Source organism: Bacillus rossius, chromosome 7, assembly GCF_032445375.1.
Source record: "Bacillus rossius redtenbacheri isolate Brsri chromosome 7, Brsri_v3, whole genome shotgun sequence".
Classification (NCBI taxonomy): Eukaryota; Metazoa; Arthropoda; class Insecta; order Phasmatodea; family Bacillidae; genus Bacillus; species Bacillus rossius.
In genome coordinates this window covers 18,198,887-18,270,975 of record NC_086335.1, presented here as the reverse complement: position 1 = coordinate 18,270,975, position 72,089 = coordinate 18,198,887, and the positions used below count along the sequence as shown (strand labels likewise).

General features: G+C 38.2%; 1 protein-coding gene across 1 annotated transcript; it reads right to left on the bottom strand.

Moving 5' to 3' along the window:
• Positions 1-17,686: 17,686 nt before the first annotated feature.
• Positions 17,687-58,168, bottom strand: LOC134533690 (zinc finger protein Noc-like). The gene is made up of 2 exons (XM_063371246.1): positions 58,019-58,168; positions 17,687-20,777 (listed from the first exon to the last, which is right to left on the bottom strand). Exons 1-2 carry the CDS (start codon positions 58,079-58,081, stop codon positions 19,686-19,688), a joined length of 1,155 nt encoding a protein of 384 aa, XP_063227316.1. The 5' UTR covers positions 58,082-58,168; the 3' UTR covers positions 17,687-19,685.
• Positions 58,169-72,089: the final 13,921 nt, after the last annotated feature.

Here is a 72,089-nt window from a genome sequence, read left to right as displayed (position 1 = left end):
AAGGATGATATTTATTGCTTACATAAATGTTGTAAATTTATATATTCTCCTAAAAATTTACTTTAAATTATATGTTATTTCTTTAGCTAACAAACTTATTTTTTAATATTTTTACCATTGGGTATCATAAATAATGATATGAACATATACATGTATACTTAGATCATATTCAAATTACTTATATATATATATATACACATACATACACACATTGTTTTGACAGCTGGTGATTGTAAACAAACCATTTGACATTTGTCACATGGCAATGTTTTTGTTTACATACGGCGGAAGGATACAAATTGACATTAAAGTAGATCCGGTGAAAAGCAGGGCTTCAGAAAAGTAGGAGGTTACCGTGGATGGACTATAGATTTCCAAGCGCCAGTCCCAGTCATTAAGGGGCCCGCCTACCTGGGCACACATACAGTGTGCAGAGCTTTAGGAAAAACAACGCGATTTCAAAACTACTCAAGATATCCGAGTGGGGCCTATTTACGAATAGCATTTAAAAGTTCGCTGAGGACCGAAAAGTACTTTTATTTTCGTATTAAGTTTTTAAACTGTATTTTTATAAGCGTTAAAATGCCTAAAACGCGTGTTTTCAGAGTAATTTTTAGGCATAAAACAATCAGTACAGATTCTTGAAAGCACTTAAGGGGCTTGCATAACACCTTTATCTTCATTTCTCCCCCATATAATGTTACGGTCACCGCTCAAATTTCACAGTTATCCTGTGACGACGAGACGAATGCGCGCCAGTTCAGAGACTTGCGCTTAGAGGCTATACCGCGCTAGAAATACCAGCGAGCGTCGCGCTTATCATCCCGCCTCACTAACACACATACACCCCTGACGAGGCGGGCCCCTTAAGAGTATCTCTTTGTTGGTATTGCTCCAAGCATAGAAAAACAACTGTTCTTCTTCAGTAGTAAAAGTCCCAAGTTGAGGGGCCTGAAGTGCCGACCTCCATAATGAATTCTGACATCACAGGTACTATTATACGTTTAGTGAGTCAAAATACATTTGTACTTTTCTTAAAGATATCAAGCAGAACATGGCCAATCAGCTCACTGATCAAGTAGCAAGCATCGATCTTTAAAATATAACTTGTGGTTTGACCGTTTATATGGTAAACCATATCCGTTCGAGGGACAAGTAAAGAAATGCGCTTTCAAGATTGTGAATACTCCCATTTCCAGTTCGGACGATGTGAAGAAGTCTCTTAAACACAGTATCGAGACATTCTGTCAGGAAGAGGAAGACTATGTCAGTATAGGATCTGGCTGGTCTCTGTCCAGTAAAACGATTGGAGCTGAGAATACGTCCGTTCAGGCCAATACGAACTTAATGTTTTTTTTTTTTTTAATATTTAAACTTTCGTAAGTTTTCCTAATGTAGAGTAGAATGTATGTAATAAATTTTTATTTGTAAAATTCTTGTAATTTTTTTTCGTGCCTGTCACTTTAGACGTTACATGATGTGACATTTAATTAAAAACATTTTTGACGTGACAACGTCTAATAAATCGATGAACGCCGGCTGCACGCACGAAAAAGTGTCCCGTTACGCACATTGTCCCGTTACGCTGTGTCCCGTTACGCTCATTGTACGCTTGCGCCGCATCTATCTCTCTTCCACTCGATTGGAACAACCATCGATTTGACTTTTTCGAGGCACATTAAACTTGAAACACTCCCATTCGTTTCCTACTTTTCCTATCATCGTCCTATCCTTAACAGAATAACACAGATTGGAAGAAGTTAAATAGCAAACATGTATAAAAGTTGTAGTTAAAATAATCTCTTCGTTAAAGTATTAAACATATTTCAATTAATGAGTGCAAATGAAATTAATTTTATCAATTAAATTGTAGATTTAATTTCACTCCTTCTTTGTATCCATACAAAATAGTGATAATTCAATAAAAATGATTCAATCTTATTCATTAAAGTATGCAATCATTTCATCAATGTTTTGTTATGACGTTGTCACGTTAAACTATCGTCCGTAAACCGACTTTACAGACAACCAATTTTTAAATAAACTTATAATTTTTGCATTGAGCAAAGATCAAACCGAGAATAGAAATCGATCGTATCAATCAGAAGGTTATGAGTAATTTTTTGATGATTTTTGGAATAATATTACGGATTTTGCTCACAGTTACATATTTTCAAGATGGCGGCCAAGACGGTCATCAAGATGGTAGATTTCAAGGTAATAAATAATACTGTACTATAGCGGGTAAAAATGTAACTAACATGGCGACAGCATCTCATAGCAGACGAAAACAGGAGATATGTATGTCGGATCAAAGATGGCGGTAGCATTATCTAGCAGATGAAAACGAGATGGCTGTCATGACGTTATACTGGCTGACGTAATATCCTGGCATTAGTGGTGAGATGTCAGTCTGTCGGTGGTTTCCATGCAGAAAGGAGCCATCACCATTTTTAATCGAATGACCTCACTGGATTTGAACCCAGTACCTTCTTACTAATTATATTATTAAAATTTAATTAAGTAATTTTTTTCCTATTTTCTATAATTGAAAATACAATCATGATGGCAACCGTAACGAAAATCGCAATGGTTATTTCAGAATTTAAAAAGGTGTTTCTGATGTAGCCATGATTTTTCTTAAAGTTTTTATAATTTGTAATTAAATATATTTAAATTCTTTATTTATTAAGTATACGTTTACTCTCGAAGTGAATCCAAGCGAGGACTTAACTTAACTTTTAAAGTAAACAATTTTTAAAAAAAAATTGCTGGGAATTTTTTTCCAATTTTTTAAAGGAATTTTTGGTTTTTAAGGCAAATGTATTTTGAGTCATTTCGAATATTTTAGTTTTCAGGCTTTCATTTATTTTCCCTTAAACATTCCTCATGTTCATAAGGTCATTTACAACTTTCTTAATTTCATAACACCAACCATATTTGCCAGCCTGTCTTTTTCGACGACACTAGGACACAGTATTCCCACTGTCTGTCGAAATTCCCACTAAATGTATCGCTCATTCAACCATTATATCTCTGTTGCACTATCAGGATCTCAACCTTCTACTAGTCGCCATCCCAAACACACTATAACCATTGAACTAAAATAGACTGTCCTCCGTTAAATTCGTAATTACCCTCTACAGAAAAAAAATTGCCTTCAGTAAACCAAAGGCAGTTCCATACGGCATCGAGCCTCACCCTTAAATTTTTTTCTTTTTCAAACACAGGATTTGTGTACTCAACAATCAGTGCATCAACTTGGAATTCCCAAGTTGGACTGGTCCAGGCTCAGTGTGATATGCAGATACAATTTCTAGGTAATTTTGAATACGTAATGTTTATTAGTTCCTTTGTAGTGGGTGGCCATGGATGTGGCGAGGGTTTACCATGTTTGTAACAACACGAAGTCGCGCATTTGTAGGAGACATGTCTCACATTCTTTCCGTAGTTAAAAATACTTATGCGCTCAAAGGATAGGACTTGCATTAGCCACGAAACTGACCAATGTTAGTTCCTTACTCAAAAAGTAGTTATACCTTGGTGTTTGAACGCCCTACCCCCACGTATTTAAGTCCGATATGTCACTGTCACTAATCATCCATAGCTATAGATGGTGCTTCATCGCGGGCAGATTCAACTATCTGTCCAAAATGAATGAATTAACGAGGTCATTTGGAACTATGAGAGGAGGTGAGAGCACTGATGGACAAAATTGTCAGGCGACATGGATACGAGCGTCTCACGGCACATCCACCACATTTCCTACTTGGGAGGAGAGGGGACCCGAATCACTTTGGCAGGAACGAGTAAATTAGACACTCTACCAACTGTTTGTTATACTCCGATACTGTTTGTACATAGCTGTAATATGAAAATGAATATCTACATGTCGTTACCCTCCTGAGGCAGGGTCCACATGGATGGAATCGGTCTGACTCTCATAGGAGCCAGCTGCCCTACACAAGGGACAGTCCTCTCGTTATGTCCAGCCTGAAAAATGCGTGAGGTGAAGAAGAGATGGGGACTGGAGCAGTGGCGGAATGAATTGGTGGGAATAAATGGGAGTACCCAGAGAAAAACCACAGACCATGGCAACTTCTGCCACGTCCACCACTTGCGAAAAATCCTCGTTCAATCCCGCCGGAAATAGAACCCGGATCGCCTTGGCGGGAGGCGAGTCTTCTATTTACACAACCCCGTTTCTGCATAGCTCTAACCATCAGAATAAGTCCGTACTGCACTGGCCTTGGTCAATGAGAATGTAGCTGCTGCTGATACAAACCCCGTTATTTCACCATATATTTTACGGCATGCCTGCCCTAAAATATATATATTTTAGTTTATTCTTGTTAGACAAATGTTAATTTTACAAACATTAGAAAATGTTAGGCCAATATTGAATATTTAACGACTGGTCATCTGGATTTAAAGTGATTCAAAATAAAGATAAAAGGATGGCATCAAACAAAGCTAATTAACAGATAAACATTCTTCGTAAGTGTGTAATACTGTTTGGTTGAGCCTGGTGTTCAAAGACACTGTAGAATGACACGAGTTTCTGAGTACAAAACTTTGATTATTCACATGATAGTTACTCTACGAAGAAAAGTTTAAATTACTTAAGATATGTTAACAGAAATTTTGTGAATTAATTTCATTTCAGTGTGAATTTCTGCAACTACTTCTGCTGCTACTTCTAATACTTCTGCTACTGCTGCTACTTTTACTAATAATACCGCTGCAACCACTTCTGCTGCTACTACAGCTGCTTATGCTGCTTCTAATACTACTACTGCTGCTGCAGATACTTATGCTACTGCTACTACTATTGCTGTTCTTATGAATACTACTGCTGCAACCACTTCTTCTGTTACTACTTCTGATACTGCTAATACTGCTGCATCTTATACTGATACTACTATTGCAACTAATTGTGCTGTTACTACAGATGTTACTGCTGATTCTACTACTACTGCTGCTACTGCAGCTACTTCTACTACTGATTATACTAATAGCCTACTACTGCTGCAACTGTTTCTGTTGCTATTACAGCTGCTACTGTTGCTTCTACAACTGCTGGTAGGGTTGCATTGCTTTGATTTTTTGACAACAGGTATTTTGACACACTGTTTGTGACATTGAGTCAACTATAATCAGTAAGTTGAGGATATATCGGATTGAGGAAGACCTGGCTGAAATAACAACAGATTTCTACAAAGAAATCAGTTTACAGAGAAGAAAAACGTGTGCCAGTGTACAAAGAACTGCAAAGTCAATCTAATGCCGGATGATTTCATGACAGATGTCCGGCACTCTATCCATAACCCATGTGACATGAGAATTACACCATTAAGAAATGTACACCTTACCAATAAATCACAGACTCTCCTACAAGTATAAATTAACAAACACAAAATAAAGATTCAGTAACTACAAATCTAAATAAACCACATTTAATACGATTATATAGCGTCGGATTGATTTTACTGGAGTATCCTTGAGGGCCTTGAACGAGAGTGATTCACACACAGAGCCACTACTTTTTTAATATTCCTGATTGCTGCATTTCTGATTCATGTTTATGATAAACTTGCTAATGCCCAACATGCGTTGCAATACTGCATTCATTTTTTTTGTAATTAGTTGGAAGTAGGTACACACATAAAAAAGTATTTCTCTATGTAACTCTTTCTAAAAGTCCATACCCATATCTATCTGTATATATCTCTCTATATCTCTCTCAATATCTCTTTCAATATCTCTCTCAATATCTGTATTTCTCCATATATTTATCGACACATATAAAATATATCTAAACATCTTTCTACATCTCTATAACTTTCTTTATTTCTCCAATATCTCCCTCTATATCTCACTATATCTCTATCTGTCTTCTCTATATATCTATACCTTCTCTATATACATATATCTAGCTCTCTATATATGCCTATCTATATATATATATTTATCTCATTATTTATCCTCTTTATATCTCCTCTATTCCTCTATACCTCTCTATTACTTGCTATCTCTATATCTATATTGAAATATATATATTTTTTATGTTTAAATCAATTCAATGTTGTCATGTGTGCCACATCAGTAAATTCTAGCATTATTTTGTCTCGCTAATTTTTTTTTTAGGTTATGAGACTTGGATTTAAAATTTTTCTCCTTACTTTTCATAATAAGCCGCCCTATGGCTCCCTACGCCATTTCCCAGCGCATCGGTAGAGCTGTTCAGCGCTCTCATGCAGGGGTAGCAAACCTTTTCAAACTCCACCTGCTTTGTAAACGTCACTGGCTTGATGTTCCCCACGGGTGCCGTGCTCCTCACCTGATCACCATCTGGCGGTCCTGCTGCATTCAGCCTGTCACTGTACCCCAGTTTCCTTCTGTGAGAGTGAAGTGTCAGGCGCTAGACTCAGGCGTTGGTCCTCCTCCGTGTCTGCCGGCAAAAAAATTCAGCACAACAGTCAAAACGAGACAAAACACAACAATTTTTTTGGGTTCAATATATTTGTGCTGTCATCATTTGTGGTTTTTTTTTCGTTCTCTTCTGTTTTTTGGAAAACTATTGTGTTTGTTTTCGTCTTTTCGTTTTGCTGTGTTTTTGTCTCGTTTCAACTGTTGTGCTGAATTTTTTGGGTTCGGTATTTTTGTGCTTTCATCATTTGTGGGGGTTTCTTCGATCTGTTAGTCCATTTTTCTTTGTTTTTTCTTTGTTTGTTGACCATATTCCTGTTGTGGAGTGTTGTGTGGTGTTTATATCCTGACAACAGCAATTTTTTTGCCTCATTTGTGTTTTTTGTAGTTTTCTTCTACAGACATACATGTGCTTAGCAATGGCGTATGCCCAAAAACCTACATCAAGTCATACACTCCCATTGCACAAATCTTTCAAAGATAATACAAATGTTAACATATTTTTTTTTTTTTGCAGCCGGTTTTAGGGTGAGAGTTAAAGTCTTTCAAAATCTTTAGTCTTTATGTCTCTGTAAGAGAAATTGCACAGTTGGGTCTGTCACACTTGTGGTTCTACATACATAATGTAACATCCGTTAATTGGTTTATAATGTAAGTAACACATTTTACATCGTAGGACTAATTTTTTATTATTCTGATGACCTATGCATTTATTATAAGTGACTGAAAAATCAGCGGGTGCAATGATTGATATACAACAGACATCAAAGTCATTAAAATAACTTGGTTTACTGTCCATTGTCCATTGGCTGTTCGTTTAAGAGATATGTTAACTCGGTTGCCCACGATTAGATAAGTCCTCGCTGGCTCCGAGTCCTCGCCATAAACCAAGGGAAAACCACGCGCGGATGTCAGGTATCAGATGAAGTTGCTGACCTCGGTCTGGGCGGGTCACCAGCTCGCGGGAACACAGCAGGGTTCGAGGCCGGATGTTGTGAAGTGGGGGAGTGACGCATGACGTCCTGTGTCGTCACACGAGCTACAGGTGTGCGCGCGGAAACCCGCCCGACCCAGGGGTGGCCAACACCCACCCACGCCGAGCGCATCGCCCACCCACTCTGCCACCCCGTCATTTGGATTTGCATCCCGCATAGGGTTACCAGACACTGATAACAGAAAAGGAGGACATTCACCTCGCAAAAGGAGGACATTTAACTAAAAAGGAGGACAATATTTTTTTTAAAAAGCCATGAATTAATTACAATGGAGTACGATATTTTACAATGTTTTGGCATTTAATACAGTTTTAGTATAAAGAATCAAACAAACTACGCATATACAGCATATTAAAAACACGTGCTTCTGCATGTGCTGCTACCTGTCAAGCTGTCATAGAACTACTTACTAGTGGGGTGACTCTGCGGACAGCGCATTAACGCGCACCGCGCGCTTTACTTAGAGTGTAACTGCAGGAATTATCTCACTTCATAAAAAAGCCGGACATTTTGGAGCATTAAGAAAAATCCGGCCGGACACAATACATAAAAATACATAAAAAGGAGGACATGTCCTCCTTTTGCCGGACGTCTGGTAACCCTAATCCCGCATGAATGTGCCCAGTGTTTTCCCTGTGTCTATGCATGTATTACCTGGGCCCAACCTATCTCTAGTTATAGTCAAGATTTAAGAGTGAGGGGAGTTAGTCATGGCGCCAATCGTTGCCATGGCTGGCCAATCCCCTCCTAGCACATGATGCGTGTGACCCTCTTCCTGCATGGCTAATCCCAGCATGACAAGGCGTATGGGCTTCGTCCTGAGACGCACCTAGGAACCTCCCTAACCCGGACACCTCCAAAATACACTTAGTTTTAGTTAGGTTAAAAAAAAATCCCATCATTTTCTGTTTCCGAATAGTAACTGATGCAACCTCAACCAAATGATACTTCAGTTTTCAGGGCTCAATCCAGTGAGTAACTAACCGTGAGAGGATATCCAAATTTCTTCCACACTGACGCCAACTGGTGTACTCTAAAAAAAGAAATATCTTCTCAACAGTCAAGTGTCAACTTTTTTTAAAACTTTCATACTATTTTAAAACTATTTTTGATGTATAACATCTTAGCTCTCGGTCTACGGCATGTTATTGGTGTAATTTCGTGAATATAACGGAAACACGCATGGAACGGATATGTGTTACCACGGTGCTGCCATCTGTGGCGGATGGTGCGAATTAAATTTTACAAAGACAAAGGAAAACTTAATAACATAAAATGTTTTATAAATTTTAACAAGATGGGCAGTATTTTAATTAAATTCCTTGTCGACTATCAGGTCTAAAGCAGGGGTTTAGTATTTTTCAAATTTTTTTTTTGTTTTAATTGAAGCCATTTTATGATATACTTTTAAATTACAGTGTGCAAATGGAATGATTCAGAAGCTGACCTAGCTGCTAGGCAGCGAATTAATTCTAGTGGCGGGTGCGGAAAGGAAACTACGTGTGATTTACGTCCAGAAATGTACTTGAAAAACAATGGGCATATATATATCACGCTCGGTATTATTTTAGAAAATTATACGTTAATTTTCGTGTCCGAGTTTCGTTCTTTACGTGTATTTGCTACATGAGGACATGTGGATTTGGTCGTTACCGAGGTTATATGTTAAGCATCACTGGCGAGTACTCAAAATCTCGCTCTTTTTTTTTAATTTTTGCACGTTTACGTTTGATTCTTACAGATGGACACAAAACTTTTCGGATAGCAGTTAGCTGGTTCAGCAACAGACTGTCATTACATTTCTCTAAACGGTAGCGCCACAACCCCCTCAAAGGCGACAAGGATCTATAAAAGGACGAGAGCGATTAATCCTTTAACGTAAAGCTTCATTGGCGATTCTTTAAGGATTCTTACTATTCGGTAGATCAACGAAAATGACTTGTATTTTTTTTAAGGTTTCTTGCGGTTTTTTTCGGGAGATCTACAAAAATGGTTTACATTATTTAAGATGAAATCTTGAAGGATCAGTCAGGATCATCTTGGTGTTCTACCCGTAGACTAATGATTAGCAACCTGCCAAATTTGCGTTGTTATTTTTATTTAAAGACAGTCTATAATGTACAGCATTAAGCTCCTGAGTGTAATTTTCGTTGAGTCGTAGGTGATAGTTTCACAAACCTCAAAGGACAAGTAACAAACAACCAAATACTTCAAAAAGTATGATAATTCCATTTCTATTAGAAATTTATATACAAGATATAATGTTACAGCACCAAATTATTTATTTATTTAAATTATAACATGACCACCAACAGTCATTAGACTTAAAGGTGGGCACGACACAATTATACAAATACAAGGTTGTCACCGCAATTGTATGGACTCTTATCCCCTTCGGTACCACAGCAGGCAAACATCCACAAATGGCTAGCACACGAGGACAAGAGAACCACAAATAAGCAGTGACAACAACAAATACAAAAAAACATATACAATAAATAAAGAAAAATACTATGAAAATTCAAGAAATATAAAATATATAATAATACAATCTACTGTAACCTAAAAGAAAATCTGGTAATAAGGTAAATGAAATATGTATAGTCTAGTCTAAAATAACTAGTAATATCACATAAATTATATAAAAATAAAAATTATTATAATTTTATTAAAATAAAAAAAAGTTTATCTGATTTATTAATGTTAGTTATAAGTAAGTCTATAAATTATATAAGTTTTGTTGTGAAGAGTAAATAACATAGATTGTAGGCGACTATTGAATTGGGAAACTCCAATACCAGTGTTGTCGAGTAAATGTTTACAATGTAATTTATAACAATTGTGTATAAAAAGAGCATCTAGATAAATTCTACGGTCAGAAAGGGAATCTAAAATAGATAGGTGATAATGTCTTAGACCTACGATTTAAAAAAAAATAATGCTTTTATATGGGTTCATTTTCGTCACTATGGGAATAGTTGTATTATTCCAGACTACTGAATGGTATTCTAATTTATATCTGATTAAAGATAGGTAAAGTGTAAAAAATAAGAATCAATATTGTAAACGTATGAAGTTATGTAATTAATTAATGCTAAAGTTCTCCGGAATATAAACAGTAAAGAGTTGATATCGAGATGAAAAAAAAAACCAGTTTATATTCTAAAATGACGCCAAGGTCTTTTATGCTAGTTGATATTGAAATTTGTGAGTTATCAAGTATATAAGCATACCTAAATGGCTGAGTTTTCCCAGTGAAGAAAATAATTTGAGTTTTAGCTTTATTAAGAGAAACAAGATTAGCTGGACCTATTTTCAATTCAAAGAATATATTTTTAAAGCAGAAAACAATCGTTTAAATAATGATTTTCTCTATAGATTTTTACGTCATCAACAAGCAATAGACCAGTGCTATGATGAAGAATCTGAATTGTATAATTACGGTATATTTATAAAGAGTAAGGGAGATTGAGTAACTCCTTGGGAAACACCATAAGTAGTAGAATGTAATGAATAATTACGGTTAGTTAAGGATACATAAAAAATACCTCTCTCATCAAGGTAGCTAGTATACCAATTTAAGAAATTATTAAATAGACCAAAAGTAGATAGTGTATTAAGTACATTATAGTGACAGACAGTATAAAAGGCTTTGGCCAGATCAAAAAAACCGGCATCAACTGGCTCATGTTGATAGTTAACTTTACTGAAAAGTGGATACACCGCTTTCCCCATCCCGGAACCAATTACCATTACAGCAATCACAAGAACCACACAAAATATCAAAACGATAACAAATTCCATCATTACAATAGTAGATAATAAATAATATAACAAAGTTAAAATACACAATATTAACACAAAATCCTGAAACACAAACTGTACGTTATTTCACGGTCAGTAATATATTAAAACACACTGCAATATGGCGTACAGACTGCAGACTGCAGACAAACGGCTGAAAGAGAAAACAAACAAGTGACTATTAACATTATTAATGCGCGACCACGGTTTCGGCACGTAATATTTTTTTACCGTTAACATAACGTTTTTATTTCACCAGAGATTTAAAAAAATGTTCAAACTTAACAAATACCCAAACAAATTCTTAAATACACGCGGAAAGTCAAAAAATATATATTTTGGCTATGGAACTATTTCGTTCTAATCATTGCCAACACACCACTTCTCTCACTGTTTCATTTACACACATGCGAGATCATTAATATTAATAATATTGTACATAGATAGTTACTTTTTTTGTAAAATTTTATTTAACATCATTATACGGTAATTTAGTGTTAATGCATGTTTAATATGCATATGATGGAAAGTATTTTTGCAAACGAACCAAACATGCTGCATCCTGGTGTGTTTTTTCAAAGGTTCGTTTAAAAAAGTAGGAGGTTACCGTGGATGGACTATAGAAGCCATCAATAGGCACAGAGTTCTCTGGTTAACTGAGAAGTCGCTGAGTGATGTGACAGGTTCTATGTGAATGCCACTTAACAATTAGACAAAAAGCTTTAAGTCTTGCGTTAACCAGGTGATTAGTAAAACTTTAAGGTCAAGATGCAATGGTGTATACTTTTCCGTTCAATTCGATGCCGCAGGACGCTATATATGCTGCAATTAAAAATATTACATGTCGGAATGTGCAGTGTAATAACGATAATCTACATAACAAAATGTAATTTATTTATATATTATATATATGTACTTCCGGCAATTTCGCGTTGGTGATTGTTAATTGTAATGTATGAGGAATATACAAATTGTATTTTTTTTTTCACATGGTTGCTAATAGTGCAACATCCCTGAGCGTGTTTCATGCTTTATGGCTTGAAATTACAAAAGTGCTAAGGTCTACTTACTATATACATTAGATACCTTGTCAATTTTATGTGCAGGGCATACACTTGATCATAATATAAAGTATTATATTCTTAAAAGGAAATGATTGACATTAGAAACACTTATAAACAACAAATGCAGTAATTTGATTAAACACTTTCACAAATATTATACTGAATATAAACATATTTTAAGGCAAAATATAAATACAAAAAATATATATATTTGATGATACAATTGCATGTAGATTGTTTAAAAAATTCAAACATGTTAGATGTTAAAAATGGATCCTTATATTTTAAAATATCTCTCTTATTGTAGAGTTCAGCTATAAAAAAATTAATTCTAACAGTGTTTATTTTAAGAACACAATTAATTTTGAAATAAAAATGTAAAAGTATATTTTTGAACAAATATACTCATCAAGCTGTTTTCTTTCTGTTAACTCACATTTTTTCGTATCGTCATGATAAGTGGCGCTGTTGAAAGTACGTCAAAGTGAAAAACTTCAAGGAAATAAAAAAAGTAAAAGTAAAATTTCCGTGGATAACAGCTGACATAATGGCCGACCAAAAGACACGCAATGCGAAGGAAAGATTGATATGGGCAGGCAAGAACGACTGCGATAATGGCCATTACGGGTAATTATGACAGAACCCGACTTGAGAAACGGAATTAGCACGTGGAATGAATGACAGGGGGTTAGGGGTTGGGGAAGGAAAACAAGAAAACAAACGGGAACAAGCACCAATTTTTCCCCTCCTGTTATCGCCACGCGGTGACGCCGGCTATCCGACTTCACGCCTGCGCGGCGCACGCGATTAATGCGTTTGGTCTATTTCGGTCGCGGTAACGAGGCTACGGGTAGCGTGTTGTCCACCGGCAAGCGTGGGAGGACCAACCATGTTGGCTAGAGCCTGCTTCCAGGCCAGCGACAGCGTGTTCGAGTCCCCCCAGTGCCAGCGGCAGCGACGCCATGTCCGAGACAAGGGCGTCCAACACATGCGTCTTTTCACTAAACAGTCCTAGTTTGTTAGTTGTAGTATGTAACTGACTTTCACGACCATGTATGAAGAAACTTACAGCCCGTTGTTCGCTGGTCTTACACGTGTGTTCTGCAACAGTGTTTCATTTGGGATTTGCCGATATGCATCTAGCGGTATTAGCCAGAAATATCGCAACAAGTACCACATAAGATACCGAATTCGCGTGAATCCTCGTGTACATCAAATGAACGTACTGAAAAAAAATTTGTGTGTCATAATTATTAAATTTAAAGGTACTGGAACTGGTGCATCGTGCATGTAAGATGAGAATATAAAAAACAATTACTTATAGAATCTTAAAGACTTGACAGAATTCGATGTAGTTTTTGGTCGGCTAGATATTTTTATTATGGAGACCTGATTTTACAAAATATAGTCAATATATTGTGTAGATAAAAATAATATTTAAAAAAAATTTAATAAGGACTTTAAACCAAAAAAATAATAATGAAAAAAATGAGGCTTTAAATTTTTAAAATCACTTAAAAACCTCTATTAGTAACCGAATCTTAGAACGCAAATATATTACTTATAAGCTTTATTTAATTCATTAAAACATTATATTATATAATAATTGTAAAATAATATCTTTGAAATACGTATATATCGTTCTAAGATATGGTTTTGATAGAGGATTTTCTTTTGTAATTTTAATATTTTTAAAGCCAAATTATGCTCATATTTGTTTATTTTTTGGTTAAACTTTTTTTTATGAAAAAACAATTTTAATTTTTTTTAAACTAGACATTTTTTAAAAGTATAATTTTCTATACATTCATATTTCCACAAAACAAACGCCATCGAGTTCTGTGAAGTCAATCATATTCTATTAGTTTTTTTTATATCCTTGTCATCCATGCACGATGTGACCTTTCCAATCCTCTAAATTCTTAGAGCAGCAGGTTTTGCGTACATCAATATGTATCCTTGCGCTGTACACAGTTGCAAGAAGTGTAGTGATTTTGTTCTTAGCTCTTACGTATAAGTAAAATGGCATCAAATATATATAACATTGTGTTCGGCAAATTATACATCCTATAATAACGTGCCACTCAGTATTGTTTTATAAGGGGACGAGTGTTTTAGCACAGGGTGCTAAATAGCATAAAAATCTATACCTATAACTGTCATTTTATTTCAGTTTTTTTCGATGTTAGGCACATTAATAATTTCTAGAACTGAATTTCAAAGAGGCAGACGTAAATAATATACCTCAATTTATGCAAGTAATTATCTTCCAAAATATTAATGTGATTTTACAAATAGCCAGTTGTGCCTTGACTAGTAACTGACTAGTTTGAAAATTTTACTTTCTTAAATGGTGGAGTTTATTTATGAATAGTTTTAAATAACATTTAAAATGTAATAATTAGATTACATTATATAATCACAAAAAATAGGTTAGTTCGTGCCATCTGACTTAATGACTTAATTCCTGATGTCCCTTGTGAGACATCTGGGCATCAACAAAGCATCTCCATCTAGTCTTTTTGAGCTAATCTCTTCATCTCTCTCCAGGTCTTGCTATCTTCCATTGCTTCCATGTGTACAGATCGTTGCCCCGTTATATTATGGCTCCCTCTTCTCCTTTTACACTGCGGGTTCTAATACAGTGCCGCCCTCTAGGCTCCATTTTCTTCTCTAAGTGTATGCCCGATATATTTTAATTTTCGCCAAAATATCTGTATGGCCATCTCGGTCTCTCCCACTTTTCTCCATAGCTCATGGTTGGAGAAATCTTCTGGCTAACAGATGTTGAGAATCTTTCGTATACAGTGGTTAACAAAGTTCTGCAACACTTCAGTAACATTCCAAGTATCAGATCCATATAAGAGAACATATTTGACAATACTTCGGAAGTTCTAATAAAGATAATGTAGTTCTTCCACACTGGATAGAGTCGTACATCAGCACTTCTTGCTTTTTAAATTCATTGCGAAATATACTGTGCAGATCTTCCAGCTTAAGCAACTACACTGCCTAAGTAAGTGAAGCCTTCCATATAATTTATGGAACCACCAATAAGGAAAAATGGGTCTAATTTATTAGTTTTAGTCCTTAGGGCTTTGGTCTTCTTTGAGTTAATCTTTGGTCTCACCCTTTTCCCTTTTTATACCAGGTCTTTAAGCTTGATTGCGTTTCACCTCATGCCTCAGTCAGGAGACATTTCGCGCCACATTCTTCATTGCTGCTTCAGTCACAACCAGAAATTTGATTGGCGACAGAATACATCCTTGATGAACTCTTGAACGTTCAGATTGAAGCTGAGACACATGACATTCATGAATAATTCTGCATGTGTAATCTGGGTACGTTTCTTTAATGAAATTAATAATTTGTGATGGCACTCCATATTGATTTACTTTCTTCCACATGGTTTCTGTGTTGATCAAGTTAAAAGATTTATCGGAGTCAACAAACACTTCTTAGATTGGAGATGCCATTTTGCACATTGCTCTAGAACTATCCTCAAATTGTTTATTTGGTCATTGCATTAGCGATTCGGACGAAAGCGTGCCTGTTCCCATCGGAGCCTCAAACTGAAATACTTTTTAATTATAATCACAACCCTAGTGAAGATATACTAGGTATTGAAAGAAGCATAATGCCCCTCCAAATGTTATAGTTCGTCATACCTCTCTTCTTTGGCAAATTTAACAGTAACCCAAATCTCCAACCTGTCGGCATTTATACATTTAAAATTTTAAATCGCAAGCGGGACAAGAAAAAGAAGAAAATCAACATTTCTAACAATGTTCCATTAAAAAAAAAAAAGACATTTTATTAGGATACTGAAGTAAAACTTTCAAAACTTCAAACCAAATCATTTCGCAGAAATATAAAAAAATTCTCCCATGTGAAATCCTGTGCAGTTTTTAAGATATTTGTCTAACAAGTGTGGGAGGCATAGATGAATTTTATTTTGAAATTACATTATATTTTGTACTTTTCCAAAACAAACTGTATTTCCTGATTTGTGAGACATTTAGCTCTAAAAAAATAACTTTCAATTTCATAAGAAACAATCAAAATAGATGCTTGAATATGTGTTGAGTGTTGAAAGGTTGCTTGTTATGTAATTTTTGTGATATATTGCCCAATTTAGACATCTGACAAAGCAATTATTTTTAAGCTGATATTTTTCCTAAATTTATAGTAGAATATTAGTATCTTGAAATGATTATACATCGCTTAAATCTGTAATTATAAAGTAAAATGCCTGTGTTTGGAAATTTTAGAGGTTTTGTGAAGCAATTTATGAATTACTATTGATTTCATTTTGAGCTGTAGGCATTTCACTCATCTAACAAATTTAGGTCAATTGAATTGATTGGGGTGGTGATCTTTCTGATAACATTCTGTTGAGACTGCATCAAAATTAATTTCCACTAAAAGCTGCTTACACAACCAAACATATGTCCATTTGTACTGTCAGTCTTATTTACTAACGTCGTGGATGATCAGATAGTTCAAATATTGTTTTCACTACAGTTGGGTACCTGTGGGTTGCATTTAAAGTTTGTGCCAGTTGGTCTGTTTGAATTGTGTGGAGCATTACTATTTGATTTTAATTGATGACGGAAAAGTGATAAAAGTAAACCAACATTCGACAGAAAATACAATTGTTGAAATCCTTGTGTGGTTTATTCCTGAATTACGCTGTCTCTCAATCTGTATGCGATCACGGTAGCAATTTATGTTATGAAAACCAGTATTCTTTGCACAAATTCATAAGTGAAATCAGGTCAGGTGTAAAGATAATCCCAACAATTGCACATCGTGGGAACTTTCGCCATAAAAATTGAGATTCAGTCAAATTGGTAAGGCATTATTCAGAGGTCTTTTATTACTAACACTGTGATAATGATCATTAGACTTAAAAAGGTGAAAATTCTTTCCTTCAGTTTGGTATAAGTTGTCGAATCTAGATTTGTGAACATGATGCTGGAGGAGAAATCCAGGAAATTATTATATTTACTCAGGATGACTGTTGTTGGAGTAATTTTTTAATAATTCCATTTCCATTGATACACAGCTAGTTTAATTTTTATTCTGGGTTTGGGTAGTACAACATATCGTTGAGCCATTAATTAAAGCTCTCGAGCTGAAACCAAATCATTATTCTCAAATTACTTGATGGGATTCACTTCTTGATGCAACAGCAGGTTCAGTATTTCTATGGTCTGGCATTACGTACGAACCATTATTTGTGCCAAATATTCATTGCTTGATGGAACTTGTCACGGTAAATTCCAAATGTCTGCAACTTATTTGTTTTCCAGCCTATATTCTTCTTAAGTTTGAAGGTAGCACAAGTGATACTTTGATGTATTTGGAGATTTAAATGCAATAAAACAATAATATTAATAAATCTCTTTTATTACACATTATCTTATAGCATAAAGAAATACCAAAACAAGTTCATAAACACATAATTATTTAAATAACTTTGGCTACACATAACAAATTATGTACAGAAACAAGTATACATTACTTACAAGAATCATATTCTCAAAAATTGAACAATGATGATCGCTTCAAAAACTTGTAGAATACAATTTTAGATAAACAGAAAACGCCTATGACATTTAGAATATAGCAACATCATTTACGATAAGTAGACGGACATTTATGATTGAATCTGAAGTTTGAGCAACAAATATTTCACCAACGCCACAACATATGACAAGTTAGTTAACAAAAATTGGTATGCCGTGTTTGGAAGTTAGCGAAAACATAGAATTTCTCAGAAGTGAGACACGCACCTGTGTAATTTCGTTTTTGTTTTACTTAATAAAAAGCACGTGCTTATGGCGAAATAAGTGTTACTCATTCAATATTATCAGCTTCATAAAAAAAATCTACTTTAGAACATATAACAATTAAGAAATATTGAATGAACGTCAAACACTGAAGGTAAATTTACCAAATAAAAGTTGAATGCCACCTGTTATGCATCGGTAACTGTCATGCTAGAATACGCTTTCACAACATATATTTTAGATCACAATTTGCCTTAGAACTATGAAACTGTACAGTACCTCGTTTCCCACAGCAAGGAACACTACAATGTCTGTGTGATCTGTTGTTTGCAGTCTTATTGTGGTAAATATAGGTACAGTTAATTTATTACTACATTGAAGAATATCTCATAAGACGTGCAATATGGTTTCAGGAATGGAATTTTATGCACAAATATTAAAAAAGCCATTTAAAGAAAAAAAAATCAAAAATTTTATTTTGAAAAATTAAACATACTGCCCTGAAATTTATTTTCAAGCCACAAGTTAAAGGTTTTAAAATGTAATGACAACTTAGAGATTTAAAGTATGAGAATTTCAGCACTGATGCAGGCCCTATATCTTATAATAAAAACTAACAGTTATATGCACTGGGATATTAAAATTTACAAGGAAACATTGTTTAAGAAGTTGCTACCAAGTTGGTCAAAGATCTACTTAAAAATTTAAAAATAATTATATTTAATATTGAATTGTTACGTAAATTTCACTTTTTACATGCACAGATACATTAATTGAAATATGAAATAAGTAATGCAAAACTTAGCAAAACTTTTGAACGCTAACATCACAAACTTGCTGTGAAGTTTCAAAACTTGCCATTACACATTTTTCAAGCTTCGTATAGCTAACAACAAACTCAAAAACCATATTTCATTTTTGATTCGAATAAATTTGCGTAAAATGCATCGCCAAAGTCATACATGTCAGTTTAAAAGAAATGAACCCACAATTACACGTCTCCATTACCACAGAACTTCAACGCTTGCCGATACACAAAAGCAATTATACTGCAAACCATAGCAAATCTCAGGCATAACCACATTTGTATGATACGTGCTATTACATCATCTACGCTCCAGTTTCCTGAATACAAGAAAATATATAGGCTATAGAGATTATGGAGCCACATATATTCACATACTGTACATAAGACGCCTCTTAAAACGATATATTGCAAAACGGAACAGTTCTTACAACCATTTGTTGATTCAATATAGTAAATATACGGCACAATATTTTTTTAATCTACCTGCAGCTATCCAGGGTAGTAGAAAAGCAGGCGCAAGAGTCCAGTCTTTGGAGTGCAAACCCGGCTGAAGAAACGAACGGAGGCGAAAGCTGGACTGGTAGAGCCACAGTGTAATGACGAAGGTAGATTGCGCAGTAGAAACATTTGCGGCGCAAACCCCGGACGGCTTGCATGACAACAGAACTGTCGAAATGCCACGTCGTGGCGGACGCAGCGGTCGGAGTTCCAGTTGAGTGAGGGACTGGTGTTCCGCGACATACGCGACTACAGCGAGTCTGGCAGTCGTGCCGGCAAACAGCCCGCCGCCTCAGGGGTGCATGGCGGCGCCCAGGCGCTGGCCGTACAGCGAGTAGGGCGAGAAGTAGGGCGGCAGCCCCGGGTGCGGGTGCAGCGGGTAGCCCAGCGAGGGCGGCAGCAGCGGCTTGCCGTACGGGTGGTACCTCGCCGTGGCCAGCGGGCTGAGCGGCGGCGTGGGGTAGGTGCGGTGGAACAGCGGGTGCGCCGGCGGCGGCGGCTCGGAGGCGGCCGTGTGCGTGCGCAGGTGCTGCAGCAGCTCGTCGGAGGCGGCGAAGCGCTTGCCGCAGTACGTGGCGTCGCCGCCGACCCAGCTGCACACGTAGGGCAGCTGCGAGGCGGCGGCCAGCGCGGCCAGCTGCGCGTGCGCATAGGCGGCGGCGGCGGCGGCGCCGGGCAGCTTGCCGGCGTGGTCGCACTGCGCGCAGCCGCCGGGGCAGCCCTTGCCGGCCGCCGCCGCCGCCGCCAGCAGCTGCGAGCTGAGCTGGCAGCCCGTGCAGTATGGGTCGCGGCAGACTGCGACCAGCGTGTCGCCGCCGGCCGGGGTCTTCATGCGCGCGTAGCCCAGGTAGGGCTTGTGCTGCAGGAGCGCCTCGGCCGGCGAGAAGGGCGGCGGGTAGCCGGCCAGGTAGCTCGCGGGCGGCTTGTCGGCCGGCGGCGGGCCGGGCGAGAAGGCGGCGGCCTTGGAGGCGGCCGGCTCGGCGGGCTTGTCGGCCGGGGTCTTGCGCCCCACGGCGGGGGAGGACCGCGGCGACGACGCGCTGTGGTTGGAGCCGCAGCGGCCGCTCTTGGCCGGCGCGACGGGCGTGCGCACGCGCGCGCCGCGGTCCTCGGCGGGCGACAGCGTCTTCTCGCGCGGCGGCGGCTGCACGGGGCACGCCTCGTACGGCTTGAAGCTGGACCTGGGGGCGGGCTCGCCGCCGCTCGACGAGGCTGACGAGGAGGAGGAGGTGGTGGGCGACGACTTCTCCCGCGGCGTGTCCGACTTGGGCGCCTTGCTGGGCTTCTCCAGCGCCGGGATGAGCGGCTTGGCGCTGGGCGAGTCGGCGCCTATCTGGCTGCAGGTCTGCGCCAGCAGGGCCAGCGGCGACTTCTTCGCGTCCAGCTGCGCACAAGACACGCACACATGTCGTTTACCAAACTGTGCATTTCGGCTTAACAACATACAGACATTACAAAACATATACACTTCGACGAGAATCTAAATATATAGTTGCTAGAACGTAAGTACCTACAACTGAAGAACAAATTTAAAAGCTCCTCTGCCCCTCCCACTTATTCAATCCCAGAATAGGCCAATGTATCATTAGGGCTTGTTCAAGGATTTCCCTGTGATACATACCTAGTACACCCTTAGGATATACTAATACTAAACACATAAGTTATCTACAGTACATCCCCATGTACAACATGAGAAAAGAAACCTGTCTAGCGAAAGTGGAAAGCAGAACTAAATTTTTGGAGAAGAGTGTAAAAATTAACAGATATTTTACGTCACACGGCCATGAAAAGAGACGGGACCCGCAAGATTAGAGTAAGCTTCGCACAACATGTTTATCGACTCGATGCCTTCAAACTCAGCATGCAGAATAAAACTTTGATAGAACCCATAACCCTCCCCACATATCACATTTAATCCTGAAACAAATAGGAAAACATACCAGTATCAAAACTATAAAACATCAAATTTTTAATTTCCTGGGGTAAAAACAAAATGTTCCATTCGCGAAACACGATTGTGAAATGCCATGATATATACTACTAGAAGAACCAGGCAGATGTTGTCCTGCTAGTGTTTATTTATTTGACTTTATATATCTAGAATGAATGGTTTGTATGTAATCTAGAATCTATAAATCGTTTTAAAAGGAATTCATTTTAAACTCTCGTAAGTATTAAAGACAGTGATAATAACAATATACCAATTTCCATGCTGATCGGTTGAATGGTCTAGATGCTCTGCAGTGCCATCTAGTGGCGAGTTAAAAAATATGGATAGGATAAAATCCTTCTCCACGAAAAAACACTTCGATGTGCCTACTTTCATGTCTATCGGTCAAACGGTGTCGGAGTTTATCGCCGTCATACATACATGCACACCAACATCCTATTATATATAGTGAGTGTTACAATTTGTCTTGTTTTTAAGTAATCTATGTAACCACGTAGCCTTAGAAAAAAAGTAGCAGAAAATGATTTCTTGGCTCTTAAGTTTGTATCTGTGTTACCAAATCTACACATTAATGGGAGGTCTAAGTTCTAAAGTATATCGGAATTTGAACTATAATTTCTTGTGCAGTTGCACAAAATGTTTGTTTTTGAAAATAACCTACGCTATAAAACAACTAAATCATTTCTAGGAAATGAAATGAGTTTAATCATACAATCACGTAGATGGCCGTTACAATATTAATGGGAATCATTTTGGTCAATTGCTTGGATAAGTTTCGCAAAATAAGTTTACCTGCGGTATGGGTTCATAGCTCACGCTGAAAATGTGCGCACTTCTATTGTCTGCCAACGTCGTGAAACTAAGATATTCAACGGGAGACGATAAATGGCGAGAAACAGTGTGTATCTCACAATACTCAAATGTCACACGTGGCGGAAGAAAGGGTTCTCTTCGAGACATGCAGCGATGTTAACAATAATTCCATTGTGTTACATTTCCACGAATAAATAAATTTAGAGTTCCACGTGCCGTTGAATTCGATGTCATTGCAGACGGATTTGGAGTGAAGCAGTGGGATGTAAATTTCCCTTGAAATCGTTTCATTGACTCGCTGTTCGTTTTGAAAATGCAAGCACAGCCGCCATGCCCGTTAGAAGTGAAACTTGCGCAGCGGTTCAGCAGGACCATGTGTCGCAGAGGATTTTCACAAACACAACCCTATTTTCCTTTAGGTTTGATATGTGATAACTAGAGACCTGCAAAATTCGCGGTTTCGATGGCCTTCAGGATAGACTGCACATACTTCTGTACACTCGGGCAAATAACGCAAGTTCATTGGCTGCCGACTTGTAAGTCGTCTCAGCTGGTTTGTCTGTGATTCGATTTTTCTTTGGTTGAGGGTTTATAACTGGTTGAGATTCGTCCAGATTAACAGTAAGCCAATGAAAAAATTATCTAAGAGGTATATGTGTTTGAATTCTAGCCTATCACCGAATGAATCCGCGAATTTTGCAGGTGTCTAGTCATATCGTAGCTGTTTTAGCAATTCTTCAATATTTAACATTATTTTCATTTTAATTTAATGAATCGACTTATTTATTCAAACTAAGTTTAATATAAAATACTAAATACTTACACTACTATTACATAAATATTAATATTCACAATTCTAAGTTAAATAGATTTGCGAAAATAAAATAAAGCACTGGCGTTGCTCCACCAAGACTCCGTCCGAGGATGAGGAGTGGGGCGATCGATATTCCCCCACCCTCTCTACACCATCAAGGCGTCGTACTTTTAAGTACGATCTGATGAGTCATCGTCTTGAATAAGCCTATCGGCTGTCAAATGTTTTACTTCAAAAATATAACATCTGATCCCAGAACCAATCATGTTCACCTCAAAAGTATGTTTAATTTCAAAAATACTTTACAACAGGACTTCAAACACAATTCACTTGAACCTCTAAATAAGAGGGATCTGACTGCAAATCTTTACAACTGGAAGAAAACGTACAAATTAATTAAGCTATAAATTTGCACTGCTTACAACTTTAAAGTGATTTCATCGCATCGCACCATCTCCGACAGGTCAGAAGCCACTGAATAAGCATATATGTCGTGAGTAGCACGAATTTGATTTGGAAGAAATTTTAAACGATCGCAAACGTCGTCACGACCTATATTCGGTGTTATGAAACTTGTTTCAAATTCGATAGTTCTCAAATGTAATACAAATGGTATAAATAACAGTCTATATAATGGTACAAGTACTTTTCTGTCAACAGTGTTGTAAACAAATTCGTGTGGTTGTCATTATGCATTTCTTTGCGAGTGACAGCTGGGGGACTTGTACAGCTCGTACTAATTTTGAAGTGTAGAATCTGAGACGAGTTATCTGACAGACTACACGCCATAGACGGAACCAACGGCTGCACTTAATAAGCGAACTGTCGCGCGCCAGTAAATCGATATTCCTCGCGACTCGATATATCGACTGTCTCGGCTCGGCTCGAAGCCTCAGGAGCGAAGAAGACAAGTGACTGATGAGTCTGCGCCATGGAGGTTGGTTTGTACAAATTAAAGTCTAAGTCAAAACAGAATATATCTTATCCCTTTTAAACATAGTTTACATTTTTGTTTTTTTATAACGAAGTATAACGATTAGTTGTTAACGTCTTTGAAGAACACTCAATTCATGAGGGTATTTTATTGATTCTCTCCTAGTGAGTTCCTTTGCATCTCTCAAAACACGCTTCTGACATTATCCTTTATGCAGCTACGTACGGCGTGTTTAGCTACCAAAGTGACTTCAACTGCAGAACAGGCATTTGCTCCATGGACTCATACCTCCATGGTCTGCGTGCCTGGAGGATACAGTTTAGCGGGAAGGAAAAAGGATGGGGGGGGGGGGGGTGTTCGTGCCTGCAACATTACAAAAACAATTTGTTCCCCGGCGGAATAAAAACTGGGAGAGGTAAAAAGTGGACGAGAAAAGACTTAGCTGGAGGGTGAAAGAGGTGAAGGAAAAGTGGGGGGACACGGAATAAAATTGGAATCTTGAGCGATCCCGGTGGCGTTTGCTCGGGACGTTTTCATTAATTTCCGTGTCCCGGGATGACTGACGTCTGCTGGGAGCACGACACAGGAACAGGCTTCTGGCCCGCAGGTACAGACTCTGTGTCGTCTCCCCTCCCCCCCCCCCTCCTCCTGTAACCTCTTCCAACCCGCCTTTCTGCTCGCGACGTATTTCGGACAAGTAATTTGGAACATGAAAAGAAAAAATGTCCGCACAGTGCATGCGCGAGCACGCTAGTCCCGAACAGACCCAGTGGCGTTGGAGTTATTTACTCGTATTGAGGGGCACAGGTTTGAACATTAAACTTAATTTGAACGGTCAACGGACGACACTCAGTTTAGCAACCGCTTCTTAAACATAAACCTTAACTCACTACCCATACAAAATAGTTTTTGTGACTATTCATCATCATAACTTTAGCGCGTTGAATAAGTATTATTACACCACATGTGTAAATTAAAGTTGGCCTTTACATACCATATTTTGATAATGTGAATCAAAGTAAAGCAATTTAAACATCCGAGAGCTAAAGACGCGACGCTTATTACTTTTAGTAAAGTAAATATTTTTAAATATGCCTATAAATTAAGCAACAAAAGTTACCTTTCATATATCTTAGGGGACCTACTTTTATATCAACCGATGAAGATTTTTAAACATCTCCATTATTTAAAGCTGTGATCATAGTGACAGACAGCTTACTGTAATCAACCCCAACATCACGACTGTAAATAATAACTGACCCCTAATCAAGGACATTCTCAATAGTTCATCTTTAGATTATTATTTTTATATAATATCTATCAGTGTACTTCTTCTTATATCTGTATCAGTGTACCTATGTTTTGTTAATATGTATCAGAGTGTGTCTCTCGTATGTATCAGTGTAATTAAAATTAAGTGTAGATAAGGTTAGGTCAGCGACATCTAAAATGATTCAAATGTATGAAATATCACAAAAGGAGCGTTTTTATTTCCAACGCAAAGTTGCATGAACGAGCTGTGAACTACGGATATGTTCGAGACTGATCGGGGGTCAATGAATCGTGCGTCACCGAACGTGCCAGCACGCGCAGAACAGATTAATACGTCTGGTCGTTGGTCATAGACATAGTTTTTATGTAGAATAAGTCAAAAAGTGTCTTGCCAAAAATGGTTCCTTTTACTGAATGCCCGGTATCTGAACATGCATAGTATTGGGTTTTTAGTGATTACCTTTAATAATGCAGATTCTTTCGATAATATGCCTTCTTTATGTGGAGGTAAAGTTACATTTTAATACTTTTAATTGAGTTAAAAAAAATTAAAACTGATATTAATTGTATTCAAGTTAAACATTTAAATCAATTTCCTTTACTGTTACATAGCGGGAACCTGTTACAACTAGTTTCAAAAATAGAGTAACTAAAGAAAAACATTCAGTTTTGAAAATTGCATTGCTTCGTATTTTATGTCTGGAGGAATCGCAAACATTGGAGCAGGAGAAAGATGTCGGTTGCATTTTGCCAAAGTCCAAGAAAAGTTGCTAGGGGCATAGTAACGGTTTCTTACCAGACATGAGCACGTAAGACCGGAAGAGATGCACTCGTAACGGCATGCAATAGAGATGACCGAACAGGAGCGCCACACTGGCCGGCGAACAAAGACAGGGTAATGTATAGTCCAATTACATTAATTGGCCGGCCGCGGCTCCGGGCCCGTGGTTATGCTCGGAATCCAGCTACCGGGCGACTCCACGCCCCATTGTGCGCGGAGATTAACGGCAGGCGGCGAACGATTTTAAAGGAAGGCTGTGGTTGTTCGGTGAATACATTTTTTCGGTGTACTTAGAACGGATTTAGGGGCGCAGAGCTGACATAAGGAAAGGAATGGAACGCGACACAGGAGCGTGGCCGAGGAAACAGGAATGCCAACTCCCTGTCTGAAGAATTGCCTGCCTGACCACATAACTAGCCACGCGTTTCTGTACGAGAGGTCGTGACAACATTATTCTGAATCGTGACGAGTTAAAATACCTTGACGTTTACATTCACGAAAAGGTCGCTGGAACTTACAACTTTGTAAGTTTAATTTTATACAATACCACAGCACTTATAATGGAGAATTACGATCGGCCACCTACTGGCAATGTGAGTAACCTTTGAAAGCGACAGAAAAAAAATTAGCACTTATATCGAGTACGATGTTGCTAAGTACTGAAAAAATACGTTGTCTCTAATTTATGTTTTCCATAAAACTATTTTCTTAACATGTAAAATCCTATATATAAAAATTAATGTTTGTATGTGTGTTAGTGTGTTAGTGTGTAAGTGTGTGTGTGTTCGTCTTCTATGCACTCGCACATCGTTTGTCCGACTGAGTTGAAAGATTGCACACTTGATCTTCAAAAAACGGGGAAGGTCACTGTTTAGGTGAGATTATGATAAAACTAATCCTTCAAGCATAATTAATTATTCTTGATAAAATTTCGCCTTTGCATTGATAATCATCGTTCATCCCATCTCTATGTAATTTTGCACTCTTGACCTTTGAAACCATGGAGGTATTAGTCAATGGAGTGATTATCTGTTCTGAAGTTGAAGTCAATTGGTTAGCAATTGGGCAGCAAAACAAATAGATACCGTATAAAGGCTTGCATGCTATAAATCTGTTAAACATCTTGAAAAGAAGTCGTTAGGAAGAACCGTAAATATGCCATAATATAAATAATTTTTCTAATCAAACATAATGCCAACACATCTGCAAGAAATTATGGTTAAACTTCAATAGAACGAAAAATTGTGTTGCTATGCCAAAGGAAAAAAAAGTGGGGTTAGAGGTCGTTCTCATTTTGACTTCAAATATTAACGTAGTTAATATCGTATACACAAAATACCTTACTTCGTATCTCCATGTTTAAAAAGAAGTACGGTCACTTTAGGTGAGATTTCGATAAAAACAACCCTTCAAGCAAAAATTAAGGTGGCGCGCGAGTAGTATCGGATAATTACTAGAAAGTATTTAATGCCTGTTCCTCCCTCTTTGTATGGTCCGTATAGTAATGGTGGCGAGCGAGTCGAGAGAGAGAGAGAGAGAGAGAGAGAGAGAGAGAGAGAGAGATGGAGAAATAGATAGGTATAGAGACAGAGAGAGAGATACACAGTGATGGAGTGGGATAAAGATAGAAAGAATGATAGAGAAGTATAGTGTGATGGAGAGATATATAGATTTATATATATACAGAGATGTATAAGGATATAGATATATATTAATGTATAGATTAAGAGAAATATAAAAATTTGTACATAGATGAGTTGGATATATAAAGAGATAAAAATAAATGGTTAGCGAAATAGAAAATTATACAGCTATATTTATAAAGTGGTAGTCAGTTATATACAGGTATAGAGAATACGAACATACATATAGATAGATATAGAATATGCAGATAAATATAGTGATATAGAAATATATTGTTTTAAATGTAGTAAGATAAATATATACATAGAGATAGATTGCGAGTGATATAATCATATGGAGAGATGCATAGAAAGATATATAGATACATAGAGTTACAGAGAGATAAAGAGAGCACAACCTCGCGCACTATTTCATATTAGAAATGGGAATGACTTTCAAATGTTAAAGTTCCAAATATAACAGACGTAACATTTTCTAAATGTTTTTGATTACGAATAGCATTTAAGAGTAATTTCGACCGGCATTATGGGATACATATTTGTTACATAAACGAGTGCAAGGAGACTTTATCTTAACTAGTTTGCTACAACTACAGGGGTCTTACAGAAGTACGCATCAACTGTGTTTGGTTGACAATTATTTTAAAAGAAATTGGTCAAAATATTAGTCTAAAAATTTGATATCCCACTACTTGCGCTTAATTAGCCCGCCTTGTGAGGGGTGTATTTGTTTTAGTGAGGTGGGATGATAAGTGTGACGCTCGTTGGTGCTTCTAGTGCGGTATCGCCTCTAAACGCAAGTCTTTGAACTGACGCGCATTGTCCTTGTCGCAAAGAAACCTAATAGGCCTAAATTTGAGCGGCAACCCCAACATCGCTATCTTAGATGACGGAGAAATTAAGATAAAGGTGTCATGCAAGTCCGTTGAGTTGTTTTAAAAAAATCTTGACTGGGTGTTTCATGTCTGTAAACTACCCTGGGGAATAAAAACTGTTTTAGAAATTTTTACTCTACAAAATAGAGTTTTTTTTTTAAATATAGGCCTACGGAAAAAAACTACTGCTCTCTGCGTATGCTTAAATGCTTTTCGTAAACAGACACCTCTCTTAATGTCTTGAGCAGTTTTCAAATCACGTGGTTTCTTCTGAACGTATGCACACAACGTGTGTGTTCAGTTAGGCGAAGGCATCAAATCAGAAAATATAGATTTAATTTAGTTTCGCTTAATACCTTAAGGGGCCCGCCTACCTGGGCACACATACGGTGTGCAGAGCTTCAGGAAAAACAACGCGATTTCAAAACTACTCAAGATATCCGAGTGGGGCCTATTTACGAATAGCATTTAAGAGTTCGCTGAGGACCGAAAAGTACTTTTAATTTCGGATTAAGTATTTAAACTGTATTTTTAGAAGCGTTAAAATGCCTAAAACGCGTGTTTTCAGAGTAATTTTTAGGCATAAAACAATCAGTACAGATTCTTGAAAGCACTTAAGGGGCTTGCATAACACCTTTATCTTCATTTCTCCACCATATAATGTTACGGTCACCGCTCAAATTTCACAGTTATCCTGTGACGACGAGACGAATGCGCGCCAGTTCAGAGACTTGCGCTTAGAGGCTATACCGCGCTAGAAGCACCAGCGAGCGTCGCGCTTATCATCCCGCCTCACTAACACACATACACCCCTGACGAGGCGGGCCCCTTAAGGAAGAAACATTGTAGGTGTGTGACGGTGTGTGTGGCGAGTTTCTGCGTGTAAGTGAAGTCCTAACGAGGCAGAGATAACCCGGGGTGTGTTATCCTCCCCGGGTGGCAATAACTTCCACACGGTCTCGTCAGTTGCACCCCGTGCCACGGGGCCATTAGCGGCGCGCGGGCCGGTTGCCTTGTCAGCTCGCTATCACGCGCTGGAAGAAGTACGGCAGCGGGACATGGACGAGGTTGGCGGGCGGCGGAGGAACTGATAAGATACAGCGGCCCCCGAAGACGTGTGAGCGACCGCCAGGCACGCGAGCGAACATCGTCATTGCTCGCGAACACTTCGATACAGCCGCGCAGCTGAGACAGTAGGCAAGCTCCCCTCCGCCTCTTGGTGGCGGTTTGGACGATGTGTGTCCGCGGCCATACCCTCATTTCCTTCAGACAAGTATTATGGCGCTATTTACTTATGCCAACAACTCAAGACGATAACAGCTGTCACCTACATTTTCGGTTAAGTAAACATTAAAACGTTAACCACACCAATAGAAGTACACTTAAATGGCAGAAGCTACCAAAGAAAATTAATAATAACTTTTTTAACTTCCGAACAATATAAATAAATTCGTCACAAATAAATATGAACTATATTCTGAAGTAGCCAGTAGCATTTCTTTAAATAGAACAATTTTAATTTCGGAAATACAGTCTTCGTTTTAATTTGTACATTACAAAAAAATTAAAAAATAAATTTTGGTAGTTAATTAAGCAAAATTTATACGATAATTATTTTCATTTTGTGCAAATTAAGCCACTCAAATTGCCTACAAGTTTAACAATGTTTAACGTCAACGAAATATGATATCACGCACTCCCTTAAGTCAGCAACATAGCTCGGGAAATAACATTACTTTATTCCAATGCGATTAATTTCTGGTCCTACAAAGTATTTTCTCCTTAATTTTCAACCTACTACTAAACTGTTATTCAGAACAAACAGTATATCAATTCTATTTATTCCCTCTTTGAACATATTTCCCTTATTCCATTTCCATTAGAACCTTGTCACACAAAAAATAAGGTCTGATTCCACATACTGCATGATAGTGCACATGGTATTAAGAATTCGGCCACTCCCACCATGCTAATTTTCTTCTGCTGGTTCCAGAAATCTGGGAAGTAATATTTCGAAAATGTGACAATAGAAGTTGAATTGTTCTAAGATCCCAGCTGCGGAACGAACTGCTAGCTAGTGACCATGAGGCAATTTAGTAAGGAAAAAAATTGGTTGTCTGTAAAGTCGGTTTACGGACGATAGTTTAACGTACAACGTCATAACAAAACATTGATGAAATGCATACTTTTACGAATAAAATTGAATGATTTTTATTTTAATAATAAAAGAATAAATGCTTGAAAATATACTAGTATTCAGATTTTTTAAATGCAAGAATAATTAACCTTTATTGCCCAAAAAATGGTTGTTTTAATAAGCAATGAAAACCACAGTAACTTTTCACTTCACTTTATAAACAGTCGACGAAACAGTTCACGTGTAGATTACATGTAATTAATTTTAAAAATTGGCGTTTAGCTATAAAGTTTAAATATAGTTATGAACAAGTTTTCATATAAATAAATTGTAATCAAATATCTATCATCAATTATATGAATCAAAATAATTTTTTAATCAATTGTAACATAAAGTATTATTACTGCACTCGCCGACAGCGTAACGGAACACAGCGTAACGGAACAATGTGCGTAACGGGACACATTTTCGTGCGTGCAGCCGGCGTTCATCGATTTATTAGACTTTGTCACGTCAAAAAAAATGTAGTGACGAATATTTGCCAGCGTTAAACATGACAAGTAAACGTATGTATAACATATTTGGCAAGTGTGTTCCAAAGAGTAATGTGAAGTCCTAATAAAGAGACTCGTCTGTATAAACTGGCCGACATGGAAAATAATGACATGAGATAAACGTCTCTAGACAAAGGGAAAGTCGTTCGGCCAGTGAGGCTGTGGCTGTGTGTTTGAAATGTTACATCTTAAATCGTATGGTAGTTAGTCATTTGAATATGGGAATTCTATAATTTGAAGTATAAGACTAACTTCTGTCACTACGCATATGCATACTTTTGCTTAATCGAAAATCAGGGATTTGAAAACAAATATTAAAGTAAGATTTTTTAGCTCAAAAATCACTTACGTGTTAAAAAAAATTAAATTTTTTTCGCGGGATTTATTTTTAATGGGCAATTATTGAAAGGCATTGATTAATAATGGGATTAGCTGGTTATTAAAAGATTTCTTATTGTAACGTTAAGTAATGCGGACATATTTGTATATACTTTCAGATAAGTATTTATACACTAATTGTAAATATTACACTTTCGCAAATCCATGTTTATTGATAATTAAAATTATAAAAATGATTAATATTTCAAAAAACAAAGAAGTTATGTACCTTAAAAATCATATATTATTTATCGCGACTTCAAATTTGGTTCCCCGACTTGGATAACCAATCTTCGCCCATGACGAACATGCAGCAGCCCAAAGCTGGGGTGACGCCGAGCCTAAGCGACGCGACTTGCAAGATTGTAGGCCTCTAAATGGTTTTTACAATAGGATATTTAACTCTACATAACATAAAACACACTCCAAAACGAGGAGGTGCAATATAAAGTACCAGTTTATAACTGACGACTTAGAAAAATGTACACGTAAAAGGTGTTGACAAAAATTATCTACATGACGAGAAAAAAGAGCGAAACTAAACAAATATATATGTTTTCCTTAAATACAAACATTATATAAATTGAAGGTACTGCAAGAAATATGAATTAAACCAATTTTGTTTTCAAATATCTCAAGCAAATAAAACTGAAATGTATTTAACGCAGATATAGTTTGAGAACTTTGTCGCATTAATAAGCTAGGCGCTAACAGGTTTTACAAGTCAAAACTCTTGCGTACAAGAAATCCCGACACGTTAACATTTTCTCGGGACAGCAGTAAAACACTCAAGATAGCACAACTTGACATGGGATAATCCTACAATTTCCATTCACTACAATTAATAACAGGTTATGACAGGTTCTACACTCAACTTGTAACGGATAAAAGGCTCCGAGAGTGGTTGGCTACATTAATCTACGAGCGAAGGAAAAAAAAAACACTTGGAACCACTTTCGTATTAACGTTAAATAATTTATAGCTACGTTAAATCTGTCTCATACAAAATATATAAATCGCATTTCATTTACGGATAACAATCTGGTCAGTTATTTTTCTGTGGAATATGAAGAGAGTTAATAAATGTTGTCTGTCATGAAACTACTTTCTTGCAATGCAACAGCAATTTGAATATAAAGTTATTTGTTAATGTATTCATGATTCAAATTGAGCGATAAGAAAAAATATTCTTCATGCAAAAATAAATTTTTAGCAGCCAACAGATATAGAATGTAAAAACTTGAATAATATTCATTGCATGAATTTTATCTGTTATTTAATGTATATTTGGAAGAAAGATTACCTACTTAAGTTGTAAATAGAGTGTGATGAGAAAGTTTATGAAATTATTTGAGCGTACCATGTACAATTAACAAAATGTTTTCATTGTGAGATAGAGATTTCAGGTTTATAAATATAGGTTATTTGGTAAAGATGCAAATAATTAAAAATGAACGAGAGATTTTCGTAAAAGGAAGATTGTGGGAATATAAAATAGTATCGTTTTAGAGAAATTTCGAAGAATGACTACGCATTGTAGCTGTTACAATGTTTAGAATTACGGGAAATTTTTATACAGTTTTTTTTCCTTTCATTTCATGGTCCATACACCCCAAAACCATCGTGAACTCAAAATTGGTGTGTGTGTATATATAAATATATAATTATATATATAACACAAATCACTTCCAAACTGATATATAAAATATAGTAATGGACAATCGCGATCAAGTTTGTTAATAGGCAAAATCCTATCAAAGGAGTAGAAATGGGGAAGACTTACTTAAAAACATAAAATCACTATGAATCCCATAATATTACGAATATCACATCTGCTTGAAAGTATTATTACTCGTAAAAGTAATACCAAAAATTATGTCTAATTTTTTTATACGGCCAACCATAGTAGTAGGCACATCATCGAATCTGTTTAAATTGTTTATAAACCTTAGAACTTTTTATCTAAAACTTTTGTCTTAAAATTTTATGATAAGCTGCAAAGAGTGGGAAAAAAGGGGTAAAATTAAAAAAAAAAATTCCGTACCAATATACATTATTGGAACGATCTTATTTATTGTAAAATCATAAAATATTATCTACGACAGAAATATTTTTAATACGATCAACCTTTAATGCAAAGGGTGGAAAATAACCGGATTAGAAGGAAAAAAATTATAACTCCCTTATTAAGTACACTATCAAATCCGTTTAAAAAGTTTGGAAAACTTATAAATACTATTTAAAACTTTTGCCAGAAAAACATTTTGACACAGCCAACCATTGCTGCTAACGGCAAAATAATAAATTAAAAGCCAAAAAATTATATTTACCTTATAAGTAAAAAATAGCATATACAACCATTATTTGTAAATCTTTTAAAAACTATCAAAAACTTTAGTATGAAATAATTTTAATCAGACGAACCATTACTTCAAAGCGTTGAAAAAACTGGGTTTGGTATAAAAAATAAATAAGAATAAACTTCCGCACCATGTACACTATTGAATCCGTTCTTGATTACTTTAAACTTTCTAAATATACTCTAAAACTTTTGTTTTGTATAAATTTTAATGTAACCAACTATTTCTGCAAGGAGTTGATATAATAAGGACTTAAAGACAAACATATCATAAATTTTTTTGTAGGTCTACAATACAATCCAATATAATTTATTGCGAAAATTTAAAATATTATCTATAACCTGTAGCTGAACAATTTTTAATTAAACAACTATTACCGTAAAACAGGCGTTGAAATAATAATAAAAAAGTGCATATACTTATGTACGTGCGTTAAAAGTTATAAGTATATAATAAAAAATTAATTTTGCATGTTACTAATTAATAGTGAGAGATTTTATAAATACGGTTGGTAAAATAAAAAATCAAATTAAAAATTAAATAAATCCTTAGTATTCAATATTAATATAAACACGTGTATAAAATTAAATATTTATTTAATAAAATAATTTAAATTAATTTTAGTCAATAATGGAAATCAATAAATATGTTGTTTTGTTATTTTTATTTATTAATTTTAATTTTTTAATAAAAATTAATGTTTTATTTTATAATTTATAATGCTAATAAAATATGCATACGGAAACATAACTTCACTTATATAGATACACTTGAAAAAGTTTAAAAATACAATTTTTATAACTAATATAAACAATACTATTTTTGTAATAATATGGACCAGTATTCAATATCAATCAGAAAGTATGTGATTTAAAAGCACATATATTATTTTTATTTATATGTAGCATTTTTTTTCATCCTGTGAAAAAATTTTTTGGTGCGCGCACATCGTAAAAATTCTCTCTCATAATTTTTTCATAACACGCCTAAAAAAGTATAACTTCAATAAGTCAAAACTTATTTACCATCAAATTCGTTCGAATTTCTTTTACGCATTTTTAATATTAATTTAAAACTTGGTACACAGCAAATTTTCATTCGAACATGTATAAGTGCACGCGATGAAAAATAGTGTTTGAAGATAAAAAAAAATTATTTATAAGCTATTCAATGTTGAATGCAATTAGTTAAAAAATTATTCGAAATATTTTCGCTGCATGGGATAGGAGAAAAAGTTTTATGAATCATTTTGGAATACTGAAGAACACACAGGATGTCGTGTACATTAAGTTCTTGAAATGTTCCAGAAGTTTATATATGTTTTCAGAACATTCCCAGAAGTAAAATGTACTTAAAAATCTACCTCCGACGCCTGTAGGATGTGCCGAAAAGAATTTTATAAATTACACCACCAGCCACAATAAATTAATTTGTCTAGAAATTTGTTGAGTTGTAGACTTGGTAACTTCACTTATGGTTTTCAATTATATTAACGCTATTGACTTCAAAAAATCTGTTCAGTGTAACCCTCAACCGTTTGTTGTTGGATCCTGTATTACTTGCTCAATTTTTGGTAATGTTGCTTTCAAAGAGTAATGCTCAAGATGTTCTCACATTCCCTCAAATTATTAGTTTCTTACTTTTTTCATACACTGTCTATTAAAATAAAAAAAAACCTTTATCAAGGAGCACCGGTTTTAGTAATTGTTTGTTGTTGTGAAGGTGTAGCATATCGGGAACGTGACACACTAATATTTTATACTCATAACTACTCATACTTTGTCAACGGAAAGAAACACTTAAATTTAAAATACGAAATCTAGACTGTGCAGTCTTTGCCGAACTACATTACGTCACACTTGGCTGTATTTTACAATTTATATCATTAATTATTCACACAATCTGCTTGAAAAATTATCGTTAATAATTAAATGGACCATATTACAATTTGTACACCTTACAGTGCTTTGCTACAGAAGGCTACAGGCGGAAAGAACACAATCGCTATGCTCATTCGACGTGGAAAATGCAGAAAAAATTCTTATTGTTAACATGATATCAAACTGTACTTCCTTACAAGATTCCAGTTTACAGTTTATCCAAAAACAAAGTTGTCAATCAGAGATTTCTGAGTTTTTGTCTGGAAATATGAAACAAAAAATAATCCTTTCATTGTGTATCACAAGGACCAAAGGTAAACATAATTGCAAAATTTCACTTCTCAAGAACTTATATATTTTTAAATAGGGAAATTATTAATTTTGGCCTATTTTCTTGAAGCAAAAAACAAACAACTATCGAAATAAAACCAAATGTACTTACACTGTTTTAACAAAAGTAAGGTTTTCATTCAAAAAATTATAGAAACATGTAATATATTGTGTGAGTTATAGGTTTAAACAAATACCATAGATCACTTTTATATACAGTAAATTTTAAAGGCGCTCCGGTTGTAAGATTTTTGGACGTGCTTTTATATAGGAAAAAACGGTATGATGGGAGGTTTTTAAAAACATATTAAAACATTTACCAAAAATGTTTGTATTATGTTAAAAATTCTGAACGAAATTAATTTTACTCAGGCCTTCGCGTTCTGCCTAGGACAATAATGACCGTAATATCAAAATGATTATAAGCGTAGATAAAAGAAAATTGTGTAAAAATCTCGCTAAAACTTAAATAAAAAAACCAAAATATAATTTTGAAATAAAATCTCTTTGACTTTCACGGGAAACCCCCTCTCCTGGAGAAACTATGTATGCACTAAATTTCACGGTTCAACGACTTTCCACCTTCGCAGTACGCGAAGGACTGACGGACAGCCACAGAAAATCTCTAGTTTTTATTATTACAGAGGAATTTTACTTCATGTAGAACGGAAAAAAACATTTTTCTAAATAAATAATAAAATGTTTGAAAACTTAACTATAGTACTACTTGCCAGAAAAGATTTCATTTCCGAAATTATTACAATTTTATATAATACAACAAATATTTTTGTAAACGAAAAATGTATAAAAATATTGTTTTTTCCACGCAATGGTACAAAGTGAGGCTAAAAACATATGAGCTGAGTTCAAGTAAACGTCTGGTATCAGATATTCAATATTATCAAATATTTGAAGGCAAAATATTTGAACGTCCTTAATAGAGATAGATACGTAGATGAAAAAGGGAATAAATTAAATATAAACAAGTGTAAAAGGTTTTCAGATTAAATAAAATATTTTTTTATATATTTTACCCTCGGAGAAAGTCATTCTGGAAATATAAGTTGAAACGTATGTAGTTAAGTCTTAAAAAAAAATTCCCTTTGCGCACAGTAAAGGAGTAGGTAGATTTCGAAGAACCTATTTATACTTAAAATGTTCTGGTTATTCTATAAACGTCTGGATAGTTTTAAAAACTTAATGTACATTACATCCTCTATTTTCTACAATATTCCAAAATGAACGATACAAATATTTTCTCGTATTCCATGCAACAAAATTGATTCGAATGTTTTTAACCAAATGCATCCATCATTGAATAGCTTAGAATGAATTTCATATTATGCCTACTGAGGTAGTTATGACTGTTTTTTTTAATTTCAACACTATTTTCAATCCCTTGCACTAATACGTTCTCGTATAAATATTTGCTTTTGACCAATGTTTAAGATTAAGATGGTTAAAAATTAATGCGAACGTATTTGATAGCAGGGAAGTAATGATTTTTAAAAAACCCTTTTTAACGGCAATAGTTTGTTTAGTAAAAAATTGTTTCGGCAAAGTTTTTGGATTTAGTTTAGGATTTTTACGTTAATTTATAACGGATTTGATGTATATAATTTTAAAAACATTTTTGTCTTTCAAACCTTTTTATTGAAATTTACTTAAAACTAAAGTTTGATAAAATATTTAGAAAGTTTAAAATCAATAAGAATGGATTAGATAATGTAAATGGTATAGAACATTTTTTATTTCAGCTCCTAATTTTTTAACCCCTCGAAGTAAGGTTTCGTCTAAAGAAAAAAAAATTCTACCAAAGTTTTAAATTAATTTTAAAATATTTACATTTAATTGTTAAAATTTTGTTTTCTTTGTAAGGAAATTAAGCATTTTTTTGTCATTTTTGCTTGGTTGTATCAAAAATTGGTCGAAAAAAGTATTTTATATTTATAAAGGTTACAAACCATTTGAGCATATTTAATAGTGTGAATGCATACTAAGGGAGTTATGAATTACTTATTCCTTCAACCCATGTTCTTTTCCATTATTTGCAATCATGGTTGGTCGATAAAAAGGTTTTTCTAACGACAGTGAGATAGATATTATATTAAGGTTTCTCAATAAATGTAAATGGTTTTAAAAGCGTACATGGTTCCTTGTCTTTTCAAATACTTTTTATCAAAACTTTTTTCAGACAAAATATTGATTAAAAATTGTAACTTTGACAACAATTTTGAACGGATTCAATAGTGTGTCTACTAAATGATGTTTGAATATTTTATTCCTCCAAACCTTTTTTTTTTCAACCCTTGAAGTTATGGATGGTCGTATCAAAATTGTATTTGTCAAAATTGTTATTTTTACACCTACGACTTATAATACGTTCAAATGTGCATGCGTTATTTGTCATATTATGGGAGTTATAACAATTTTTTCTTTTGTTTTAAAAATTCTTCCACGTTTATATGCCTTTGGTCAGATTTTATAACTAACGAAATCAACCGAATTTTTGTATTACTTTATTTTATCATCAGCTTGGAATTGAATTGTGCCAAATTACGACAATTACCGTGTCCATAAAAATGTGTACTTTTTAGTCGGACAATCAGGGTGCCAGAATATTGACCTACTGTAACTTATAGATTTTTTTGACAGAGTCCATATTTGTTTATTGTGTCTGGAGAAGCATTTAGTTTTTAAAAAAAATTATATTCTGGTTGATTTTTTCGAGTTAGAATTTGCCTTTTCACCTCAGTATTTTTTTTTCCCTACAGTGACACTGTGCTCGTGTTGCAGATCTGTCTTGTGAATGTTTCTCAGATATCGCAAATATTTTTGTAATAATTTCTTCTTCTTGCTTAATTTGGTTTTACACGACGTGACGCATGTTTTTTGTGTACCGTATGCCTACTTTGTGTAGAATGCCATTTTAAATTTTACTTTTCCGTTGTTTTTTTTAAAAAAAGGTTATGCAGCCATTCGTTGTCTGGTTATAAAGATATTGTGTTTAGTATTAATGTTTTTCCCCGAGCTCTAAGGTATCTGTACAGAGTAATATTATAAGTTTAACCGCTTGGTAATACATTTCGCTCGTTTACGTAGCTAACCTGCTCGTTGTCGGGCCTCGTCGTTAAACATGGTTTAAACATGTGGTCGGCTTAGCCTTATAGTTCCGTATTTCAAGTGCATTTGTTTAAGTGAAGCAGGATGGTAAGTGTTACTGGACAAGCGAGCTGTTTTTCGTCGTGCATGGGGCAACTCATAGCGGAGTAATGAAGATAAAGTTGTAATGGAAGTCCCTTGAGTATATTCAAGTTTATTTGATGCGAGTTTTACCCTAAAACTTATTTTTAAAACATTCGTTGTATTCTTTTTCAATCTCCTAAAAATACAGTTTAACTACGTAATACGGAAATATAACTACACGAGTCCTTAGCGCATTCTTAAAATGCTTTTCGTAAACAGACATTAATAAGAGGTATATCTTGAGCAGTTTTACCAACACGTTTTTTCTTCTCGAGCTGTGCCCAGGTAGGCGGAGGCCTGATGTTAGAGTGCGGCGAGTGTAGGTTATCCTCGCACTCGGTTGAAAAGACGCAGCCAACTGGACGACGCCGAGTGAGTTATGGCCGCCTGATCACCAAACCCAACATAAAAGACGCCGGGAGGCAGCAAGACGGATCACGTGTGTTTTTTTTTTTTGTCTGCCCAGCCACCTCCCACCGTGACGTCGTCATTATGGTAACGAAACCCGATATGAACCGGCCGTGTTTATACAGAGCGCATGGTAACGAGCCCACCTAGCCACTCTAATTATAGCTGACATACGGCACGTGGTAATTATCAGAGTCGTGACACACATACACAAACTGGGCTGCTCGCCTCGGACGGGCTCAGGGTTCCGGACCCGGAGTTCTGGTTTGTACCATAATTACCGCCCGCCATCCCCAACACCTATAACTCAATCACGTCCCACTTTACAGCCTTCTAAATCACGCGGACTGTTATACTTTATACCCCTCCCCTCCTTACCAAGTCCCTACCCCCCCCCCTCCAGGAGAGAGAGAGAGAGAGAGAGAGTGTTATAAAACAGAACCTTGTTTTAAATAATTTATTGGTGCTCTCGCGGGCTCGTTTATGATCTAGTTCCAGCCGTGATTAAAGGTGTTTTGGCTGTCCGGAATAATTTACCGACAGGGCAATTTGAAGTTTCCCTGTACGAGCGCGCGAGTGCGTGTCGCGGGGAAGCGCGGGCGACGCGGGGATGTCTTGCTCGCGAACCTTCGCCGTCGTGCGTCGGCGCAGCGCGAGGCGATCAGCTCTCCTGCGCCGACGCGGACTAATGGCCGCCTTCAATGTTCCGGCGAGCTTCGCGCGGCATTAAACACTGACACGCCAAACCGAGAGGTGGTAAAGGAATAATTTGCCGAAGAGAACTGACGTGGAACAATCTATTTAGGTTTGAACTTTTATTTTCTTCGACAGCAGTCTACCACCTTATTTCATAACGTTGCATTATCGTATTTTTATATAATGCCTTATATTTATGTGAAATTTACTGCCAGAATCACCAGAAACACTGTTTACGTTTCTAACCATATTTTACATAATTAAATCACCGTTAGCTCAAATAATAATTTTGATATAAAAAAACTTATATTTAATTCATTCATCCAACCGGCGAGAGAACTAGGAAATAAATGTAAAGAAAAATGAGTACAATAGGAAAAAAACGTAATAAATATTCCAAAGAAATCCAAAAATTAAAGCAATATTGAAAATAAAGTGTACCTACATTAATTTCACTAATCTAGTTGTAAATTTGCGGGGCTACGTAGATTACCTTACTACTTTGGTGTTTTGGCGGACTGTCAAGTGATATCTTAAATGCAGAAACCTCTGTGCATTTTAAAAGTACGAAGATAACGGACTCTCGCGGAGTGAAGTGACGTAGTGATAACACACTACACTCCCGGAAAATAGGCTCGAGTTCAAACCCCAGTCCTGTCACGCTGACTTATATTTTCTGTGTTTTTCGAGATCACTCCACCCAACTGGCATTCTCCAGTACACGGCTGGTTATCCCCGTTAATGATGAAAAACCAAATTGAAGTGTTCCTGACGCACTGTAAATAGCGACTTCGTGTAGCCGTTGTGCATAGCTGCGTGATTTAGGGAATACATAACTGAATGGTATCTAGATTTAGGCGTAGGGATGTGGTCCATAACTGCGAGCATGCAGTCAGCCAGTCTAGCGACTCGCGTGGCGAGGCCTCCTGGTGGGACGACGAGGAAGGGGGGGGGTGAAGAGGCACTGGGGCACCCTCCTGGCCTTGGGGGGAGGAATCTCCCTAGAAGACGGATGAACTACCTGGTGGTTAACGGCATAGCATGCAGAAGGCAACAGGAAACCAATGTATTATCCTTCATGGCTGGGTCCTAGCGCGGGTATCCATGAAGGTTGCCAGCCTTCTTAGAGACGGCTCATGAAGAAGGTATCCATCTATATAGGGAGCTTTTGAGTCCAAGTTTTAATTGTACCCCAGTAATGACTACAGTGCTAGTTGTAACGATTAGGGGCCGGTATTTTTCGCGAAAACATCTGTACGCCTATTAGACTGCAACAAGGTATACTCACACCAGCGGTTTCTGCCTTGTGATTGGCGGCCGTGTGTGGGAGAAGTCGTTGCCTTATTTGACCGAGCCACTTACGACGCGTTTGCTTCCGCAATGGATTACTGTGATTGGTGTTCTAACAGTAGACATGTACCTGAAAGGAACTCACCCAATCACGAAACACAGACGATGGTACAGTGTTTTAACTTTCAGTAGGTCTCGGTATCTTATCGCGAAATATGCATGCAGCATGCCCCTAGTAAAGACCCATGGTAGCCCGCGACATCTGCGTGCAACCCGCCGAGGTGATCTTTCAACAGAGCAATGTCATCATGTATACTGTCGTTTATTACCATTGTCGTTCGCATATGTAGAATAAGTTTTCAGCAGGCACCATTATGAAGCCATTATATTTTCTCAGATTTTTGGAAATATTTTTAAAGATTTACCTAATTGTGTTGTTTGGTGGTTATTTTTCTTATTTTTGATTAAATTATTTATTTATTTTTATCTGTAAATAAATATTTTTAAGATAAGCATTTTTCGTTTCTTCATCACACGCATTCATTGGTTACTCAGCAACATAATACAACATTAAATAATTGTCTTAAGAATTTTAATATTAAATAATGTGTCTGGCCCTCGGATTAGATTTCAAAATGATATCAGACCTATCGATACAGTGAAATTGGCTGTCACGGCGTTAGGGAACGCCGGCTAACTCGAGACAAGTTGATTGTCTGCGGATATTATCGCGCGCGGAGGTCCGGGAGTGAGCATATCCGGAGAATGCACACATATCCCTGTGTCAGGGTGCCGCGGCGTGCTAGCAGCACCCCTCCTTGCTCAGGTGCAGTCGACGAAAGAATAAAGGCCAGCTGCGCCATCAGAGTTCTGTCGTGATCTCTTATTATAAGCTGGTACAAGCGACGTTTCTGGAACTGCTATCTGCTCCCGTCCTCAAGCAGAGACGCACATGGTATGGAAACACAGGTGCGACACCTGTTTTGGTAAAACTATTGTGTTCGTTTGTCTTTTCGTTTTGTCGTGTTTTTGTCTCGTTTCAACTGTTGTGCTGAATTATTTTGGGTTCAATATTTTTGTGTTGTCATCATTTGTGTTTTTTTTTCGCTCTCTTAGTACATTTTTCTTTGTTTTCTTTGTTTGTTGACCATATTCCTGTTACGGAATATTTTGTGGTGTTCATATTCTTGTTGACAACAGCAATTGTTTGCTTAATTTTGTGTGTTTTTTGTCTCTTTTTTTTGGTATTTTTTTTTTATTTCTTTATTTTAGTTTTTAATTTTTCTTCAACAGAAAAAGTTCTTAGCAATGTCGTATGTCCAAAACCTTACATCAAGTTATACGGGTAATTTATTCAGTTCAAAGTATTAGAGCATTATTTACAAAATTTCGTATCATATAAAATAAAGGTATTAAAATACAATTTATTAAAGTGTTGCAACAGTTTATCCTATTTTCAGTGTTTAAAAGATCGTTATTTCAAATAACGCTTTCATAAGACTTTCTATTTCGTCATTATTAATTTACATGTAAAATTGAGGCTTGTATATTTCAGACTGCTTCGTTTTGAAATAACTTTTGAAAACGATTATGTATTTTCAGTCGTTATAAAAAATTATCAGATGAGGCAGCGGCCTCATGAACTGCTGTCTTGTGGCGACTGCATCAACCATTTGCCTGCCGTGATATAATCGATTGCAGCAATATCAGCCGACCATTAGAAATGCACATAACATTTGTTCGACACTGCTGCTGCCTGCTGTCGCAGATTGGAAGTGTTTGAACTTCAGTTTACGCAAGCGAAGATCGTGTAGTGCCAGCGCGTGTTGGCGCAAAGTTTACAGGAATGATCCGCGGATCATTCTTGGGCGAAGATCGTTGGCTCGCGGGTCGAAGGGCAGAATGGTGCAACTGGCCATAAGGCGGATGTTAGGTAAAACTGCAGGTGACTCCATGCACACGTTGTCAAGTTCCCCGATGGTAAAGTTCGGTGGAAAACCTTTACGCTTTACGCATTTGGTTTTGTTGGTTTACATCTCCATTTCACTTAAAGTGGCTGAGATAACGTATGTCTCTATTAAGACCACTTATAGAATACTTTGAGAATTCAAAACTTAACAATTCATGTGCTCCACTCCTTCCTATGGGCTAATTCCCAGAAAACTACTTGCATATTTTATCAACGGCCAACTTGCAAACAAATTGAAGTCTTTAGTAATAACTGTAATTTATGCAATTCTAATTAGGAAGCAGGGAAGATTATTTCGGAGCAGTGAAGTTTGCCAGTAAAACCTGCTCAGGTGAAGCAAGTGAGTCCTACCTTGGAAGGGTACAACTGCATATGGAATAAAAAAGAAACTGCCTGAAAAACCGAACTTAGATAAAGCAGCCGGAATGAAACCAGCAACCTATCAAATTCGAGTTAAGGTAAGCTAACAAATTTTCATCAGTCCGTGACTGGACGGCATGTTAAAACGTCACACGCATTTATTTTTTATTTTTAGAGGGAAATTATGAAAAGAAGAGACAAAGTTTCTAAGACCACAAAAGAAATAGAACCAAACACGTCTGTTCAATTCTTCATTGCATTTTAAACAACAAACCTTAAGTAACCGTGGCCAACTTTCCTATTCAAAAAAATTTAAATAAGTTAGTTATCACCTTGCACAAATTTGCAATTTGTTTCGCTGTGGTCCATAATTCTTTAAGGATCGCAATGCCAAAATAAAGAAGGATAAAGGTGACTACGTAATTTCCCGCAAGCCAAATATAGTCCTCACGCACGTGGGACGCATCCCGAATGTTTCTCAAACTAAATAATGATTTTCTTAAGCGGTCGGGCTATAAATTTGATTTGCCCACAGTAGCGGCCATGCTCGTGTCGGCTCGCCGGGCGAGCGGGGTCCGCACCCAGCGTCTGGGGGAGAGACGTCGCACAAACACGTCCCGACCAGTTCCATTTGCATTTCAATCCCACAACCGGGCCGTAAACAACCCCCTGGGACAGGTCGCCAATTTGCAACGCCTAAGAGCCTTCGTAAAGCAAGGTATTTTATTATCACTCGCAACGTGTGTGTGTGTGCCGTTGCTGAACGTAGTCCTTTTCGCTTCGAACCTGTCCGCTCCAGCAAGAACAGCTCGCTGCAGTTAAGAACACTGAAATATGTACCTGTGAATGTTGCAGGCTTTTTTTTTTGTGTTCAATATTGGTTGTCACGTACATACATGAGTTTTATTTTTCTCTTTATTTTTCGTGATTGGAAAAAAAATCAAGTAGTTGTAAGGATACAAAAGTAAACAAATTAAACAAGTTGGTTGGAAATATGTGAACGTTTTATGCTACGAAGAAACCTTTTCAACAGGAACAACATCAAGCTTTCCTAGCAATGTTATCTTCACAAGTTAAAAAATCGTGGCAAATATGACTAATAATGTCAAAGCCTAGAATGTGCCACTCTTGAGTCTTTCCAAATATACTGAAATTTTGAATGAAAATGTTATGTTTAACTATGGCAGGTTGCCCAGTGTGCACGAGAGTAAAAAAAAATTGTTAGTTACATTTACATGCTAGAACTCACTTCCATTGTTTAATTAAATAGTTTAACTAAAAATAACCACATTTTTTTTAATTCTAAAACATTTTTTTAACATTTATAATAATCTCAAAATCAAAATTTTCAGGATAAGTTTCAATACAGGTTCGTAAATATTCACATATTTTCACCGTTTATGTGGGCTTCTTTCTAATGGTTTACTTTATTAAATGAAATTCATAATAATTTTACTAGTAATAATTCTTATTTTTTTAATTTTATTTAATTTATTTCAAAGTTATTTTTAATTATTTTTTATTAATATTATGACGGAACGTTTTATAATAGTTTAGCTTGGTAAAACATTTGTCACGACTTACAGCATTACTGTACCTGGCTATAAACGTGAAGTTAACGCAAAAAGTAAAACAAACGTAATTAAATATTAGCTGTTACCTTGAAAACCTGGCTTTGCGCCAAACCATTTTCTTTTTAGAGAAACAACCTTTCTCAATTACACACCAAGTATTGAAATATTACACCTTAATTACGACGTTTATTTGCGGCACCATATTTTCTAACATGCTACAATCTTGATTGGGCAAACCAAGGCTACAGCCGAGTGATCTTGGATTCAGAATATGAACAGGGTCATTTTTAAAGAGCGATAAGACAACAGGCCAAGTTATTCATGGCGGTATTTCAAGACGTTCGGGTAAGGTAGCGAATAAGTACTACCTTGTTGGGATACAAACATAATTTAACTCGCGGGACATATTCCAGAACGTATTCCAGTAAGGAAACAAATCGGCCACTGATTTAATAAACGGTGCCCTGCGCGGGGCCATAAACTGGTTTCAACGCATTCTAGCGGACGTTTCGCAACTATCGATAAATATTTATGGCAAAAATTAAAGAGATATCAGCACCATCGCACAAAAAAAAAAGAACGGGCTATTTTTGTCAAGTACTTTTAAAGATGCGATTATTTGTTGTTATGCCCATAAAAGTGTACAAAATGTATCACAGGATAGTTTAGCTAACATAAAGTTTCATTTGGTAAAACAACACGCTTGGTATGTCCCCATATGATCACAAAAATGACTATATGCAGTCAATGGCGCCAGACGCGGGTCAGCCATTTGCACGAAATATGCGAATGCGCGGAATTTGAGCGACAACTGATACACCGAAATCCGTTCCCTAAAAATAAGGGACTAGCCGTGTGATATCGTGCACTAGGAATACAGTTAGGGTACATGTGTATCATATTCGACACCTAAGCCCTTACTTTTGTGTCTTAGAACACCGCCCTTAGTACCTGAAGATATTTTTCACTACTCACAGTTTGCGTATATAATATTGCGCCCGTGCGATAAGTAACCTAACATCTGTGTCAAGTAACTTGTTTCAAACTGAACATTTTCCGAAAATAGAGTCTTGATCTTCTTGCAATTCTGCCACTGTCATTGTAAGTGTTTGTGAGTCATGTGTTGCTCTGGGATGGATACCACTTGTACTATTACTTTTTGAGAAATTTCATACCTGAGGCAGGGGATGGTAAGAACTATATCCAGAGCTGAAGTTTAAGTTACTACTTTGGACATAACGTCCCTGCCAGTTCGCACTGCATGCCGTGGCAGAGGTAAAACCTCGAAGACCGGACAGCGAAAGATGAATACAGAAACACACACAGAGAAAACAAGCCAACATCAGCCGCAGCAGTGAAATGCTAAATGTATTCCGCGGTAGGAATAGGGCAGAACACTATGACTAGAGACCTGAAAAATTCGCGGATTAATTTCGTGTTATGCTAAAATTCAAATAATTATACCTTAGAGCTGCTTCTGCCATTAGTTCACTGTTAATCTGAAGGACTGAGGGCCAATTAGAGACCCTCACTCATAGACGTGTCGAATCACAGGCCACCCAATCGAGACGACTCACAAGTCAGCAGCCAATGGACAGTTGGCATTTGCCCTAGTGTGTAGTGGATATTGGAGTCTATCCTGAAGGTCATTCATTGAACCCACGAATTTTCCCGGTCTCTAACTATGACTAGAGATCGGAAATATTCGCGGGTTCAATGACCTTCAGGATGGACTCCGATATCTTGTACACACTCGGGTAAATGCCACCTGTGCATTGGCCCTCAGTCCTCCAGATTAACAGTGAACCAATGGCAGCAGCAGCACTAAGGTATAATTATTGTAATTTTAGCACAACACGAAATGAATCCGCGAATTTTTCCGGTCTGTAACTATGACAGTACAGACTAACGCAGCGGGCCGACCACGACACAGACTCGGACAGCGCGCTGAAGGCAGGCACGAAGGCCGTCGTTTAGGCCAGCAGGGGTCGCCGCCCGGCACTCGGCCATGATCACAAGCCGGGTCGCCGGGTCTAATGGGCCCCGGTGCTGCGTGGCCCGCGCCATAATGAGGCGGTAGCCGCCCGGCAACCCGGCAACACCGTCATTACACCGTCTCCCTCGCCGAGCAGTTGCAGCTGCGCCCGTAACGAACAGCGCTGCACTCACGGACATGTCCATTCCATACCATCTTTGTAGTTTTTTGACGTGTAAACGTCTTGGGCTCTCGGTATACGGTGTTTGGTGGGAGTAATTTCGTGTGTGACAACAGTGCTGCGTCTGCGCAGAAGTCTCAGAAACCTCTAAAAGACGGCGGACGCACATGTAGCAACAAAAAATCGTATATAATCACTTTGGTAGATATTGAGGGTACAAACCAAACGTATTGGTGTGCCAAATTAACCTTTATGATTGTTAAATAAAAATTAACCCCAAATTTTAATGAGTAAAATTAACTGGCTTTACAAAAATTGTAATACATATTCTCAATGATTCCGAACTCTCTTGGTAGTTTGGTGGTCAAGTAGTGCACTTCATAAATACTTAAGAGGTCCATAGTTGAAATCTCAACGAAAGAAGCTATATATATATATTTTTTTTTTTTGACGTGACAACGTCTAATATTTCGATGAACGCCGGCTGCACGCAATAAAAAGTGTCCCGTTACGCACATTGTCCCGTTACGCTCATTGTACGCTTGCGCCGCATCTATCTGTCTTCCACTCGATTGGAACAACCATCGATTTGACTTTTTCGAGGCACATTAAACTTGAAACACGTTTCCTACTTTTCCTATCATCGTCCTATCCTTAACAGAATAACACAGATTGAAAGAAGTTAAATAGCAAACATGTATAAAAGTTATAGTTAAAATAATCTCTTCGTTAAAGTAATAAACATATTTGAATTAATGAGTGCAAATAAAAGTAAATTTATCAATTAAATTGTAGATTTCATTTCACTCTTTCTTTATATCCATACAAAATATTGATAATTCAATAAAATTGATTCAATTTTATTCATAAAAGTTTGCAATCATTTCATCAATGTTTTGTTATGACGTTGTCACGTTAAACTATCGTCCGTAAACCGAATTTACAGACAACCAATTTTTTATGCATGCACATATGACTTTCGACTTGTCTGAGTTCCGTTGTAAAATGCGCGCTTATTTAATTGCATTTCTGGTTCATACTAAAATGTCACCCTCAACACGCCTAAAGAAGTATATATAATCCCAAAACCGATAGTACCATCTTGTTAAATAGAATCATAGTATGATTTTAAAAAGGTGAAACATTTTTACAGCTTTTCCTTAGAATTAATACTTTTCGTACATTAATAACGTTCGGCACGGTTTTAAAGAATTCTACGTTAAATGTAACATCATAACACATGAATTTGCCCGTTACCGAGGTTAGATGTCAAATTTCTGGCAAGTACTAAAAGACAAGCTCACTTTTTTTTTGGTAGGGCTAACATAAAATTACAACTTGATAAACATCTCAAGAACCTCTTACATTGGCTTAAGAAATCTAGAATTTATAGGAACTGTATTTGTGATCAAATATCCCGTATAACTTTGTTGGTGTTAACTTTCTTTACGTGTTTAGTAACACTTCCGCAAATGTGTTCCAGTGACAGTTTATGTTAGATTCGTGTATTTTTACTCATCATGTATTGTCAAAATCTCGTCTTGATAATATTACTAAAATTTAAATATTTTAATTTTTTAAAAATTAAAATTACTAAAGTAAACGTTTAACTATACCTATATCTTACAAAATATTTGCTTTTTTGAAAAGTATGTTTCTATAAATGAATATTGTGTTGCACAATATAAGTTATAGGAATGTATGATTATTCCTTTATAAAAATTAATTTCTCTGTAGTTTAAGTTAGCATTTCGTATTCTAGTTACAATACAAATTTCAATTTTGAAATATATATTTGTTATAAATAACCCTCTCTTAAAAGAAGAAATAAAATAAATTGCCTCTGCTCAATAAAAAAAATTTAAAAACGACTTATAAGACCAGATAAAAAAATCATCATTTCTGTATTCCGCTTAAACGTAATAATTTTTAATGGGCTGTAATTGCTTGTATTATGATGATTTATAATATTATTTTATTTTTCCAGGAAGTGTTACAGTTTGAGAACGCTACAAACATTAAAAAAAATTAATATTTAGTATGAGGAATTTCAAATATCAAATACCATTAAACTAAAATTATTTTAAGTAGAGCTATGAAAGATTTTCTACTATTGCTTCGAAGCATGGCACTAGATCATAACGGAACATTGAGTACTGTCCATCTTTCTGATTTGCGATGGTGCAACCTCATTTTATTTTTGCAGAAACCTTGTTTGATTCCGCAAGTTACAAGCTGCTCTGAGTACAGACGGAATTCCATCGGACATAAGTCACTGAATACCTGCATACGTCATGTCGTGAACATTGCGGTTAGCTATTTTTTAGAGTCGATGACCAATCGATTTAGCATCCAAGGCTTGCATTTGTACTCATAAATATTGTGGTCGTGGGTTTGAAATAAAGGCCTACTGCAAATTTCCAAAACCTTTACTGAATTATATACGTACTACCGAAACAGAGGCAGCTTAAACTACCCAAAACATATTTTTTATGCAAAAATTATAAAAGAAAAGACTAACCATTGATTTGTATGAATATTTAAATATTTTTTTCCTTCATACTAATTTTTTTTAAATGTGTGTTGTAAACATTATTTTTAATGAAATGTGTGATGTAAACTTTATCACATCACTGCGATCTACTTAATGATCAATGTATATATGAAATGTTTATATGTGGCATCCCGTCATGTATTTTATCAAACCATGTTTAGTTGCGTTAAAAATTCAAAGTCAATGTCTAAATCATTAAAAAATATCCTTCAAGAAATTTGTGATCATTCATTTAATGATGCAAAATTATAGTATTCGAGCAATGTACTCTTTCTTTATAAAACAAAATAAATTTTATTTTTAAGTACAAAGTGCTTTAACTTAACCACCAATAAAAATAAACAAAACTATATCACACAGTTCTTACATTATTTTGGTGTAAAAACTGAACAAGCTTAGTTTAAATTAAAAGGTTAGTGCTTAAAACAAAGATCAATACTTTTTGCCGTACCTAAATGAATGCACTAAGCGAACATACCTACATCCTAATAAAAATAAGGTTTCTGCAATTTCAATGCATGATGGTTCACGAACGCTGACAACCCTATAAAGTTGTCTGCAAACACTGTTGACAATAACATCAGTGGCGGTAGGTTGCGTAGACTATTTCTTCTTCTTTTGAAAACGGTCAAGTTTGAGGAAAGTGACATGACAGACTGTTGGTTTCACGCAGCAAACTCGATGAAAGCGCGCACATAGAACATCTCGGACGTCACGCCAGGAGTCGGGGCAGCGAACGAAAACAGTTGGAAGAAAATTAAAATTCCGGGGGAAGGCGCGCGCGCCCATAACACCGAAGAGGCGGGTAGCCGTCGGCGCCATCCATCTCCGGTCACGAGGCAGGGCCGACGGAGCTAATAAGGCATCGGTCGTCGCCGGCTATCTTGCACCGCGCGTCCACACACACACACAGGTGCGCCAGCTGAAACGCCCATTATCGCTGCCTGGCAATATTTACGGCCGTCCGAACAAAAAAAAAAAGTATTCCGCAAAGTCGCCTAGCGGTTCCAGTCATCGTTAACGGTTTTTTTTCTCTCTCTCTGCATCCGCCGAGGAAGGTGGTTCGTCACGGTTCTGGCGTGGCGGGTTTGCGATATCGGTCGCGCGGTGACACTCCCATCCACGGCCTCTGCTTCTGGCGAGAGCCACGGACCGATGATGACACAGACCAATTCCTGTCTTCCATCATCGCACCTTCATAGGCTTGCGACTGCATCTGTCTAAATAAGTTGGTGTAAACAACGACACTTGCAATCAGTGGCGGCTGTAAACTTTGCCGAGCCCTGGGCAGTTTACTTTTGAAGGGCCCCAGTGTCTCACCAGGAGAGGCCTTACCAGGGGCCTGTGAAGGTGGAAGGAATAACCTCAAGAGGAAAGGATGTTCGGGGGCTCCACCCTGGAAACTTTGAAAATGAAACTCTTTGAAACCACATTTTTAAGCCCAGCTGGAACTTAAATTTCGATTATGATTTTCCTAATTTCTCTTAAGAAATTTTTATATTATTTTCTGATAAATGATACTCGGGTTAGTTATTATAAGTGCTACCGAACAAACTCAGTTGAAACCGCGTCAATAAATGAGGCAATATAATCTTTGAAAGTTTTTTTTTTCTAATACGCAATCCGGAAAACCCAATTCAAATCGAAGGGCATTGTGACCAGCACTTTGAATTACATGCTAGTTACCATTTAAATGATCCTTTTCTCGTTTATTCCCGTAATTTTTCAAAGAAAGCTTGACAAACAAGTAAAATGAAAATGAAAGCTGTCGACGTGGTGCCTTTTCCCTCCCTGGAGCCGCCTCCGCTTGCATTTGCTTACAGGCGGTTACCTCACACCCGTAAATTATCACTGAACTATCGCATGTTAGGCTCTGTTCACACGCCATGTTGGTTTTTATTTTTGTCACTACTTTTATTTATGGGATATTTCTAGGATTTTAACTCTATACACCTCTTGCATGTGTTTTTCTGCCACAAATATTATCAAAAGATATTCACTTGGTAATATAATGGGTGTAAAAAGGCGCGCAAGTCCTTGTAATTATCATCACTTTTGCGGCTTTTTAAACCTGTTAGTAAATTAAACTGAGTGAAAAATTGTTGATAATAATTGCGGCAGAGGTATCGAGTTGAAATATTAGCACAAGCCCTCTAATAAAATAAATGACAATAATAATTCGAGACCAAGCCTTAAGATGTAATTTAACGTTCTTCAAAAATTTTACGTAGGCTAAAATTCGCAGAAAACAGAAAACTAATATTTATTTAAACTTGCTCAGATTGCTATACATGTATTTATAACTTGGGCAATGCTTCAACTGTACGCCATGATAGAGACATGTAAAATTCGCGGATTCATTTCGCGATAGGATAGAGTTCAAATACTTTTGACATTATTTTGCTTTAGTGATTGGGCCACAGTTTATCTGAAGGACTCTGGGCCAATGAAAAATCTTTAACAGAAGAATTAGCGAATCACGATCATTCCAGTCAAAAGGTGTTACGAGTCGGTAACCAATCAGCAGATGTAATTTGCACGAGTGCATAGAGGATCATGGAGTCTATCCTTTAGGGATTTGAAATCGCAAAATTTCGCAGGTCTCTAGCCATGACTCACATTCGTTGAGCTGAGAGTTCCGCGGGCCCGAGAACATGACAGCGCGCAGTCTGTCTCGTCGTTACTCTATGGCCGCAGCCGTGAACTGTGTTCGCGGCGCGCCCCGAACCAGTCCTGGGCGGCCCTCGCGTGCACTCGGGCCGTTAGGCTCGGACCGGGACGGCAGGGCCTCGACAAAGGGAAGCCCCGATGATGGCGGGGGGCGTCCGCACGCACATCACCGCCCGTCGGTGCAGGGTGACCGTCGCGGCTCATCCGAGCACTTCACTGCGTCGCGCTCTGCGGCCGCCGTGCGCGTTGCAAGCGAGACTTCACACAGGGAAGGCCATTTGTAGGGCGCATGAGTATTTAAACGGCATAAGTTCCACGGAACAATTATTATCCCCGGGGATAACATTCCTTATCGCCTATCCAGTATGTAACAAATCTCTATAATGCACATCTTCAAAATCAAAACCATATTCAGGTAATTGTACGGTATCAAATCACAAACACATTAATTTTTGACGTGACAACGTCTAATGAATCGATGAACGCCGGCTGCACGCACTAAAAAGTGTCCCGTTACGCTCATTGTACGCTTGCGCCGCATCTATCTCTCTTCCACTCGACTGTTCATAAAGTAAAGTGAAAAGCTAATGTGGTTTTCATTGCATATTACAACAACAATTTCGGCAATAAAGGTTCATTATTCTTGCATTTTAAAAATCTGATTACTAGTATAACTTCAAGTATTTATTCTTTTATTATTAAAATAAAAATGATTCAATTTTATTCATAAAGTATGCAAACATTTCATCAATGTTTTGCTATGAAGTTGTCACGTTAAACTATCTTCCGTACACCGACTTTACAGACAACCAATTTTTTTTACTTTAATTTAATATTTCACGTTTAAAATACAATTGGATATATTACGCAGAACAATTGATACCTGGAACAATGCTCTTCGAAGTTTCATACAAATTTTCAAAATCAAATATATTTTGATAACTGCTATGCATCACGAACAACACCAATTCTTTTCTTTACATTTAATTTGAAATACAACTGGATAGGCAATTACAACGTGTGCAAGTCTACGACTACGGAATTATGCGAGAGCGCCAGTATAGCAAGTATGCTGTTTATGCATACATGCCTTAGAGCGTTGCTGCTGTCATACGTGTTTTCGGCAAGTATTTTGATATCTTAATTATTGTAGATGTACTCTCGTTGATTTCTTCTCTTTACCCACTTAGCTATTTTATTTTACTTTTCGCTTGCGACATAATTGACTCAACTTACCCCACGGGCTGTCATTGATGCAGATGCCAAACAGAGAAAATATACGTACATAAACGTTTTACAAAAAATATTTTGTTGACTTGTTACTTGCAGAAAATTTTTCTGTTACACAGAAAATTAAAACTTAGTACGTGGCACTAGTTAGCGTTTAACACAAAAATAAATCCACGCTTGGTCTGTTTATATGGACGGCTCGTTCAGATAATTTGATCGTTAAACGTGTCGTGTTCATGTAGTCAAGGCAGCGAGTTCGATGACACATCGTGACTAACAGCTGTATCATGTGGTACAAGAGCCCCCTGATCTTAGGTATCTGAGCCTGCACTGCCGTGCCATGTAAAATACTTTTAAAAAAGGAATTTCTTGTTATAACGCGTCAGTTTTACACACATAACAGTGCGTTTTAAAATTTAAATTGCTTTACTTGCAGTTTAAAAAAAAATATTCAATCGGCTAGTTTACAATGTTTTCCAATTTTTCAACTTGTAAAAAAAATTAAAGCTTTTCTACAGAAAACATAGTTTTTTAACGGTTTTCAAAATTAAAATCTTGATGGAAATTTTTTTTTTTTTTTGGAATTTCAGCTCAAATGATTAACTCTACGCACTATCAGTAACACTTAATTCTGCGGCTGTGAGAGGCACCTTTGAGGGTACACGCCTTTCAGACGATACAAATCTATATCCTAGACAAAAAGGCAAAATGTTAACATGAAATAAGAGAAGGTTCTGTCCACATCACACGGTACTTTTTTTTAACGCTGTAGTTTGTTTTAGAAATAATAAACAATGGTCTGATTGCCTATTTTTTTAAATAGTTTATTTGTTTTAAATTAGCGAACCTAAATTAATAAACACCTGACAAAAGAAATTCATTTGCTGTGCATATCAAAGTAATATTTTACACTTCAATTTTCGATTACCCGTACAGACCGTGAAAATATGACTTTTAAGCGTTCATGTTACATTTAAACAATGCAACCGATATAGTCATGCTATTTTATAGCTGAAAGTAATTTAAGAGGAACCCCGTGGCGTTATTATAGAATGTTTTGGAATTGCTATTGCGCGAAGATATTTGTCACCGCGGATCAAAAACAATTGTACAGTGCCAGTAAATATTAAAAATTAACTCATTACATATATTATTTTTACTCCAACTATGTTTTAACTGTGTTTTTTATATGAGTTGCGCGTTGTATTCTCGTCAGGTATCTTTAAAGCCTGTGCAAAAAAATATTTGTGAAACTGAATAAGAAAGTTTTGTACTTAAGTTAAAAAATCACAATTGATTCTAAAATCAGTTTTATTTCGAAACGTTTACGTATTATTTGAAATGTTTTATTTTTTAATGTATTTGTAAGTGCATTAAGTAATTACAGTTTTAGGTTTATGAGAGTTATAAACACTTTTGTTCTTGTAAATTGTGAAAAAAAAATTAATTAAGGTGCGCACTATATGTAATAAGAAGAAGCCATTAAATTCGTTATGTTTTTCCATGTACTAGACTGAACTCCACACACTGGTACACAACAGATCGGGGTCTGTTTGCCATTGGCTGATGCCACATTCTACCATCGAATGAGAATTGTGATTGGGTCATTAGAAATTTAAGTTCATAACTGTTTTTTTTTCCTTCGGAGCGTGTTGTAACTACGTAAGGTCCAATGAAAACGCATTTGGTGTACAGCTATATACATTCCAGCCTCTCGTTGAATAATATTGTTAGTTTTTGAGGTCTTTTGTTGATTAGTAGGGGCAGGCATTTTTCGCGAAAAAAATCTAAACTCTTATTAGACTGCAACAAGGTATACCCACACCAGCAGTTTCCTTCTTCTGATTAGTGGCCGTCTGTGGGAGAAGTCGTTGCCATATTTGACCGAGCCACTCAGGACGCATTTGCTTCCGTATTGAATTACTGTGATTGGTTGTACTGATATTAGATGTAACTAAAATAAACTCATCCAATCACGAAATACAGACAATGCTACAGTGTTTTAATTTTCAGCTAGTCTCGGAATCTTTTCGCGAAAAGTGCATGCCCCTAGTGATTAGATTTCATCATCTACTCGGTCTACTCAGCCCTTGTATAATACAAGAACAATGGAATTGCCATCATAATTGAAGGTAGTACAATCCCAAATTTATTAAGAGTTAAATTCCAAATATTGACTAATAAAACTATCTTCTGTTTATTTTGTACTAACCACAGCTGACAGTTGCTAAAAACACTATCGGGATTTTTTGTGTTATTAAAAATTTAAAAATAAATACATATATTCTTGTAGGTAACAAGACCTTTGATATTACTTTATCCATGCCTCAAACTCAAACAATGTGTGACCGAATTTGAACGAAAACACTCAAAATTCAAATATATAACAATCTGTAAAAATATCAAATAACTAACCAGTAACTGATACAAATCTACGATTTATTCGAGTTTTTAAGTGTGTAAAGAAAAACTATTTATAATTTTAATGAGAACTTGTCATAACGTATGCAGGCTAAAAAGATAAGGGGATGTAAAAAAATTAAAATAAATTACACATTTTCAGACCTGCGTATTGCTTATTTGTGGCGGCGAATATTTTATGCTTAAAAAAAAAACGCTAAATCATAAGATGGCGTGGAATGCTGAAGTCTGTGTGCAATCGAGGGCATAAGGGTTCCAAGAGCACAAAGTTAAAAAAAAAATTTGAAGGATTTACATTATGAAAATTTTGTCAGCTCTAAAGAATATTAATTTTATATTAGATAAATTTATTGGCTTGCAAACCCGCTTAGCTCTTGTTTAGCCACTGGAGGACGTAAAGTGTAATGCATTGTTCTCTTAAAAGCTTATTTATTGCTAAAACACTTATTATGCATTAACCCGGAGAATATTTAATTTAAATAGTTCACTCTTGCTGGTAGATCGAAAAATTATATTATATTTCAGCTAACTGTTAAACGTACCGTTTACAAAGGTTTCATAATAAAATGTCGGGTATGAACATCTACAGGAGATTTAGTACCTAAAGCTTTAATTACACTGGGCAAATTTAACAGTCTCTCGACGACGAAAAAAGCTCGTTAACATGTGAAGGTATTAAACTCCGCTAACATTTCCTATTCTTATTTATTTTAAATTAAAACTTAAATGCGACCATAATATTCTTTCTTATTTATCAGGTAGGTAAACAGCGACCGACAGCCAGCTAGTCGCGAGGAAAGCGAGAGGCAGTGATTACACTGGGCGAGACGCAGGCGAGCTCGTCTAGTGTAACTGCGCTGGACTGGGCGGCCATTCGCAGCGGCGGCGCAGCGCGTACGCACCGCGGGCACGACCTACGCAACTGCCTTGGCTCCACGCTTGCCTGGTTGCGTTACCCCTTGCCGCGCCCTCTCGTTAGTGCAGCGTTTACACACGAGAACAACGTCGTTAAGAAAAAAAAGTTTTAATCATTCATTACTCTAACAACGAATATACTGCATCTGCGAACCCAAAATGTCCTAGAATAGTTGTATTAACGTAAAAATACTATAGAAATGTTAGCACATTACTGAATCTCTGAAGCATTGACAACTTTAATTCAAGAACTTGTATTAAATTAATATATATCTACATAAAGAGTTAGCATATTGGTCATACATGTATATAATTAAAACACAAATCGTGATTGTTTATCTAGAACGCAATCCAGACCTAACCGTGCACGCAATGCTCAAAGACCCACTCTCTAAAGCCGGCGAAGACACTCACCGTGGTCGGGAGCGGTGTGAGGTATTCCGGTCTGAGGTACTGGTTCGCACTGGAGGTCAACATGGTGTCGGCGGGCTGTCACTCGCGGCGCGAGCACTACTCGGCGGTCGCCTGCATCGCACACGAGCCCGGCTGTCGACGCGACCGCAGCCTGTCGAGGATTGAGCGGCGTCAAGCACGACGGCGCCGGAGGGGGAGGGAGGGCAGGGGTTACGTCATGACCCGCCTCCCTCCCCTCGGTACCTCCCGCCCCTCCTCCCCCTCCAGCGGCGCGGCACTTCTCGCCTGGAGGCGGCGAGACACTCCCACACCTCCTCCTCCGTCTCCTCCCGTAACTCGCCGTTTATCTTCACCCCGACCGCCGCGCCTCTGGGGGAGAAGGTGATAGAGCGCTATTTACACGGACATCCAGTGTCACAGACCTCCCGGCGCTGATACCGCCGCGCTCCAACCCCTACTGACGTTTACTAAAAGACACGTTAGTAACGAATTCCTCCTCCTTTATCAGTCCAACAGCCGTTATTTTTTTTATTTTATTCTTTTAGCTCGTACTGCGGGCACCAGAGGGCAGAAGAACGAAAAAGGCAAACAGAGAAAGAGCAAATTAAGCAGCTCCAATCAGGAGTCAGGTAAGAAAAAGGGCGTGTTAATGATGAAAGATGAGAGGGTGAGACAAACGAACACGCGTGGGGGAGAAGGAGAGAGGTCGTAAAATGAAGCACAGTTCTTTTGTGTTTGGTGGCTGGTTGGTAAACAGAAACTCGCGTGCGCCCATTGTGTGAGCCCGCGCGGGATGAAAAAGATAAAAGAGCACTCGCGCTGCGTGCGTGAGGGACGCGGCTAATGAGGGCCCGGACCTGAAGTGTGATTATTGTCGCCGCGCTGTTCGTGTTGCCCGCGGCTGTAGGTGCGCGCTCGCTTTGTGCCTGCGACCTCACCTCCGCGGCGTTTCTTAATAAATAATACGGCCTAATGAACTGGCAGCGTTCTTTCATCTTGCCAGCGCGTGCGCTAGCTTTGTTTCCTTCCTTTGAAGGAGCTCGAGCTATGCGTGGTGACATGTTGTATCGTGTGCGAAATATGGAATATTCCGTCCTTGAGTTTGTTATAGTTTTTAACGCCGAATATTTATTGAAATAACTCGCTGTTTCAGCGAATTTGTTTGTGGGGAAAGAATGAGATTAAAAACTTTAATCGGATTTAAAAAAAAAAACATTGAAAAGATTACTGTTTAGTGACGTGTACCATAAAGTTAAAGTTACTTTAAAGCTCCCTCGTAAACTTGTTTTACGCTCAGAAGCAAGCACGAACAACATAATAGAATCACGCCAACTCGACGGCATGCTACATATAAATGATAATTAATCTACTTTCTTCTAAGTTGATGATAACAATAAAATAGTTTTAAAATAGATTTCAATATAATTTTAAAATATAAATAATTTCATAACAATTTAAGTTATTTCATGGGGTGTATTTAGCAATTTACAATTACAGTCATTTTATTACCTAATTAATACATTTTTCATATTATTTATTTTATATTCATTTTATAATATATTTACAAATCAATATATTTTTATCTTACCTAAAATAGAAGTAATATTATTTGATTTTAGTTTTTAATGATAAATACTCTTATTTTTGCAACGTTTTTGAGATAGCACAATAAAATTAAGAATATATAAATCCTAATGTTACTTACTCAAATTGGTATAATTTTAAAGTCAATAGCATCGTTTTGGAGGTAGCCTACTTATATTGCTAATATGAATAATATTTAATATGAAATGTCCCGACAATTACAAACCCTTCGATTTTATTAAGTTCTATTAATTCTTTTTTAGGCATGGCTATGTAAACTGTAATTAAAATACTTTAAGATGTAACGTGAAGAAAATCAGTTTACAAACATTGAAATTTACATTGCTGAAATACTCAATCTACTTTTATAATACAGTTTTTTTTATGTAAGTCAGCTAAGGTGTGACAAAATACTGAAAGTGCTTGTTGAACTGTGCATGCAGGAAACCTTGGTAATATAATGTCATCGTTTGCTACAAGGTACTCTAAAAGTGTCAAGTCAAGTCCTAAACTAGCCGCTTAGTCTTCTTCTATACCTTTCTCTTCTTCAGTGTAAGTAAATATATATGGAACACATTGTCTTAATTGAACCTTACAATAAATAAAATGAAGTTATGTACAATCACGTAACACAACTATAGTTCCGTTAAATCATTAGAGTTGAAAATAAGGCAAATTGTAAAATTTTCACGTCACTCTCAAAGATAAATAATTTACTATAACACAAAATAAATTAGTTTACTTACTTAAATAAAAAACTACATGAATAAAAGCAACAAAAAGAACTAATGATATATCAAATTTTGTTTCCTATAATTACATTAGTTGGTAATCACAAACAAAACATAAATAAATACAGTTTCTACATACTATAAAGCTGCAGGTTAATAAATTAATTAACTTATTTATTGACTAGTGTAATTTAAGATGATTGTTAATGGCTTACTGTCGTTGGGTATTTGGGCCGTCAAATTACTATGCTGATCACATTAGTAATAGCATTCCTGTGCAAACGGGGGTATAGATAGTCTGACTCACAATATAGATGCAATTTTTAGTTACAGCTGACAGTTTACACCTATTCTATAAAAACTTCCTGACAGAGTTCTAAGAGAGATCAGATCTCTCCCCTTCCACAAAGGTAATCCGGACTCAATTCCCGGTTGGTGGAACCACGATTTTTCACAAGTGGGAAACTTGGCGGATGGTGCTGCGGATCTGTTGTTTTTCTCGAGGTGTTTCCGTTTCCCCAAGCTATTCCTTCCACTCTTGCTCCATTTGCAACACATCACTTTTCATCGTCACCAGGGGGAAAGCGGCAAACAGCCCCCCCCCCCCCCCCAACCACCTTTCCCGAGATTTACGCTCAACGAAGCAGCATTGCAGAATGTATAGCAATCAATGAACTTTGGTCATCATTCGGAATGATTTTCAGAGTACACGGTGTAGATAGACCTTAAATGTGTGGTCTCTCGCATACTTTCGTAGGTATTGTAGAGCTCACATTATACCATGTTAGAAAAAAAATTATGATTTGTAAATTTATAACTAGTCATGCTTAGTTTCCGCACTGTGATTGAGCGGTGAATGTTGAATATTTTCAACTTCAATTAGCTAACAGTGCTGTACCTACTGTTTGAAATCCATGCAGAGATATTTACAGAAATTCACAGATAGCTCCGTACGTTTACGGGAACTTAGTTCACTTTTTCCCAACATAAACTCACAAGCATAATTTCGGAATAATAAAAAAAAACCTTCAAAACTGGTTACGTCTACCGCACTGAACCTTCTCTTATTTCCACGTGCATATTTGCCCGGCTTGCAAGGGACACAAACAGTTGAAGTCGAAAAATGTCGAAGTTTAAGCGAAACAAAGAACAATTCGTTTATTAAAGGTGCAGACTATTCTTCGTTGAAAATTCAGTTAATTTACTGCATTTTGTAACAGTATAACAACGCGACAAATGTTCAGAGACTAACGATCAGCCACTAAAACTCATGCTCCGTTTATAAGGTTTGTCCTTCAGTTAGTATATCCTCCTATTTGTCATTTGCACCCTTCAAATCACCTAAGAAGCCAAATTGGTCTGTGTATTTTCAGTACAACAAATCATTCCTTTCTTATTATAACTCAGGCTTTTGTGTTACAATAAAAATCATAGAAGAAATAAAGGTTTCTAATAAAAAATCTAATATTAATTCATACTATGATAAGAGCAAAACAAATATTTCCAACATTATAAACACAAACATTTTCAAAGGAAATAATAAGGCCTAGCTAGTTTCAATTCCCGGCTTGATGTTGTTATCAATTTGTTTCCTTATTTTCCCCACTGATGCTTTCTCTCACTGCTACGAGTGAATTAAGTTTTTCGTACAAGAGGTTCGCCTGTTTTACGCAATTTCTTTTTCTACCTGAATCCATAATAGGCTATTTCTATTACTTTTGTCCAACTACATTTGTCCCATTTTTTCCTAGTCCTTGTTACCTAGAACTTGTAGCAAATATATCATTGAAAAATGTTTTGTGCTACTCAGTCATTTTGCACAAATAATATTTACTATTCCGTATTTCTGGCGTTTGATACGGTTTTGTACAGTAAAGTGTGTGTTTTGGTTTCTTCAAATACGTTCTTTTATTTGTTCGCAGTAACCAGTTGGTCACTTGCTTGCACTCAATCAAAGTGGTGGGAAAACATTTTTGAGCCGGGTTATTTACCTCCCACAGCTCATATTTCAGAGCGTGTGCGCATTTAGGAGCTGGAATCAGCTGACTCAGCACGCTGTCGACGGGTTTCGACGGCGTCTCTCGCTGCGCCGCTGCGCCGGTGCGTGCCGAGACAATGGCGGCCATTATGGGTCGCCGCGGGACCCGCCCCTCGCTGTCCGTCGGCCCGATAGCGACCCCCGTGGTCCAAACCCCGCGCAGAGATGGCTTCGGAACCACGAAAGACAAAAAAAAGGGGGTTAGGGTAATTAACGAGGCACCACGGGGAGTACAAAACACACGAGTGTTTGAGAGGGCTTCCAACTCCTCCCCCTCCTTATTTTCTTCCTTGAATCGTCCCGCCCACGCTCGCGAAAATCCTCCTCTCGATTTGTTTATGGCCGGGCGCGCCCCCCGCCGCCGGACTGAATGCCTGAACAGCTCCGCCGACACATGACAGCTCTCTGCGCATCCTTTACCCCTCCCCTCGGCCCGTCTGCGCCAGCGACTCTACTGGCAGTCCTGATGCGGCGGCGTGCAGCCCAACACTCCCCTTTCAGCGGTCTCGTCGCTGCTCCCTTCAGAGCGGGAGACCCGCGCGACCTTGTGCAGTCTCCTTGTACTGCCACCTAGCGCGTCGGCACCTCTGTGCGCATCCTTTACCCCTCCCCTCGGCCCGTCTGCGCCAGCGACTCTACTGGCAGTCCTGATGCGGCGGCGTGCAGCCCAACACTCCCCTTTCAGCGGTCTCGTCGCTGCTCCCTTCAGAGCGGGAGACCCGCGCGACCTTGTGCAGTCTCCTTGTACTGCCACCTAGCGCGTCGGCACCTCTGTGAGCATCCTTTACCCCTCCCCTCGGCCCGTCTGCGCCAGCGACTCTACTGGCAGTCCTGATGCGGCGGCGTGCAGCCCAACACTCCCCTTTCAGCGGTCTCGTCGCTGCTCCCTTCAGAGCGGAGACCCGCGCGACCTTGTGCAGTCTCCTTGTTCTGCCACCTAGCGCGTCGGCACCTCTGTGCGCATCCTTTACCCCTCCCCTCGGCCCGTCTGCGCCAGCGACTCTACTGGCAGTCCTGATGCGGCGGCGTGCAGCCCAACACTCCCCTTTCAGCGGTCTCGTCGCTGCTCCCTTCAGAGCGGGAGACCCGCGCGACCTTGTGCAGTCTCCTTGTACTGCCACCTAGCGCGTCGGCACCTCTGTGCACATCCTTTACCCCTCCCCTCGGCCCGTCTGCGCCAGCGACTCTACTGGCAGTCCTGATGCGGCGGCGTGCAGCCCAACACTCCCCTTTCAGCGGTCTCGTCGCCGCTCCCTTCAGAGCGGGAGACCCGCGCGACCTTGTGCAGTCTCCTTGTACTGCCACCTAGCGCGTCGGCACCTCTGTGAGCATCCTTTACCCCTCCCCTCGGCCCGTCTGCGCCAGCGACTCTACTGGCAGTCCTGATGCGGCGGCGTGCAGCCCAACACTCCCCTTTCAGCGGTCTCGTCGCTGCTCCCTTCAGAGCGGGAGACCCGCGCGACCTTGTGCAGTCTCCTTGTACTGCCACCTAGCGCGTCGGCACCTCTGTGCACATCCTTTACCCCTCCCCTCGGCCCGTCTGCGCCAGCGACTCTACTGGCAGTCCTGATGCGGCGGCGTGCAGCCCAACACTCCCCTTTCAGCGGTCTCGTCGCTGCTCCCTTCAGAGCGGGAGACCCGCGCGACCTTGTGCAGTCTCCTTGTACTGCCACCTAGCGCGTCGGCACCTCTGTGAGCATCCTTTACCCCTCCCCTCGGCCCGTCTGCGCCAGCGACTCTACTGGCAGTCCTGATGCGGCGGCGTGCAGCCCAACACTCCCCTTTCAGCGGTCTCGTCGCTGCTCCCTTCAGAGCGGGAGACCCGCGCGACCTTGTGCAGTCTCCTTGTACTGCCACCTAGCGCGTCGGCACCTCTGTGCGCATCCTTTACCCCTCCCCTCGGCCCGTCTGCGCCAGCGACTCTACTGGCAGTCCTGATGCGGCGGCGTGCAGCCCAACACTCCCCTTTCAGCGGTCTCGTCGCTGCTCCCTTCAGAGCGGGAGACCCGCGCGACCTTGTGCAGTCTCCTTGTTCTGCCACCTAGCGCGTCGGCACCTCTGTGCGCATCCTTTACCCCTCCCCTCGGCCCGTCTGCGCCAGCGACTCTACTGGCAGTCCTGATGCGGCGGCATGCAGCCCAACACTCCCCTTTCAGCGGTCTCGTCGCTGCTCCCTTCAGAGCGGGAGACCCGCGCGACCTTGTGCAGTCTCCTTGTACTGCCACCTAGCGCGTCGGCACCTCTGTGAGCATCCTTTACCCCTCCCCTCGGCCCGTCTGCGCGAGCGACTCTACTGGCAGTCCTGATGCGGCGGCGTGCAGCCCAACACTCCCCTTTCAGCGGTCTCGTCGCTGCTCCCTTCAGAGCGGGAGACCCGCGCGACCTTGTGCAGTCTCCTTGTACTGCCACCTAGCGCGTCGGCACCTCTGTGCGCATCCTTTACCCCTCCCCTCGGCCCGTCTGCGCGAGCGACTCTACTGGCAGTCCTGATGCGGCGGCGTGCAGCCCAACACTCCCCTTTCAGCGGTCTCGTCGCTGCTCCCTTCAGAGCGGGAGACCCGCGCGACCTTGTGCAGTCTCCTTGTACTGCCACCTAGCGCGTCGGCACCTCTGTGAGCATCCTTTACCCCTCCCCTCGGCCCGTCTGCGCCAGCGACTCTACTGGCAGTCCTGATGCGGCGGCGTGCAGCCCAACACTCCCCTTTCAGCGGTCTCGTCGCTGCTCCCTTCAGAGCGGGAGACCCGCGCGACCTTGTGCAGTCTCCTTGTACTGCCACCTAGCGCGTCGGCACCTCTGTGCACATCCTTTACCCCTCCCCTCGGCCCGTCTGCGCCAGCGACTCTACTGGCAGTCCTGATGCGGCGGCGTGCAGCCCAACACTCCCCTTTCAGCGGTCTCGTCGCTGCTCCCTTCAGAGCGGGAGACCCGCGCGACCTTGTGCAGTCTCCTTGTACTGCCACCTAGCGCGTCGGCACCTCTGTGCGCATCCTTTACCCCTCCCCTCGGCCCGTCTGCGCCAGCGACTCTACTGGCAGTCCTGATGCGGCGGCGTGCAGCCCAACACTCCCCTTTCAGCGGTCTCGTCGCCGCTCCCTTCAGAGCGGGAGACCCGCGCGACCTTGTGCAGTCTCCTTGTTCTGCCACCTAGCGCGTCGGCACCTCTGTGCGCATCCTTTACCCCTCCCCTCGGCCCGTCTGCGCCAGCGACTCTACTGGCAGTCCTGATGCGGCGGCGTGCAGCCCAACACTCCCCTTTCAGCGGTCTCGTCGCTGCTCCCTTCAGAGCGGGAGACCCGCGCGACCTTGTGCAGTCTCCTTGTACTGCCACCTAGCGCGTCGGCACCTCTGTGAGCATCCTTTACCCCTCCCCTCGGCCCGTCTGCGCCAGCGACTCTACTGGCAGTCCTGATGCGGCGGCATGCAGCCCAACACTCCCCTTTCAGCGGTCTCGTCGCTGCTCCCTTCAGAGCGGGAGACCCGCGCGACCTTGTGCAGTCTCCTTGTACTGCCACCTAGCGCGTCGGCACCTCTGTGCGCATCCTTTACCCCTCCCCTCGGCCCGTCTGCGCCAGCGACTCTACTGGCAGTCCTGATGCGGCGGCGTGCAGCCCAACACTCCCCTTTCAGCGGTCTCGTCGCCGCTCCCTTCAGAGCGGAGACCCGCGCGACCTTGTGCAGTCTCCTTGTACTGCCACCTAGCGCGTCGCCTCTGTGGCTGCCAAGAGCGGGACTACAGTTATTACACTCTGTAAAACGACTTGTACACAGAACTACGGCGGTAGAGAAGGGTCGTGTTGTTTGCTTATAGAACGTAAAAGATAAATATTTTATTTAAATAAAAGTTTAAACACTAAATGCAGACCACAGAAACATGATATGTCATGAAAAAAAAAAATTTTCTTTGCAAAAATTTGTACGTACTGTAGAGAGGAAATACAAGGACTCACAGTTACAATTAAGGATCTGTTTAGTCAGGGGAGTTTTTTTGCAAGTGAGGCGGGATATGAGCGATTCTCTCTGGTGCTTCTAGCACAGTATCGCTTCTAAGCGCAAGGCTTGGAAATGGTGAGCAGTCTTGTCATAATGTATATTGAAACTATCGAATTTTAGTTATAACCATAATATATATGGCGGAGAAGTAAATTTAAGGGAGTAGTGCCAATCTATTGAGTGTTTTCAATAACTTGTACCTGATAATTCATTCATAAAAATTATTATAACGCACGTGCTTAAGTATTTTCACTCTCATTAAAATACAAATTTAAAAACAAATACGGAAACAGACCTACTAATATGCTCTCAGCGTATTATTAGAGTAATCGCTAGTTAGGAGTCCGCAAACGATTTATAGGGCCGTGTAAAATATCTTCAAGTAGTTCTACAAAATTCTCACAGAGCGCAGTGTCCTAGCGGTCACATCCAGAGGATTGCTCTCGCCAATGAGCCTGAGACAGCCAGCCACCATCTCCTGTGACTTCAAGAGATAAAACTGTGCATATATTTAACGTGAACATCATCTTTTATTGCGAGCTAAATTTTTTTCTTCATGCTTTGCCACCCAGACTTCACCGACTTTTTTTTCTTTTCTTTATGACCAATAAATTTCTGCAGACAAGACTGCAGTTTATTATAGACGTTTTTCAATTTTTATAAGTCGGTGATAGGTGTTGTGGCATTTCCAGCACATTTATTCTTCTAATTATGTTTTTAAGACGATCATATATTTCTGTATTATTTTTTTTGTTACAGTATAGTTTCAGGTTAATTGTTTCTATTTTAAATATTTTAATTTAAATGGTTTATTACCCTTTTTATTCCTGTTTGGCCAATAGGATCAGGCTAAAGGCCACCGCTTCCATAATGTTTTAGCTGCCTCTAGAAATTTAAGTCAAGTGTAAGCTTGTAATATATAAAATCTTGGCAATATTTTTTATTAAGTTTTTTTATTAACTTTTCATTTATAATTTTGTGCTACGTATATATCAGGGAACAAAAATGTTTGGACTGTTAGGATAAATGAATCGGGCTCAGAACTGTGAGTTCGGCGTTGGCAGAGAGCGTGACGTCAGTGGTGGTTGACCGCGGCAGTTCAGACAGCGATGACTTGGCCGGCGAGATGGACACAGAGCGCTGTTGCGTGTGCGCTTAGGGCACCGGGTTTATAATAGCGGTGCATGACATGAAATACTTTCACGTGTCTTTACGTCCACACGCGGTGTGCTGCATGATAACTCCGTGAACGACCAAGTGAGAGAAGAGTGCTATGCCGTGCAAGTGAAACTATTGCGCGGATTTCTGGCCGCGAATGCTTCGCTTCTGAAAACAGCCTTACGGCCGAGCAGTGAGATGCAGCTATGTGGGATAGAGCTCAGGTAAGAGGCAGAACCGAGGACGACAAGTTAGTGGCCTCGGCCTTATATGATTATGAATGGCAGTTTGGATCCCGGGGTCGGTAGCGCGGTGATAAAATAAACAGATTGAACCAGTAGCCGTGCGCTAATGTGTGGTGATTCTGTCAATAAACTTGCAGTCGAAGCCTGTAGACATAATGCAAAGATTGGAAGACTTAGCACGAGTGTATTGCGTGCATTGGTAATGCGGTGATAAAGTTGTGGAGTTAGTAACGTCGAGGGCCTGTTAAACTGGTTGGCAGTGCGCTTAACGAATAAAGACTTTGCCCGGCACAGAACAGTTATCAGGTTTTTTTTAAAGAGAAAGTAATGTTTGTAATTTTTCTTGCCATTGTAAATTACGTTAGTAGCAAGACGTCTTGCGATAGTTAAGTAGGGAGCTCCCCGAATTATGACATTTTTCCTTTGTGTTGTTTTTATTTGCATATTTATAAATATTGTTATTTATAGTAATATAATTTTTGTTTGAAATGGATATGTGGCCAAGTTATAACATAATTTACGTGAATGTACTAGATAATATTTGATATGCTACCAGCCTTGTAATCATGGCCTTTATTAAACTTTTTATACATTTGTTATATTTATTTTTTATGAATGTTTACATAAAATATTTTTTTTTAGGAAACCTGCTTCACGGTCTGTTATGTCTGCATTTGAAAATAAGTTTTCCAAATAAGTTTATAGTTTGTAAAAAAGATAAGAAGGCAGTCTAAAAATTAATTGCAAAAAAAGTAATTAATATTTTGTGGGCTGCTGTTTCAAAAAAAAACATCTACCTTTCCTTTTTTAAGTTATTTTAAATTGTGTATGTTTTTTTTATGAATTTTCCTACACTCTGATATAATGGGTTTTAAGTCAGAATTGTTGCATCAATTAAATAATTTTTGATATCAGTAATGTTGTGCAAAATAGACGCAAACCCGGGCTGGGTCTGTAAGTTGTCTCCTTTTACTCTGGAGCAGAGAAAGAGGGACAGTGTTTGATTAAAACATGCGTAGTGTGCTTGCAGAACATATAACTCACCCAAAAGTTTTTTTGTAAAATATATAGTAGTTATCTGAATTACGAGATGAAAGGAAAATGTAGTTACATATCTAATTTATGGTATATCTATACAGCGTAGTTGTGTATTTATAATTTAGTAAATTTTTAACACCCATTCACAAACAAAAATTTTTCAAAATACAAAGGAAATGTTTATAATTTATAAGCTCGCACTTGCCTATAAGTTATATAATGTAAAACCAAATAAGACTACCAATAAAAATTATATTTTTGTTTTAAAATGTATTATAGCTGTTTAATTATCCAGGTGATAAATATACTGATAAGAAATCGGAAATATGTGTATTATTCCAACACGTAAAATAGTACCATGCATGATTCTATTTTTATTGTGCAAACTTAAAAAAGCAATCAGTCAGAGACAAATTTTAGTGGTCCAAGTAAAATATCTGTATTGTTTTACGTAAGTGTTCAACTTCTCAATTTCATTTATAAAAATTTATACCACGTGAAAAATATATTAATTACATTTCCTCTGTTACTCTGATTAGAGGATTTTGTATTTAAAACTTAATTAACATGATTTAATAAGTGTTTTATAATGAGTTGTTCAAGAATATATATAAATACATGAATATCTAATATTTTAAAATAAAAATTGATAAGTAGAACATTTTTGTGGAAAAGATTTTCCATACATTGAAACACGTAAACGTATAAAACATTTTAAAAAATGTAATAAATTTTTTGTTTCGATTCTTTAAATAAATATAAAGATAAAATTAGTTGACTAAAAAATAACAAATAAAAAATTCCCGCTTTAGTAGACGAAACTTAAAAAAAAAAACATTTCTTTAAAATTATTTTTACAGTTCACTGACAAACATTAAGGAAACTTTATCTACATAGGCTACACATACGATCTGACAGTTTGCAAATGACATGGCTGGAATCCAAACCAAAGTGTGCAAACATCTACCTTAATCAGCGTGCGAACGAGGGGTCACAAAAAGTACAGAACAAGCAGACTAAAAGCAGTGTAGCTTTGAATGTTATAAACTAAACCAAAGAAGGTAAAATGTAAATGTATCTAAAGTGAAGTTTCAATTTATTAATAAATCATAATAATACTTCAATAGGTATAGCGACCAATCAGGCTTGCTCACAAATAACGCACAGGACTAGAGTCAAAATGAATAGACAAATAATGAAACACTTTAAGAAAAAAGAAATATACATAGCAATACAAGAATATGCTTATGAATCACGGCGGGCCTTAAACAATAAAGTGCACGTCGAATGAGAAAACAGGGCACGGGCCAAGCATTCAGACATAGTGACGTTCTTATCAGTGGGTCTCTCAAATTTAATAACAAGTTATAAGACGAGGAAATCACAGTGCAACTAGCAAGCACACTTGCAACTTACAACTTGCAAGCATTTTCTTACGAATCGACAATTCATGGGCGTACTCACAGGAAATATAGGTATATGTGACATCATTACGGTACGCGAGTAATAGGTAAGACAAACATTAAAGTGGCATTAATGCCAAAAACAAGCATTGTGGCAATGCGAACCACACACATACGGAACAGGGTGCAAGGCTTATGCCCATACCAGACGAGTTAAACAGAACCCTGGTCATCAAGCGTCATACTACGAGTGCACATGCACACGATGAGGACGCAAACCAAAATAGCAAATGTTAGAACATGCACTTAAACAATACCGCAAACTGAACTACTAGAAACGCAATACAACAAATATGCAGCCATAACAAGATCATAACACAAACCGCTTAAGGGCAGGATGCAAATGAGACAAATGAATTTAAATAAATAAATAAATAATATTGAACAAGGGTGAAAACAATAAAAAAACCGACATGCCTCATGAGACTCATTTAGGAATGGCATGGTTAAAAAAAATATTCACGGTCACCAGTATCACAAATTAAGATTCAACTGGACATAGCTGCGCACCAGGCAATCTGAATTTCTGTCTCTGTTTTTCACCCCCTACCTTTGGATAAAGTACGTTTCCCGTTCTGCTGCTGAACTTCCCGCCACATTCTGCAGCGCAGCCCTCCCCTACCAAGGTTTCCTGTCGCCCCGCCCCTTCTTGGTTGATAATGTCCAAGGTTAGAGGAGAGAAGTCTAAGAGGCACATCAAGTTCTGTCCCTGACCGAACACGCCCGAATATTCACCTTCGGCCAACCTCGGGATTTGTTTTATTTTTGCGCAGGAAAAATAAATTCAAATATTAATTGTGATCGGTTAGGTTAGCTACATTAAAACACTTTAAAACACTATGGACGGTTAGTTAGGTTAGTATAGCTACTTAAAATAAATAGAGAAATATAAATATATATATAAATAAACCTGAGGTTGGCCGAAGGTAAATATTCGGGCGTGTTCGGGCAGGGACAAAACTTGATGTACATCTTAGGCTTCCCGTTAGAGGAGGGGAGTTTGCCTCAGGCGGGCGCGCTTCTTTCTGCGGAGGCAGCGAAGTGATGTCACGTGCTGTTCACCGCGTCGACCTTGCTCCCGTCCCGTCTCACCAGACAAGACGCGCACGCTTTCACAAATATATATAAATTTATGTTCCGACAAAACTGGACATACTGCCATAGAGGCGATCTCATGACACGCTTATTTATAGTTTCATATTTATGTGCACGACGAATTCAGCCACCTCATGTGAGGAAACTTTCACCTAGACTCTGTAAACAGATGATAAATTATCTACGAAACGAGTAAAATCCACGGCTGAGCATCAAGGTAAAGTTGAATCTTAAGCTTACAATTTCCAATATAAGCGTCGGTCGAAATAACACAGTAAAACTGGAGATTTGACATTTATATGAATATACTTTGCAGCCACTTTGCACTACAAATTGAAAATGTTACTGAAATCAAACACAGAAAACCGTGCCGACCGAGGGTTCTTGTTGAACAGACTCAAACGTACTCTATTTAAACATAGAAACATGGCTGCGGAAAAATTTAAGGCAACAGAAAAGAAGAAGTTAATTAGTTACCAGAATAAGGCCAAGACGACAGAGACAATATGCTTTATAGACGTCAAAACCCCTATAGGGCATACGCCGAGAAATAAAATCGTGGATGGAGAAATCACCAACAGAAAGGGTGGAGAGGTAGATATGGAGCAGTAGACGGATAGACGGCGGTGGTGACGTCACCACTGCGACCTCCTTCATAAAGGTACTCTAACAGACATACAGATTGCACAACAGTATCAAATAAATTTTAAAAACAATTTTTTGAAGAA

What these genes read in the sequence shown, in the direction of transcription:
- LOC134533690 (XM_063371246.1), bottom strand. Translation starts at nt 58,081, where the DNA reads ATGTTGACCTCCAGTGCGAACCAGTACCTCAGACCGGAATACCTCACA. An exon ending in TCACACCGCTCCCGACCACG is followed by an intron (nt 20,778 to 58,018) that starts GTGAGTGTCTTC and finishes TCTTGTGCGCAG; the next exon opens with CTGGACGCGAAGAAGTCGCC.